We start from the raw sequence: 72,089 nt of genomic DNA, 5'->3' as shown, positions 1-72,089 counted from the left end.
GATATTATGTTACTGGGTGAGGAAAGGTGGTTATGGATGCCAGGACTCTGGCTCACAGCCTCTGCTGAGCAGGATGCAACAGCACAAAGAGGCTGCTGAATGGAGGCCACTGAGGATGCTGGAGTCCACAGAGGATGTTAGTGTAAGTAAGGAAAAGCATGAGGATATTCAGAGGTCTGCAACACAATGGCAAGTCTAGGCAAATCTCATGTTGCTAAGGAGTCCTACACATATTTGGTGTTGGCTCCTGCTACCCTTCCTCAAATGGCCTCCTCCTCCTCCCAGTGAAATCCATCTGTTTGGCCATGAACCCTATGACTTTTGGCTCTGAAGGACATGGCCCAGTACAAACCCCCAGAGTATGCCTTTTGCAGCTTTGAGGAGGCTCTGTATCCAGCACCCCAGCACTGCTGAGTGCCTCCAGCTGTTTCTTGACAGGCAACACATGCATGAATCAGATTCTCTCACTTCCTGCAGCCATTGGAACCCAGGAACAGCAGCAGGTCCTGTACCTTCACCTCAGGCTTGAAATAGAGACACTGGGCCCCAGCTTATTAAGAGTTGCCTCTGAGTGGGGCTCTTCAGTCTTTCAGACAGCCCTGCTTCCCTCCATTACACAAGAACTGACTTAATTAGTTACCTAAATTTCAGACTAAATCAACCATCTTCACAGCGTGCAAATGTTGGTCAAAGGGTTTAAAAATAAATAAGATTCTGATTAAGCTGCAAGAGGGTCTTAGAATGAAGACTGCCAGGGAGACAGTCTATATGTGCAGCACAGCTACTGGCTTAGTCTGCAATAACTCAACATAAAGACTTACAGGGGGCTACAAATGACATTCTCAGAAAAGTGAAGGCATTCCTTATTTAATTTGATGGTTTAATTTATTCCCTTCTGAGGATATGAATTCATATCCTGCATTCACCAGAACTGCATCCAATTCTGGTGCCCCCAACATAGGGGGGACATTGAACTGCTGGAGCACAGCCACAAAGATGATCAGAGGGCTGGAGTACCTCCTTTATGGGGACAGGCTGAGAGCTGGGGCTGGAGAAAAGAAGGCTCCAGGGAGACCTTATAGCAGCCTTACAGTACCTGAAGGGTGGCTACAGGAAAGCTGGGAAAGGAGTTTTTACAATGGCTTGTCATGATCGGATGAGACGGAATGCACTGAAACTTGAGGAGGCCAGGATTAGACTAGATTTTAGGAAGAAATTCTTTACAGTAAGGGTGGTGAGACACTGGAACAAGTTGCCCAGGGAGGTCATGAGTGCCCCCTCCCTGGAGATGTTCAAGGCCAGGTTGGATGGGGCCTTGTACACCCTGGTCTGGTAGAGGATGTCCTTGCCTGTGGTGGGGGATTTGGAACTAGATGACCTTCAAGGTCACTTCAAGCCTAAACCATTCTATGAATCTATGAATAAGATGTCAGAGCAACAGGTCTGTGATTTTCATGAGGTAGAGCTTCTTTCCAGGCTGTTACCTCTTGCTGGCACAGCAATGTTTTAGGAACACGCCATTGGATGTGTAATGCTGCAAATTTTTCAGCTGAAGTCACAGACAGGAAATAGAAAGCACTGTGTTGTCATCATGCTGTGCCATAGCCTGCGCTTCAGGGTGAGGGAGTTTGGCTGCTCAGAAGCTGACCAGATAACTTTAAAATATTGCAGTAAGGGTTTTATTTGGAACAACTCTGAGCACCATTTCTGGATTTCTAGATTTCTGGAAATCCTGGATTCAAGCTTCACATGTCAGCCAAGAAGGTGTAAAAAAAGCGTTGGACAGGTTGGCTCTTTAGGCAACATCTAGAAATCATAGTTATAATCTTACCCTTCCCAAGTAAGTAAACCACTTCTTTACGTGGTTGTATACCATCCCTTTATGCTAAAGAAGGAATAAACAGGCTATGGAGCAGCTCAGGTATACACTCTGAACTGAGTTATCTGCATTTCCTACAATCCCATTTTATGAGAATTTAGGACATCCATGTTAGTGAAGTTTGGTCCCACAAGTGTAGTTCTGGCTGAAAATAAACAAAAAGTAAGTGCTGAAATTCCACCCCCCCCCCCCCCCCCCCCGACAATAACCAGGCTAGCCCAGTCTGGAAGCAAATGAAAAGCTGTATTTACAAAGCAGAATCTACAATCTATGATGAAATGCAATGAATATGTACAAATACACAAAATTCACAACATTTACAAATATATACAATTAACAGAAAAGCACAACCAATCTCCCTTTGCTTCCCTCCAAAGGGGACCTTTCCCAAAGGGGCCTCCCTCTCCCAGGAGCTTCCCCCCCAGACCCCTCTTGGACAGAAAGCAGAGTTAGTTAGAGCAGAAAGTTGTTAACTTAGCTGCCAAGGTCAGTATGTGTTATCTTCAGCCAGAAGAGAAGAAGAAGAAAACAGCAGCCAGACAGCCCAGCAACTGCCCCCACTGCAGAACGCAGAATGTGCCGAATGCCTACTTTGTTTTGGGTAATAGTTCTTAAACATTTCTATCTATCCAATGGAAGTGTTTAGAACAATCAGTATTTTGCTTTCTTACACCCAATAGTGACTTATTTACACTCTTTCACTTTCTCTGTTCTGAACTTTGCAAGGAAAAATTAAAAAGACAGTTTCAAACCATCACACTTCAGCCAAACTGCCAGGAGATTAATTGTGAAAGACATGCCAGCTCAAGGAAATTAATATTTGTTTGAACACCCTCAGTGTTGGTAGGGATGATATTCCTTTGCTCAGCAGAACGACCATCCACACTTTCTAGAATTGTTACAGAGGGGCATCAGAGATAAAGACAAAGTTTTTGGTATCTGGGTAGCAGCTTGATGACAAGGAATGGGATGCAAAATACTCAGACAAGCTATTATAAAAAAATGGGCGTGTTTTGGCTGCTAGCACAACTTATCCTAAGGAGATATTCAGAAGGAGTAGATGCTGCGTCTCACTGGTGTATTCTGCACTATGATGCCAGTCTTCACAAGTGAGTCAGGCTTAGAGTAAGCCTGCACAAAGCCAGGGTCTAGAAAGGAAGGATAATTTTGAAAATCTTGTTGAAATCTTCCATATTTCCTACTCCCTGAGCCAAACCTTACCATGGAAGATGTGACTGCTGGTATAAGACATTTCCCCAAAAATTTGGGCATTGGTTTCAGAACAAAATCCTAAAGGAAAACCCAGGGTTTGAATCTTAATCTGTGATGTCCCTTGGCACCCCACAGGGTGAAATATTTTAAGTGTAATTTTGTCTCAGTATTTCTGCAGCAGACATTCTGCAAGACCACATATCGAGCAAACAGAGCTAGTCAAGTTAATCATCATGGCATTTTTTGTTGTGGTTGGTTTATTAGCAGAGGAAAACACTGATCGTATTTCATGTACTTGTTTGAAAGTGTCCCAGAATGCAGGTAAGAGTGTGTTATGCTGTATGCATGATATTGTTTGGCAACAGCTTCAGGAGATTTCTTTCTAGGCATATGCATATCTCTTTGGTCTACCTTGGAGATCTCTCACATGGGTCCTCTGGATTTTCTGTCTCTGTTCTTCCCAAGTACTTTAAGTTTCCTCAATAGGAGTTTGGAGGAGGAAACAAGCAACAGGAAACCCTCAGGACATGGTAGTTCAGGGACAAATGGTCCCCTGCTCTTTACCTCCTGCTTCTTGAGTCTCTGAGGTACATGCACATACCTGCTGCCTTAAGAACCCCTTCTGCCTCTGGCCCTCAGCCCACACACACCTCCCAGCTACTCTTTTCCTTCCCACCAGACAGGTCTCTCTCCTGCTTCTCCACCAGCTTCCCATCACTTGCTGAAGAGAATGAGGGTTCCTTTAAAACTGACGTCCTTTTTTGAGTTTAGTTTATTTCTGATTATGACACATTCTTTGAGAGCTATTTCTTATCTCCTCTGAGCACTGCAGAGCCACCTGTGCCTCTTTTTTTCCCCCCGATCTCTGTCCAAAAGCAAGGTCTCTGTCTAAGTGTGAAGGACTGAGACTGTCACTCAAGCATCATCTAATCCTTCCACATGCTGGAATGGCTTAGGCTCTGTTGGACTACCAGTAGCAGTGCTCCTACATATCATTGAACAACTAGGGTAATGTTGCTCATTAAACCATTTGTTGATATGAATTTCACTTTAAGCTCCTCTACAATACCAGCAGTGTTGAAAGAAAATGTGATTTCGTTATTACTGCAAGTTCTTATCACAGAATATTATGCATTGTTTTGAAATGCCTGGCTGTGGATGTTACGTTACCATTTCATAACACTTGTAGTAAAATTGTGTTAGTTGTTCCTCATCCTCCCTTTCCATTGTCACTCAGACAAGCCAAAGCAAACACATCTTTGCAAAGTTTAAATAATTATCCTGTTAACTTTTGGTGGAATTTTTAGAATGCACTTGCAGTAAGACTAAGTTGATTTATTTTATTTTTCATGAGACTAAGTTACTTTCCCTCACCTCCCCCCCTTCCCACCCTGCAATGAGTTCCTAGGCACAATATGGAATTTTTTTGTATTTCAGTATGTGCTAAAAATAATGGGAGTCACGTGGCTCAGGCAGGTCCTGTCTCATCCCTACCCTTGCTGCAGCCTTGGAGTCTGGGATGTTTTATCAAACATGTTTCTAAAATCTGTCAGGCAGGGAACATGGTCCCTCAGGTGAGTGCAGCTAGATGCACACTCTTTGACTCCTGCTCCCAGCCGTGGGGATAAACGTTGGCTCTGGTCTAGATGGTCAGCCAAATGAATGCAGCACCATGCCCAATGCTGTATCCCCCTCCCAGAGGGGCTAAAACACAGCAAAATCTGGGATCTGGGTCTGCTCCTGGACATGTGTCCATTGCCCTAGAAGCAAATTGCTTAGAATGGCAGAATAAAACAAGAGAGAAGTGGATTCCCTGCCTTCCTCTTACCCTCTATGCAAACAAATGCAGGTTCACACAGCTCTTATTCATGCCTCCTGTGTTTCTCAGTTTTACAGCTAAAGCACTAAGTTACTTGGATTAACCTGCCTCAGCTATGGGGAATGTAGGGAACAGATGAGCTTGTTTATGCTGTGCATTTCCTTTGCTATGAGTCCTGGCAGAGCAGGAACTGGCTGTGCAGAGGGGCATCATGTCTGCTTAAGGGCAGCCTGCACAGGCAAGCTAAGCCTACTGGGGTGCCTGCCAGTGCCACTGGAGAGAAGAAACTCAGTGCCTACAGGCCACATATACTGAATTTTCTTCAGGTAATAAAACAATCCTGCATTTATGCAGGATTCTTCCCTTCCCTTCCCTTCCCTTCCCTTCCCTTCCCTTCCCTTCCCTTCCCTTCCCTTCCCTTCCCTTCCCTTCCCTTCCCTTCCCTTCCCTTCCCTTCCCTTCCCTTCCCTTCCCTTCCCTTCCCTTCCCTTCCCTTCCCTTCCCTTCCCTTCCCTTCCCTTCCCTTCCCTTCCCTTCCCTTCCCTTCCCTTCCCTTCCCTTCCCTTCCCTTCCCTTCCCTTCCCTTCCCTTCCCGAAGCAAAAGTACATTGCTGGCAAGAGGACAGGAATTGATGTCTGCAAATCTACAGTGTTCTGAAAGGAGACATTTACTGAACTGAAATAAAAGGTTAACTGCCAAGGACTATGACATTTTTCAGGATTTTGGACAAAGTAGGTCATAGTCTTGGTCTGAATCTGAAAATAGACAGATACGCAATGAGTTTAGTAGGATTGGCTAATCAGTTTGTGGACCTGGGTATCATTTTTAGATCTAAGCTCAGAGCAATTGTGTAGTTTTCTTGGTCAGATCTAACTGTGAAGTAAGAATTGGCTGTGGTGGCAAAACTGCATAGAGAAACGAATATTGCAGTACAGTTGAAACTACACTTGGCTCTTCCATGTTATCAAGCCTTAATTTGGCAGGATTTTCCTCTGGATTAGAGATGAGTTCCACCCTTACCCTGACAGCTTCTGTGGTTCCATACACATGGTGCTCACAAGGGCTAGAAGGACAGGTAGGGACCTTTAGAGATGTGATGGTAACATTGCTGTTTGATATAATGAAATGGCTTAAACTGGGAGAGGGCTAAAGGAAGGAATGAGAGAAGAGTGTAATTGTTTCAGACCCTCTTCTCATGAGGAGACACAGGCTCTTTCTTATACTATGGGGAATCACAGTGAGTAGGAAAGAGTTGCCAATGGTAGGTGGTGTGCAGGTACCAGTGATGGGGAAGCAGCTGTGTGGTGCCAGGCTCCAGGCTGTCACCTCACAAAACTGGATGCTGCCCTCATTACTGACACCCTTGTGCTGAGAGGGCAGAAGGAATTCACCTACTTTCTGGTGAGAAATGAGGTGGCAGCCTTGTCATGACAAGCTGTGTAATAAATGAAGACCAATAAAAGGACCAATTTCTACCAAGAAAGAGACCAGGCTTTTTTCCTTCTGAAAGGTTTTAGTTGGCTCATCAAATACTTCTCAAAGAGGTAGCCAGAGAAACGTAAAAACACATGCTTTCTAGTCCATATTTACAATGCCTTCTCTCTAAAATTCATGCACCAGTGTAAGACTGTTTAATGGGATAGTGCCTGGGGATGGGATGGAAGTGAGTGTTGGTGTGTACCTCAATCCCAGGAGGAAAATAGCTCCTTCATATTTTTCTCATTTACTCAAAAATTCCTAAACTTGTCTTGATTCTCTTGCACTCTGTGCATGCCAAGAAGGGAGCCAAGAACACAAGGATATTCTCTTCTCTCCAAAAGCATATTTTACCACTCAAAGAAAATAAAAATCCCATCAGTCTGACAGACTTCCAGGAAGCAGTGAGAGTGATTTATAGTTGCCAGGGTCTAAGCTCTGTTTCTTTAGGCACTGGCAAGATGGATAATACTTTACATCCTTATTTACATAACTAATGAATATAGGAGACTGCCTAGTAGCCTCTCATCAAGCAGCATGAAAATCACCTTCATGAAACCAGACTTACTGAGACGTGGTGCAATCGTTCAGCTCTGCCTTACCGTGTGTCAGTATGGGAATTTATAACTTTACTTCATGTTGCACAGACATTTTTCCCATGTTCTCTAAAGATTTCAGGGTTTTTAAAGGTGCATTTTTTATTCAATGTTAATTATCTGTTTTATCCCTTTCTACTGAAAAAGGCTTTTACCTGTTTTTCCCTCATTAAAACTTATTTTGCCAAGAGTGTACTAAAATATGCTGCATTTTCCCCATTCTGTTTCACTAACAAGGAGCTCTTAGATAAGAGCAAAAGTGATCCGGCTTGGGGAAAAGGAGACAGACATCAAATTCAAGAAAGAAATGATATGGACAGGCTCTAAGTTGTCGCATTAAAGTGAACTCAAACATCACAACTGCCATCTCCAAGTTCACCTTCCTGAAGGGATGAAGTAGCAGCCACTGTAGAAGGCTTAATACAGAGGTGATTCATATGCAAAGGACAGTGTCCTGTCACCCCAAACACTAACTACTTTGTACCATTATTACACCTGCTCAATATGAATCTGGGCCCATTTAAGCACGAGACAAAAGCAGGAACAGAAAGAAGAGACCTTGTTGGCTTCCCATACCTGCCTCTAACCACAAACAAGGGAGGGCAGAGCTGAGCTCCTCCCTGCCAAAGTGAGTTTGGTCTTGTACATATTTGATGGGCAGAAAGAGGAGCAACTGGTTTTGGCTTCTACCTGAAGGCAAACTAGTGACTCTCAAGACACCTTGGTAGTTGCTTGCTGTTTTACAGCTGCCCATGGTGAAACTCCAGCTCTCTTTCTGCTCAAGTTTTAATTTAAAATGCTTCAAGCTGCTTGGAGAGGCACCTGGCTTCCCAGGCAAATTACTAAAATAGTTTCTTAACATTAATTTTTCCCTTCCCCCCAAAGCCAAAAAGTGACATCTGGAAACCATGAAACAAAGAGTAAATTGTAATTTCAAAAACATTAGTAACCCCACCCTGTCTGGCCCTGTGGATGCTGCAGTCCCTCTGACAGGCTACCTGTCCTGTACAGCAGAACTGGGAAGCTCTGCAGGAGCAGGACAGTCTCCTGGAGGTGCACTGCTTCTCTGCTACAGACATCTTGATATGCCTTGCCCCAGAGCAAAGGGGACCAACTTGACCCCTCAGCAAAAGAGCATCCTGTGGGGTTTGGCTAAAACAACACAATTTAACATGCTGGGTGTCATGCATCCACACAATCTGTGCTGCCTGCCTGCATTTTGTCAGGCATACCTGTAACTCACCAGGAAGGTGCTTGCTTTTTTTTCTGCCAGTCCTGGCATGCTGTTAAATCAGCTTTTCTCTTTTCTCCTCCAGAGTCCACCAGTCCTGGGACTGACAGGAAGAAGATTCCTTTCTGCTCAGTTGTCACCACCTACCATGGCCTTCATCAGACCACTGCTTTCTTTTGACCTTGTGAAATGTGCAGCTGGAGGCAGCTCTGCTCCTGCCCTTCCTCCTTGACAAAGCAGACTTTTGGAAAAACACTGAAGCACTGGGCACAGATAGTTTAGTGATTTCTTTTTCAACTAGTGATGATTTTTTCTTGTGATGCCAAAGCTGCATTCCACGCTATTTCATAGGATTTTCAGAAGCTTTTTATCCAAGTGGAACAAATGCAGTCTGGCCCATTACATTTTCTTGGAAATTTTTAAAATTTTTGTAAACTGAAAAAAAAGAAATGAGAAAGAAAGAAAAAAAAAAAAGAAGCTGAGTTTAATAAATTCAGTATTGTTGCTTTTGTCCTTTCTCTGGGATTTATTTCCTTTGCACTCAATTTATATTCACTCTCTGCTCCTTTACACAATATGCTTAGGGATATAATTCAACATAGCAAAATGCTCCATTTCCTCTTCTCAGAGATAATGAGTTGCAGGTGACTGTGCTGAGTGATGCTTGCTGCTTACAGGAGAGAAATGATGCTAGGAGCTGGTACTGCCATGCAAGGGACAGTGAGGATGCACACTTGCCGTGGTGCAAATTGGCATTTGTAAGGTTATTTCTTTTCCTATGTCATTAACAGGAGGAAAGAAATAGCTTTTTTTTTTGTTTATTAGCTATTTGCAGTTAATAGAAATCTTAAAACGGAGACATAAAGAGTGTGGGGTTTAATTATGTCTGTAGCTGCATAGAAGGCTCACAAGCAAATACTGCTGCTTATAGATGACTGTAGTCTCCCAGGGCTCCCTCCCTGTATTTTAATGTTTTTTTTTCTTCTTCCACTTTTCTGTCTTACATTTTCCATCCTGTAAGCATGTTGTGGTGAAAGAATCCTATGACCCAAGGCTATATCCTTAAAGTGGTGGGACATGGCCTACGTGTTCAGCTGGAACCCCCTCTCCCCTCTGGAGTAGGGGGGGGAAGGCTGGGCGCCACTCTGTCTGAGTAGACGACCTCCTGGGTCATTTGGGACAATGGCACTCCGACGACATGCCCATTGGCCTTTGTTCACAAGTTATGGTCACATTATATTTGGTGAAGCATCAGTTCATTGGTCAATTGCTCTGTTTAACAAGGATGCTCACTGGACCAGTGTCCGTGGGGCAAATGTTAAATAGAGGTTGTTTCGGTAAACTCGTGTTCCGTGCTCCGTGCCCGGTATCCGTGATCGGTGCTCCGTGTTAATACCCGCGCTTGTTCTCGTGTGCGTGCCCGTGTTTGCCTCGTGCCTTCTGCCGCCGAAGAGATCCGCCTTGCCCGGGACTCGAGCCGACGGCGTTCGAGTGCATTGCTGCATCGCCGCTTCTGCCCAAAGGACCGGCACCCTCCCCAGCCGATCTCCGTAAGATCGCGGAAAGGGTCGCTCCAGCTTCGCAGAGGAGCCGCTTTTGGCCGTATCCTGCGGCCACATCGACAAGGGTTTTCCCCTGGAGCGGCAATCTTGTTTACACAGCGCAACGGCGAACTGACTTGCAAAGCCTCCGGGAATCACCGGTAACCTTCCAGGACCCTTTGTTCCGAGAGAAGCCGCTGCCACGCGGCACAGCACCACGCGGCCGGCGCCATTTGTATCACGTTATTACGATACATCCGTGCTACGATTTCCGGGACTATAAGACAGTATCAAGAAAAGGACCTCGAGAACTTTCTTCAGGCTGTGAGTAAACTGAACATTTCTTCATAGAGTTTCTGGGGCAGTTTGTGCAAACTGCCTGTTTGTGGGCTTGCCGTTTCCCGACAAGCACTCACCCCCCCCCCCCCCCTCGACCTCACTCCAATTTAGTTTCACTTTCTAAACATATAGACTTCCTCAAACTATTTAAAGTACCTGTATATATACATTCTGCAGAATTGATTCTTTCCGACTGAATACTAGAACCTGTAAATACCAGTTATATATCACTTGTAATATAGTGTTAATAAATATTTATTAAACCTTTATAAATATCTCCGCCGCTTATTTTCGGCGAGAATTTACACTTTAATAACACATGTGTCATCCATATCTTTTTAGCTTCTGCTGACTATTTGGAACTTCCTCCACAGCTCAAGTGGGCCTGGAAAAGATTTCCTGAGTTGTGAAGGTCAACCCTCCTATCTTCACCACAAATGTGACCAAGTAAAGCTATGTACAGCAACCCAGTGAGGTCTCTCCAAGGCTGTCCATGTCCAGTGGGCACTACTCTTTATCTTTTTGGGAAGTCTCTCTCCTGCACGGTTCGATGCCTCCCTTTTCCTGTCTCATGCCCTGTTTGGGTTTCTGGCAGTCTCTAGCAGTCAGAGCTCTGGTCACCACACAACCTGTATACACAAGTGTTCTTCCACACTTGCTTTCAGCTAGCAGGATTCCTGATTGCAAAAGCTTGGGTAACTTGTCCCTGTCTGTATGAGACTGGATCCTGTAAATTATTAAACTTTGTTACGTTTCATTAGCCTGGCCTTATAAGTCTTTGTGTTTGACTCATATAGCATCATGAATCTTCTCAAAGATGCCTCCAGATTTTTTACATCAATAAACACTACCAGGTGTTCCCATTTTCTTTGCCATTGATCATGCTGAATTGTGCTTAGCCTCATTCCTGAGAAAAGTGTCCAAACCAAGGAGAATCTTGTGTCCCAGGAATGTCCTTGTCTCCTAGCCACTTCTGCACTTATCTCCATTTTTGCAGTTTAAGTTATTAATTCCTATGTGAAACCATACAGATGTCCACAGGGATTTGACTGACTTGTATTCCTCCACTTGAGGAAAGATATCCATCTTAGGCAGATTCCTGACACACTTTGTCCCAGCTTCTAATTACCTTCCTATCTGCAATAGCTCTCTCTGTTCACATGTCCCAAAGCCTTTCACAAATCTCTTTCCCACTCTCCTTCACCATATCAAAAACTTGCCCACTAGTTTAGATACCCCTATGGGTTTAACAAAAACCTTGGCAGTGCTACTCCGCTGCCCCATCATAGTGCTTGCTTGATTCTCCCAAATTTGAATCTCCAGGCTGCAGATTTCTGTGCTGACCCATTGTTTTCAACATGATTGTGAAAGGCTGCTGTGTTGTAGGAGAGTCTCCTTCTTTGCAAAGCTGTGTTGGTGTGCAAGGCTGGCATGCAAAGGCTGGGCCTCCTTGCATGCTGGTGTGATGGTGAAAGAAGCCATGGCAAAGGACTGGACTCAGAGGAACAGCCACTGTGGACCTCATTTTCATAGCTCTCAGTGTCCCATCAAGGGAACTAACTGAAATAAATCAAACAGTCCCTCATTCTGCACAGATGGTTACCTAAGGTGTTTGCAAAGTTGGTGAGTTGTTTTCTAATGACTCTTTACATGAGATCTCTTATAGCCTTATTGCAAGAATAAAGAAGCTATAGGATCTCTACTGAGGGACGTGCATCTAAATATCTGAAGTGCAAACATTAAACATCTTACAGTTATGTTGAGAGAAGTTATCTGAGCTATAGACTCAGTATTTGCTTTTCTGTTTTGAGGGACTGTTTTCAGGGTGGGGTTTTTTTGTCTGCTAATCTTCCTGCAATACATCCATATATCTTTCAGCAGTGTGGTGACATCAGTGCCAAAATTAATTTCTAGCCCTGTAAAAGCAAACTAATGTGTGATACAGAGGTAAACAGTTCAGTGTAAGGATGTCACTTATACAATTCATACTTTCAGTAGTAATATAAACCAGGCTGCACACAGCATCAGCCAGGCACACAAGATGTCATTATATTGTTTTATTTTGTACTAAAACATTAAAACAAAGTAAAATCTTTAGTCATCTTAACCTCTGTTTTAGTAGAGTTATACTTGTGTATGACCTTGTTCTCCTACTTGGTCCTGGTTTTGGGGTCATGCTTTTCAGTTAAGGACTGAGTTCAAGAGAGAATTTGGAGACTCTTGGAGAATGGTGGGACTGGATTCAGGCTCTTGAAGAAGTGTCAGAGAGAAGTGCCTGATGTCTGAGGTGGTCTGCAGTAAGCTGACACAATCTTCACAGAGGAGAGGGGTTTCACATTGCAAGCACTCTCTTCATGACAAGGTCAGAAAGAAGCCACCTTACTGATTAAATTTTGTGGGCTATTGCATAGAAATAGAAAGAACCAGTAACAGCCCAGCAGGGAATGGTAGCTGATCTGGATGATCTGAAAGTGTGGAAAGCAAGCATCAAAAAAAATTTTTTTTCACCTTAAAAGCAGAGAGTTTCGTCATGTGTATGGACTTTGTGAAAAGTATTTTTCTGTGAATATAATTAGAAAAAATATTGAAATGGAATAACTATATATAGCAGGAAAAAAGTTGTTTTGATATCCTTCAGTTGCAACAAAGTGTATTGGGAAATGCAGTTTGAAAATAGTAATTTGACAGGTAAATGGGTCAGACTTGAATCTTCTTGTTTTGGAATGCTTTGCCTTACTGTTTGGAGTAGCCCATAAATTAAAGTACTCTGTCTTTCTTGATTGCCAGTTTAATTGCAAGGAGGAGATAAAAAGCTGACAGGAATGCAGAAATGTTAATAAACAATATCTATGGTGAGCACACCCTTTCAAATATGCAGTCAGAGGAATATGCCCTTCATAAATCATACAAAATGGAAAGCTGGATTATGCAGAGTAAAGAAAGTCTTTCATGCTGGTGTGACTAAAAAACTAGAGCAGAGTAGATTTAGGTTAGCCCTTAGCAGGAAATTCTTTTATATGAAGGTGGTGAGACACTGGAATGGGTTGCCCAGAGAAGCTGTACATACCTCATCCCTGGAAGTATTTAAGAGCAGGCTGGAGGAGGCTTTGAGCAACATGGTCTAGTGGGAGTTGTACCTGCTCATCGCATGGGGTTTAGAACTAGATCATTATGGTCCCTTGCAATTCAAACCATTCTATGAAGACTAGGTCAAACTTGTAAATGACCATTGAATTGAATTGTTTCAGTTGGAAAAGACCTCTAAGATCAAGTCCAACTGTCAACCTAACACCACCATAGCCATTAAACCATACCTCGAAGCACCACATCTACATGTTTTTTGACCATCTCCAGGGATGGTGACTCCACCACCTCCCTGGGCAACCTGTTCCAATGCTTGACCACCCTTTCAGTAAAGAAAATGTTCCTAAGATGCAATCTAAACCTCCACTGGTGCAATTTCAGTCCATTTCCTTTTGTTCTATCACTTGATACTATGGAGAAGAGCCCTCCTTTCAGGTAGTTGTAGAGAACAGTGAGGTCTCCCCTCAGTCCCCTCTTCTCCAGACTAAACAACCCCAGTTGCCCCAGGTCTTCCTCATCAGACTTGTTCTCTAGACCCTTCACCAGCTTCATTGCCTTAGAGGCAAAGCAGGGCAGTGTCTTTCCAATGAGCCCTAATTCCCAGATCAGATCTCATGATGGACATGGCACAGCTTGTGGAGGATGTTAGGGGCAAAGAGATTTCTTCTTCCTTAATCTCCTGGGCCTCAGCTCCCTAATCGAGTCAAAGCACCTTTCTCTTTCCTCTTTTCCTTCCTCATTCTCTTTCCCTTTCCCTTCCTGGGACCTTGTGTGCAGCAGTGTAAATGAGCAGCCACATACTAAGCACCCTGGGGAAAAGGGAGATTGGGTAGAAGTGGGGACACTATGAGAACAGACGTTGCAAATTACAAGAAAACTGAGTGGCATTAACATTGTGCAGATTAACCTTATAGATACCATGGAAGCATCAATAGCAATGAATTTCATTATAGCATACATTTAGGATCACTGTCACATGGTGGTACAGGCAGAGTGCTTGCAGAGACTATGGATGTGATGGCACTTGTGAGCGGGCTGGTAAATGACTATTATGCTCTTGCTTAATATACCCCTGGAAACAAGCAAACTCCCCACACAAGCTAGAAGTAAATAAAATACAAGCAGGTGGATGTGTGTCTCCAGGAAAGAAAAAAAAAAAAAAAAGAAGTGAGGAAACACTGAGGCTTCATCCATCTTTAACAGAAACCAAGGCCAAACTCCTTGCAGGTCCAAGGGATTCAGTGCTTTTAATTTAAGTCACAACGATAAATCCAAGTTGTGGTGAAACATCCTGATGTGATCTTTGATGGGGTCAAAGTTTTCCATGGGTAGAGGGAAGGCAGCTGTGACTGAGTGAGACAGGCAGTACGCAACAGAGACTCCAGCTCTTCCCCTGCTGTGTGTGCAGCAGCATGAGGACTTTATCCAAAGCCTGTCAGAGCCCTGAAAGCCTTTGACTTTGTTGTGTGTTAAGTCAGACTTATTTGCCAGAGATACTGCATCTATGCTTTTTCCAGCAAAAATAACTGATATGACTAATGTGCTAGCCTTTTTTGGTTTTGTTTTTGTTTGGGGTTTTGTTTGTTTGTTTGTTTGTTTTGAATGGTGTGCCCTGTTTGAGTTAGTCTATTTTCAAGAGATCTTTCAGCACTTCCTCCTGATGCAATCATTAGTATTGATAGGTAGCTGCAAATGTCTGTTATGGTAATGGGAAAAGCTGGTGGACAGTATTATGATACCCTGATTTTTAAAATTCTTTTTCCCAAAAGGCCATGATTTTATCAGTACTGACTGGGCGAGAACTGCCATATCAGTAGTGTTGAACTGTTCCACCAGAGCTTTGATTTCAGAGAAGCTCCCAAATACTTGTGACATCTCCATGATTTACAGTGCTGGACTTTCCAGCTTGCAAGTGGCAGGTGAAACAAATTTGCCCTGCAATAGATGTGAGGTGTTTTCTTAGTGATCACTTAAAGGACTTTCAGATCAACTCCACACTCTGCACTGGAAGAAGGACGCCCACATTTGATCTCCAGAATGAATTTTATGACTTGAGTTCGGTGAGGTGCTTGGCAGGGCTGCCTGAGCGAAGAAGGACCTCTGTAAAGCCAAACCCAAAATCTGATAAAAAAGAGAAAACCCAACCCATTTCTGGTTTTAACTGTCAGTGTGTAGGATCTGTTTAAGATGTGTCTTCCCATCTGCATTACTGAAGTGAGGATTCAGACCATCTACTTACTTTTATTCACAGCTCATCTTAGCAAGCAATGGTTCATCTGATATAACACAACTTGGACAGCAGAAGCTTGGACTTACATAGCAAAGCAAACTGTCTTGTGACAGAAGGTAGATGGGAAGTGATATGTATCTATCCTCAATTCAAGAGAGATGTTGAGGTACTGGAATGTGTCCAGAGAAGGGCAACGAAGCTGGTGAGGGGCCTGGAACACAAACCCTATGAGGAGAGGCTGAGGGAGCTGGGGTTGTTTAGCCTGGAGAAGAGGAGGCTCAGGGGTGACCTCATTGCTGTCTACAACTACCTGAGGGGAGGTTGTAGCCAGGTGGGGGTTGGTCTCTTCTCCCAGGCAACCAGCAGCAGAATGAGAGGACAGAGTCTCAAGTTGTGCCAGGGGAGGTATAGGCTGGATATTAGGAGGAAGTTCTTAACAGAGTGATTGCCCATTGGAATGGGCTGCCCAGGGAGGTGATGGAGTCGCCATCGCTGGAGACGTTCAAGAGAAGACTGGATGAGGTACTTAGTGCCATGGTCTAGTTGATTGCTTAGGGCTGGGTGATTGGTTGGACTGGATGATCTTGGAGGTCTCTTCCAATCTGGTTGATTCTGTGATTCTATGTCTCACTTGTGTGAAATCCTGTCCAGCTTTACAGCAGTGAAAAGCTGGAATAAGACATGAATTGTATTTGATGTTTCTTGATGTCAAGGCAGTGCTATCACTCCGGCCACACAGAGAATAGTGAACAGTGTGTAGTCCAGGTCAAATCTGCAACTTCTCTGAGTCCACAGACATATTTAAGTAATGTTAAACTGGAAAGCCAGTCCTCTGGTCTTTGAAAGTATCAAATCAAGAAGTTCTGTGGCTCGATGCATCTAGGCTGACTACAAGGTCATTGTGTGGAGCCCAAAGATCCTCTTTCTTTGAGCCTTTGAAGAGAACACTTTAAAAATAGCTTAGTCTCAAGCTTTTTTTTTTTTTTTTTTCTTGGTGTTATTACTGCTATGGGACCTTCTCTACCTGAGATCTGCTCTGTCCCTGTTCTTCCTCAGTTTCTCAGAGGGGAACAGTACTAGTTTTAAATATTGAAGCAAAAAAGAGGGAATCCCATACCCCTCTGTCAATGCTCAGGCACCCCTAGAAGCTATCCATTCCTCTCATTCCAAGTCTGGTGCTTTATTGTAAGAGTAATAGAAGGGGGGGTGGGGGCAGGGGTGGTGAGGGAAACCACCGCGAGGCTTTTAATTTTTTTACAGAGGAGAGAAAGTAAAGAGAAACAGATGATTAATCTTTTGTTTCTTGATGGTTCAAGTATCCCTTTATATATGAGTCATATGTCTAAATATTCAGGGTCACCAGTGACCTCCTCTTGGCCAGATTTACAAAACTTCTCCGCCCTTGGTCTGGCTAGAGAGTCTAGATGCATTCACCACTTTTATCTTTCCAGGCTTTCCCAGGTGTATGTTTATTTTTGCTCTTTGGGGACAAGTGATATGAGTATAATAACAAAGACAAAGGATTTTTGTTTTCCTAGATGGTTTTTATAGTTCTTACAAAGACCTGCCTATACCTTCTGTGGATGTTTTCACTAGGTACCATGTAAAACATATTTCATGTGGAAATAAAGGATACCCAAATATTTTTGGGTGCACTCCCTGAATTAACAAGATTTATAGAAATCTAATCTTGAATCAAAGTGACTGAGATGAAAGGAGTTGCAGGACAACATTTATTGAATCTCTAGACTGCCAAATATTATTTCATAAAAGAGTAATAAGCAAATATTCACTGGTTAAGGGATAGCATCTTTGTCCAGAATTTAATTGGACAGGAGGCTTCTCAGGCAGTTCCAATCCATGGAATTCAACATGTTTACTTTTTCTATATCCAACACCTATTGCACTAGATATGACTTGGAGACATTATAAACTTAGTAAGACAAAACCAGGGACTTTATTTTCAAAACTTTGGTGTCTATTCTCTTAGGTTTCTCTCACTATCTGCACATCTACACCCCTGAGTGGTCCCTGAACACATGCTCTAAATCCTTCGTGTGGAAGATGGAGGCAAGATTTAGGATCTTGCTTTTACAAGTGCACATAAGGTTAGGTGAGGGAGCTGCTCATGAATAAATATGTGAATGTATGTTACAATCACAGAATTGTTTCACAGAATTTGCTGGAATCACTGCTTTGGGCACTTGATGAAAGATGGAGACTAATTGGAGAAAAGCCAGAGGAGATCAGCAAGGAAGAGGAGAAGTTTAGAATACATGACTTGTGAGGAAAGGTTCAAGGAACTGATGTGTTTGGTTTTTTTTTAATCTAGAAAAAGAAGTGAAAAAAATAATGAAAGCCAGTGCTTACAACATTACCGTGAAAGACTATGATGAATTGTGCCCATAAATATATGGGAAGAACTGGTTTAAATTATGGCAAAGGAGATTTAAGTCATTAGGAAACAACATTTGCTGTTAGGAAAATCCTTGACTAGAGGAGAACACCTAGAAAGACTAGTTAACTCTTGTGACTGGAGATTTTGAAGGATAGATCAGACATACATCTGCCAGGAGAGGTCAAAGTATAGTTCTTTTAATTCTGTGTATGGGGTGGGAAAGGTGCTATACCTCCAGCCCCGTGTTTCTGTGATTTATGGTCTCTGTGTGACTGTCAAACCAGGGTCTTAGAATGTAACCAGCTCCTAGACATCAAAGTCTTTGTCTGAAAAGATTCCTAGGCTGTCCAAGTGTCAAAGAGTTTTCTGTCCTCCAAGTAGAAGTTATCTCTCTGGCTGTTACTCAAGTATCCGAGCTACAACTGACAGAGTGTACTGCAGTGCTTATCAGTCATTCAGCCAGATCAGACCTGCAGCAGCACAGCAAGAGAGCAGGCACTTTCTGGAAAGGTTTTGCCAAAGAAGTTTAAATAAACACAGGATGTACCAGAAGGTAATATTCCTTCATGTGGTCTTCCCATCTTGCCCTGCACTGTTCTCACCAAAGGCCTGGTGTTGAAATACCCCTCAGGAACGATGTTCAAGAGACAGAAGAGTGCTCAGGAATCGGATGTGTAGCCGAAAGACAGAATCTGAGGCTTCAGCCAAAATGAATGTGGGACAAGTGTGGTCCCGGAAAAAAAAGAAAAAAAAAACAAACTCTGAGCGTGCCAAAATTCTCTTTCTTTCGTATCCAGTGAAGATGGCCTCAGGGAAGAGAGGGAAGAAAGATGAGTGGTGGCACATAACCTGAACAAGACTGCTGTATTAACATCTATGTTTCCACCTACTGCTGCCAGCAAGGTCAAGAGATGAGAGAACAGGATGGGCCCAAGACTCCAGATTTTACTTAGATGCATTCTGTTTTGGTTTTTTTTTAATGTGAATGTTGTTACTGGAGACCTGCCTTGGGCTTTCAAGGGGACTGTTTTTCTGCTGTGTGTAATTCTGTTTGGCGTGTCTCTCTGGATACAGTACTGACTGCTGACCTTGGCCTTAAGTACAGAGCTGTCCCACCCTGGTCTGCCAGTGAAGATCCCAGCAGTTGCATGCTCAGCTGGTGACAGCTGTGAAGGTCTGCATGATCACTGGAAAGTGGTGGTATGGAAGTTAAGATTAAAAAAGAAGTTGGTAAACGTTCAGTATTTGTAATAGATGTTCTTCCATAATGGTGATACCAATACCACCATCCTGTAACATAAAACCCAGACTTCTTCTAGATGTTTTTTCTTTCTCCAGATTTTTTTTCTCTTGACATTGCTTTTGACATGCTAGGATCTGAAATCCCATTTGGCCACTGGAGGGCAATCCAAACTCTTCACTGTAAATATTTCAGACCTGTGGTTTGTCAAGTACCAGCATCTCTGCTGTGGCTCAGGGACTGGAGTTTGCTTTTGTGCTCTGACCCTCTCTCTTTCTGCCCCCTTCTTTCACATACACCACCACCAGGCTAGAGTCAGTGAAGTTTTGTAACTGTAGAAAGTTCCTCCACAAGCCACCTTCTTGTTAAGTCTGCAGGGAGTGCTCACACTTAGCCTATAGACTCTATGGTGTGTAGGATGCCTACACAATTGTCAGTCATTGGGACCTGACCAGTGCCCAGCTCAGTAGTAACATGTTTGGTAGTAGTCAAACCTTGCTAGTTGCTGCATTATACTGGACTGACTAAAATTTATCTTGGGGAAACAGAGATGTGCAGAAGTATCAGAGTAGATACACCATACCCAGCACAACATGGGGAACTCTGGACACTGTTACCTGTCTGCATCCTATACAAAATCTGGGCTGCTCTTGCCTAAACTTTCAGGGACTGCTGGTAAGAGTAAGCAACAGAAATCGTTTTACCTTGTGTGTTCTATATTCAAATCACATCCTCACTTTTATGTCAGATTATGACATTCTGAGTCCAAAAATGGTCCCATGCACATTGTAATGGGTGCAGAATAGAGATTTTTTTGTTTTTAAAGTCATCTCCTGCTCCAGTGTCTACGGAAAGTTTTAATGTGTCTGGAGGCTTTTCAGTAACCATCAGCAAATGTGATTCATTCACTGAGCAGATTCCCTTTTTCTCCTACAGTTCCAACAAGTCTGAGCAGAATAACAGTCTCCCAGCTGGAGCTATCTCTCTAAGAAAGACCTGCCATCTGGAGATGTTGAATAGCAGCTCTTTAGAAATGGAGAAAGCTAGCAAACCAAATATGTTTTGGTCTCAACCTTGTAACCTTAAGGCTCCTAGAAACCCCAGCTACTTCTCTAGCCTCAGGGCAGCAGATAGCACATCAGTAGTGTCAGCAGCTCATGGGCTATGCAGTGTTCAGTACATGAAAGATAGAGGTGGGTAACAGAGTAGGAGCCCTGGCACAGCTCTGCAAGAAAAGGTCTGCCTCCATGCAGGATATATGGATGGGAACCTTCCATTGCTCAGGAAAAAACAGTGGATTTTGGTTCAGACCTCCAGTAGATGGTCTACTCCAGAAAATGCAGAGCAGCTGATGGAGAGGTGAAGTGCAGGCTGTGAGAGAGTGTTGAGTAAGGCAACTGCAGCATGGATTCATGTGCCTTGTCTTGGCTCCAGATGGGTTTGTGCTCTTGGCAGCATGGTGAGCCAGTGGACAGGAGGCCTTGCAAGATCAGACCCCAGCAACAGTCTCCATGACAGTCTGTGGGCCTCATGTTTTAGATGTCTCCTGTGCCTTGCTTTGGGATAGTGGCAAGACTGTATTTCCCAATGCTTAGAAGAAGATGTCTGTCTTCTCACTTCCACTTAGATCCTTCTTCCCCTGTATGTGTTGTGCAGGCAGCTCACTTGCACCAAGCCACAGCTGCAGAGTCCTGGCAAGTCACTAGGACAGCCTTTGGGGTGATGATGGGTTAATTTCTTCTCTTGCCAGGATGCTGAATGGACTCCTCACTTCTTGGCAGCCTGCCCAGTTGTTTCCAGAGAGCCAAAGATCCTGCAGTTGCAGGACCCTAAGCTCCTAAATGTCCAACTTCTTTCCCAGCTCCCCTAAAGAGGAGCTTCCAGTCTCCCAATCCTCAGCTCTTGGTCAATCTTGGGGTGGTAAACTGGGAGACTGAAGCCACAGAACCTGGACTTAAACTTGCTTAAGCCACTTGGATAGCCCATGTTTCTTTACCTCTATGGAAAATCACCAGGTAGGATAAGCAGGGTCTAGAAGTCCTAAAAATACAGATTTTTGGCTCCCATGCCAGCTGGCGTGACACACAAACAACATGAATGTCCATTTTGAGCCCCTGGAGCCCCTGGATTTGGGTGCATAAGAGCCTCCAAGATGTGGCCAAGGCCCAGGGAGGCAGAAAATTTCAGGTTCACCCTGAGACAGAGGTGCTGGGTCCCCCTGAGCTCAGCTGCCAGCAGCAGCAACAGGCAGGAGCAGCATGTTGCCATTACTGCCAAGTGCAGACCTCAGAATAGGATCCCTGTTGGGCAGGACACTTCTCACCTGTGGCAGGCAGTTTGCAACTGTGAAGGGCTAAGAACAGTTAATCCCTGGGATCCCACAGGAATTATGTGAGAACATGGCTGGGGTCCTGCAGCCCCACAGATGTATTACTGTGTCCAGTTCTGGGCCCCTCAATTTAAGAAGGGTATTGAGATGCTTGAACGTGTCCAGAGAAGGCAACGAGGCTGGTGAGAGGCCTCGAACACAAGCCCTGTGAGGAGAGGCTGAGGGAGCTGGGACTGTTTAGCCTGGAGAAGAGGAGGCTCAGGGGAGACCTCATTGCTGTTTACAACTACCTGAAGGGAGGTTGTAGCCAGGACAGGGTTGGTCTCTTCTCCCAGGCAACCAGCACCAGAACAAGAGGACACAGTCTCAAGCTGTGCCAGAGGAAGTTTAGGCTGGAGGTGAGGAGAAAGTTCTTCACAGAGAGAGTGGTTGGCCATTGGAATGGGCTGCCCAGGGAGGTGGTGGAGTCACCATCCCTGGAGGTGTTCAAGGGGAGATTGGACGTGGCACTTGGTGCCATGGTTTAGTAGTCATGAGGTCTGGGGTGACAGGTTGGACTTGATGATCCTTGAGGTCTTTTCCAACCTTATTGATTCTGTGATTCTGTGTATGTCTCCTGTCACATCAGCCATGACATGCAACTTGCCAGGTGCCTTGCTTTGTGCACAGCCTGCCCAAAGCACTGCTTCTGTCATGATCTGGGCCTTTTAACCTCCTTCTCCTGTGCATAAAATGTTTCTCTAGACAAGACCAGTATATAAGCTGTTTCTATATGTAAAATGCTAACATTTTACAGCTCCTGCTTAAGCTCTTTTTTTTGAAGCTATAAGAGTAAGTATTTTTCTATATGTAGGACAAGACATGTAAGATCACCAGGGAAGTGAGAGGTTCATAGATGTATAGACAAAAAAGGCTCTTTTAAATTAGATTTAGGAAAGGACTATGCATTTTCCACTAGACTGGCTTCAAAGGAACTGGGACATAAAACAAAAGCTGTGCCAATAACTGAGAGCAACGTAACCAGTGAAACAATGGGAAAGTTACTTAGCAACATACACAACCCTGGAACAGCCACTCTGTGAGTTAATCACGCACACCAAATGTATTTTGGGCTGCTGGTGCCAGAGCACTCAGCTAGCCCTTAGAAACCTAGCTCAGATACAGCATGCTTACATTTCCCTCTCAACAGCAGCGTGTGAGGCAATCACTGTGAGGGGATGGACAATGCTTACTAATTGCTAACATCTACTCATGCAGAACAGCTCGAACTCTGTGAACCTAACCAGATGTTCTTCAGTGATCCCACATGCAAGGTGTGTTGCACAGCTCCCATGTGTATCCCCAGAGTAACACGTCATGCTCTCCTACTGCTCTCTACTAAGACCTGTCAACTGCCAATCACTGTCCATTAATTTCATCTGTCCCCTGAGAATCACCTCTTACAAGTCAGCAAGTCCAGGATGATTCCTGTTGTAGCACAAGAGAACCTCTTCTTGCTTTTTTGGAAAGAATGCCCTTGCTTGCTGGTAAAATAAAGTGGTAACCAAATGACACATTTGCAGCAGATGCATCAGCCCTCCCTTTGACCCCAAGGAAGAAGGATGTTCCCTTTTTTCCCTCATTGCACCAGATTCCCCCCTGAACTGAAATCTCCTTGCTATGGAGTCTGTGAGGTGAAGAAGTACCACAAATCTTGTTACGTGTATCTGGTTCATAGACATTGCTTGCTCATGCCTGGACCTTTAGAGATGTTTTACCTCAAAGCATGCCTGTGCTAATGTGAGCTGGACTCAGGGATGCATTTGAAGGCTGAAATCAAAAGTGAAGAAGAAATCCGGGGAAACAACTAAGCTGAAGAGTTTGGCTCTACTGCCATTATGTCAAGGTGTGAAGGCTTTAAAAGTTGTACTCCTCTGTTGTTTTCTTGGCAGTGGTAGAGGATTTTAAAATGTTTTTTTAAGGATTTACAAGAAGAATGCTGATTCAGTGCTCTGATTTTCATGTCTTTTTCCTCATATCTGAGAAGAAGAGAGTTGTGGTATTTTCTTTCCAGTTTTCCACAACAGATCCTTGGGAAGCCTATGTCATCCTGGCTTTGGAGAGCAGTGAAGCATGAAGTGCCATCCCTAGTGCAGAACATGCCAGAGGGGCGTTTTGCTTCTTTGCAGCTAGTGGGGAATGGCAGGAGTACCATGTCTTCCCTGTCTGGTAAAGACTCTGCTCCTTTTCAGCAGGGACTTCTCTGCACTTGATACCTAGCGTCTGTTGGCTCCCACAGGCATGTTCTTTTCATGATTTGCTGTTTCTGTTTCAGAAAATAAAGTATTCAAAACAGTTTTCAAGAAGTGATTTTTTTTCTTAGAGGAACGTTTCTGCCATAGCCACCAAAACTACTCTCCTAAACACTTTGGTGAGAAAGGCAAATCATTTAGGGGAAGAGAAAGTATTTTTACATAACTGCTTGCCATTGTGTCTCAGCTGAGAGAAAGGACATCAAACATCTCTGATAGGTTTTTGATTTATATTTACAATTTTTCTGTGTCATGTTCACTCTTTGGATTAGAGGGGTCATGAGCAGAAACACAATGTGTGACTATGATTGCATGTGTGAAAGAGAATAAAAAAAGGAAGGCATCAGAAACTTCAAGTGAAAAAGAGGATTTTTAAACATTCATTTTCACCCAACCTGAATGTTAGGATAGATTATAAGAAAACTGTTTTTTCCCCTATTCTCTAGAAAGCTTCTTTCTGTTTTGTTTTGACATAATATCTCTGCTTGCCAGCACACTATGAAATCAGCTGATGTTTGTGCTGTCAAAAATGAAAGGTTTTCCTATTATTCCATTGATTTAATTATAATATATTAAGAAATCATGTGGCTGGCTACCAATGACATGAGCTCAGAGTACACTGAGCAATGATTCATGCTGTTGCATGCTGAATCTGTGAAGGAAGTTTGTCACCGAGGAGGCCAGAGAAGTCCTGAGTCTTACTGCAGCTTTGGGGTGCCATGACAGTACATGCATGTCAAAATAACTGAACATCCTAACTGTTGTATTGAAGTGAGTTCTGCTGGAGAAGAAGAGAAGTGGGAATGCTGGTCCAGGGTCCCACCAGATCAGCACACACATTGGCAGGCATTTATGTTTGCTCACATTTTGACTCCTGACCTGCGCCTCTGGGAACTGCCTATTTGGCGTTATTTTAAAAGAAACAGGAAAAAGTAATCCACTCCAAGAGTCATGAAGAGGTGTGAGGAGCCAGCTTGTCCCAGAAGACTGATTTTGGATATTGAGTCCAAGAAGTCATGTTTGGACTTGCCCAGACCTATTTCAGGATTGTCCTTTACCATAAGCACTGTGGCAGGTTAATTATTTCAGAGGCAGACTGTCAGGGGTATAATTTAGGTATACACTGATCTGCTATTACTTGTCATTTACTGGGTCACAACCTGCAACATCTAAAGAAGATCCATGCATCCTACTCTCCTCCCTCTCCAAAACCCCTTCCCCGTAACTGAATCAGAGCTCCACGATTTTGGTTTGTGCCTCATTTTCTATTACTCTTACATTGGATGTGGCTGTGAGCCGCTATCTCCTGCTGACTGTGGACTGCATGTGGCTGTGAGCAGCTAGCTCCAGCTGACTGTGCTCTGAGCTGGGGATTGACTAGGTGATCTCTAGAGGGACCTTCCAGCCTCTTGTCATTGTGTAAGACTGTGATTATTGCAAAGCAATAGCAATGATGACTGTGCTCCTTCAGATGAGTTTACGATGGCATTTGTGAAACACCCAGCAGGGTGGAAAAAGTATGCTTGCATGTCAGGTCAGGATTTAGTTCAGGACTATGCTGGAAGCAACAGCACAGGAGGAAAAGTGGTAGGAAAGGTATTGCTGCTGCAAGTAATGCCTAGGATGGATTTCCACATGTCCAGTTACCATTCATTATTGCATGCAGCACTTAGATTGTGATTGTTCCACATTTTGGTGGAACTGAAAGTAGTTAAATTCTGTGGAAGGATTAACTCAGGACTGACTTATTTGAAGTAAAGCAGGGGCCTGGAAATGGCATTTGTGGAGGATTGCAGGACTACCCCAGCAGATTTTGCAGAGTTTACACTGTGTCAAGAAAGGCTAATGTTAATCTAAACTATATCTCCTTTTGTACCTGTCCCTGTCACATTTAGTGCCCCTGTGGATGACATTAATCTATCAGGGCTATAAAGGCAAATTCACTGTTTTCGCTATGCCCTTGCTTTGCTCAAACATGTTTGGATGACAAATGAAGAGAAGGTGAGGTTGTCTCAGGATGCTGGACAAACAGATTCATCCTGGAAAATGACATACAATTTTTCTACAGGTTCTGACAAAGCTGAGATACCAGAAGGGAAGGGACACAAAACCCAGCAGAGTCTCACAGTCTCTCACTGTGAGTGTCCTCAGGTTTGGTAAATGTAGCACAACTTAACAACACAGAAAGCAATCTGCAAACAGCTTGTTTATAGCCTATGAAGTCCTTCTCAGGGAGAAAAATCCAGGACAGTGAAGAGTTATTTAATCCTGTTGAATAACAGGAACTGAAGATTGGAAACCAAAGGCAGATGAACTTAAACAGAAAACAAAGCCTGAGGGGAAAGGTAGGGAGAAGTTCTCACCATTCCCCACCCCGAAGCCATGTGTCTGCTTTGAGCAGGTGAGGGATGCATAGATGGAAGAGATAGACACCTGGCCAGCAACTTGATGAAAGTGCTGAGGCTAGAAATGTTTAGCCTTACCCATGAAATTGCATCCCCACTGCTTCCCCTCACAGAGACCAGCATCTCCTTCCACTGGAGAAGGTCATCAAACATGCACCTGGATGACTCAAACTGAGGAGGTGAAGCCTGAGAGGGCATGGAGACTGGTTCTCATTGTGGGAAGGCTAAGGGCCACCAGTGAGGTGGAACACAGAGATACAGCTGGCAGCCCCTTGTACCCTGCTGCAGCTCAGCTCTTGCTGCCTCTGAGCAGAGCTAAGAACTTACTATCTAGCCTCCAGGTATGACTCGAACCCTGTCCCATGGGTCCAGCATAGATCTGTCCCGTGTTTGACTCCATGGCACCACTGTGCTGTGAAAAGTGCAGTGGGACACAGCCCTCCTTGCCCTACTCCAAGAGACAACCTCTGTCCTTAACAGAATTGCATTTGTATTGACTGCAAATCTTACTGGCTGGGCCGGGTGGGCTGGATGTTTGGTAGGTCCAGCAGGAACCTTGGGCAGTATGGGTGCTTTGACTGTACAACCCATCAATAATTAGGAATGTTTCTGTACTGTTTTCACACATGGATCTACTCTCATAAGCATCTGGCAATTAGTTTACTCCCAAGAATGTGAAGTAATTTTTGGCCTCTAAAGTGGAGGCGTGAGTGTCTGTTTTTTAACTCTTTGCTTCCATTGGCAACACTGCATGAGCCTCTGACATGCAAGAAACACTTCTTCCCTTGCTATAGCAATAGCTGCAGAGAAGAAGTTCCAGAAGCTGTGATAATGAGTGGCTTACTTGTCAGACCTTTTATTTCACTGTAATGAATTTCAGAACTTAACAAATCTCTTTAATGTAAGCATTTTTCCATTGTAAAGTAGTCAGGATGGGATCCTGGAAAATCTGTAGACAGGTTTGGCTATTATCTTACTGGTGATGTAGCAGTCATATCCATTTTATATTATGTTTTTCACATATTTTTTCCCCTGCCATCTTTGTTTCTGTTAACTTTGACCGAAGGACCAATATCTTAGTTTAATCTAAAAACATTTCATTATGTTGGGGGTTGGTTGTTTGTTTTTGTTGGGATTTTTTTGGTGTTGAAATCCAGAAAAGTTTTATTAAAGAAGGTAAATGCTTGACACCAAGTTGGATCAGCATTCATTAGTCTAAATCCCATTATCTGACTCTGCCAGCACAAGTAGCTTTTCTGTTGCAGAGAAAGATAAGGTTTAACCAGGTAATATGCACAGGAATGTTTTGGCAGCAGAAAGATTATCATAAATTTTTGCATGTTTGAGCACCCCTGTGTCCATGTATTCAGGCTGACAGCTGGATAATTTTCCTGTGTGTGAGGAGATTAGAGTAAAAGAGATGAAATGTTGATGAACACATGGTTTGGAAGTCAGTTTTATGTTCCCCTCAGAGTCTCTAAAACAATGCTACAAACCGAACCTGAACATAAGATTGTTTCAGTGCATCTGATTTGTGGTGTGAAAAAAGGAATTACTATTTTTGTTATTCACTTTAGGCACAAGATAAACCCGGTGATTTGATTCTGATTACCTTTTTGAGTGACAAGTGTTCCTGTTTCTGACGCTCACTGCTGTACATCATGTGCTGTAAGTGACTGACGATAGCATTTGATCTGTTCATCTGTTTCCCAAAGTGGGATAACTCACTTCAGCTGTGTTGTCATCAAATACCTGGCTGTAATGTAAAGCAGAAATCAATCAAAAAAGGAAAATAGCCCATCTTTTCAGCACAAGACCTATTTATCTGCGACTGTTGCCTTTATTCTTGGGAGGGACCTCTCTGGGAGAGATGCTACAGAAGAGAATCTAGCCCATGGATGAGAACAGCAGTCTTCAAATTTTCAGTCCTACTCACAGAAATGTGAGGGAAGAGATAGAAAGGGGGGGAGACAAACACACCTGTTTTCTGCAAACCACCCCTCAACTCTGTTTCTCCTGTTTCATTATTCTCAACAGTATTCAAAAGGCATAAAGCCATGCCATCCTAATAGGGTGCTGTTTGATACTCTCCTTAAAGCTAGATGGATGTTGAGGTGTCAGGATGTGGAAAGTGTTTTATATGGCCTGCATCTTTGTGTTGCTGATGTTCTGATCTGAACTGTCTGAAAATAACTGATACTAGTTTCTATTCTTGCCTCTTCTTGTTTCCAAGCTCAGATTGAAAAATGCCAAACAAGCTTCTGACCTCCCTGCAGAAGACTGGGAAGTAAACAATGCACATGAGCAGGCCCCTGAGTATGTCAGGAGATACAAACACTGGTGTACCTCTGGAAAGCAGTTGCAGTAGAGCTTTGTGGATGAAGGTTTTGTGATCTAAATACCATCTGGGACTGATAAGACATTCACAAGGGTTGGAGGTCAGACCAAGAAAGGCTGGTTTGCAGTATTGGTGAGCAGACCTGTAAGCACAGCCTTGAGTTCCCTGCTGTCAGAAACCCTTTCAATGGCAAAGGTACCTGGACACCTGCATCATGAATGAAAGAGGAGGGGAAAGAGCAGAACTTTGCTTACTCACTTTGGCTGTTTGCCCCTGGTTGCCAAAACAGCCAAGGGGTCCACTGTAATGATACACAGGTTACTAAAACACAGACCTGGCTAATTCCACAGCTGATACATGAACTGATGGTCTGTTAAGACATCTGTCTTCTCACAGAGAAATTAGGAGGATCCAGCATGAATAAACAAGCCATTAACACTGTTGCATCTGCATTCTCACCAAGAGCAGGCTTTCAGCTCTGTAACTACCCATGGATTCTTTTGTTAGACAGAGAGGGCTGCTGTGCAGCACACACCCTTACCTGCTGTCCCTGGGCTGCCTGACTGGACCAGTGTGTGAGACACACTCGATGCAGGAACATCTCCATGGCTGCACATGCCAGGCTGGCAACTGGACCTTGCATCAATGTACCAGAAAAGCTCAACAGCCCTCAGTTCATACCATATTCCCTGGACACTAAGCCTTCGACTCCAGGAAACACCACGGACAGTACAAGGATTTTCTAGGAATGTTCCCAGCATACGGGGAAGACCCAAATTTTCAAGAGCAGCTGCAGCTTGTGGCAAAAGCAACAAAGTTTCCATGGGTCCAGTGCCCTCACACTTCTTTCCTCTATGTGTGGAGCAGGAGGAAGGGCAGTGGCAGTGGCTGGGGGCATATGCCTGCATACCAGCTTCATCACAGAGACACGATTCTTCCTCATTTGTGCACTCAACCTTGTCTCCACCTGACCCCCTCTGGCCAGGCTGTTGGGGGCTTTCCCAGCCCTTCTGTGTGGTGCAATTCATTGATACTCCCTGCAAGGGGAACCTCCATGCCTTTTGTAGGGCAATGGGAGTGGTGCAGCAAAGCCTTCAGAACAAGAGAAGCATTTTCACTGCAGCTGAGAAAAGACCTCTGAAAGTGAGACAGTGAGACACTCGTGAGAGAAAGGGCTCCTCAAACGCATGTGGCCTTCCTGAGCTGACTGGGGCAACACATCACTTCCCAGCTGATTATCAGGGACTCTCTGGGGTGGAAATAGATGCACCTGGAGGTTTGGCATTGCTAGCATCTCTGTAAACTTCATGAATTCATGTCCTGACTCCTACACATTATCTGAATCCAGTGTGGGAATGTGAGGTCAAGCTGGACTAGTCACCTGGGGCTCAACATTAACATTGTTATGAAAAATGAGTACAGGATTCAAAAGCCACTCTCAGTAATAAATTGTTTCCTACTTTTCAGGCATGTGAAACTGTTAGTAAACAAATCAGTATATCCACCAGGCTGAAAAATAAGCCTGGACTGTGTCTTAGTGTTAGCAAATAAGTACTTGTCACTCTTACTTTGTTGTGGTTGTTTTGTCAACAGTCTGTCAAACTCTAACCTTGGCAGAGATCCAAGTGTCACAGTTGTATATTCGCAACTAAGAGGAAGAGATTGCAGACACAGAATATAAATTGAAAACTGTTGAGTCTCTTGGCCATTTGTGTTGCACACACTGGAATGTCATCTGCTCCACTCATTTTGTAAATCACTGGACAGGTGTGGTAGTTTGAGCTCTCAGTTTAGGAGCTCAAACGATAATAGATATCTTCTCCCTTTTTTCTCAGCAGGGTGGAGAGAGAGAGAAGAAAAAAAAAAAAACTCGTGAAAGAAATATTCTGAAGTCGGTTTGGAAGTAGGAGGAGTAATTTTTTTTCTTTTTTTTTCACAAAAGAGAAAGGAAAAAAAATAATTTTTCACATACATATATATATCAGTAACAGGGGGAGGGTTCACAGAGGTGAGGGATGAGGGTAAGTGGGAAGAAAAATATACAAAACCAAGCCTGGATGGCCTTGTGTTCCCCTGGATGTCGGTGGATTCAGTTGAGAGAGAGAAAGGGCCCCAGCCACGTGGTCCGGTGCAGGAGACAGTGACAGCAACAGCAGCAGGAAGTCCTCTCGAGCAGACGAGGCAGGAAAAAGGGAAGAGCAGCAAGCTATCCACCCCTTTTATAGGCTTGCTGGACAGGAAGGGGAAGTGGAATAGACCACCTCTGAGTCAGGGGACCACCTTCTCCCAGCAGGGGAGGGGCCAAGCCCTCCCCAGATTAAATTTCTTTTGTCCACCTGGGGCTGGGTTCTTCTCAGCCCCATCCTGTGTGCCCCAGCACAACAGGAAAACATGCTGTGATGCATGGAGAGAGCTCACTGTGATTTGTGTTCTCTGTCCTCATTCTCTTGGAGGTGACAGTGGGGTCCTCTGACAGCACAGCAGAGGGGACATCACAGTGCCAGACCTGGACGAGTCCACGGATGGGTGGCAGCATGCACTCTGCTGTCACACCAAGTACACCTGCTGTCCAGCTCCCCATGAAGCCAGGGGTCTGCATGGCCCAAGCAGGGCTCCCATCCTTTATAGGAAGCAGGACTGCCCCAGCCCCTCAGTGCCTTGGAGAAAGGCAAGAACAAGAAAAGCAAGCAGAAGGAAGCCTTTGCAAGAGGCTCATGAAGCCTTTGGAAGAGGGCATGAAAGTTTGTCCTCAGGCCCACAGCAGTCTCTTGGGGTCCCTTGGGAACTTAGCACTGAGGTTTTACCTTCCTTGGAGCTTCCACAATTTTCTCATGTGTACACAAACAGCAGCATTAATAAGTAGATAAAGGAAAACTGAGCTATGCAGAATACAACATTTCAGGAAAGCATGCACCTAATCCGCACGCATGAGAAGCTGAATGAATACAAGGCAGGCTTGCAGGCTTGGTTTTGTTGACCAAGCACAAAAATAAAAAGATATATAGATTTTTTATTAATCTTTTTTTCCAGTTTGGAGCACTTGTGATACAGGAAATTTCTGTTATGCCAGGTTTGAAAATCAGTCACACCCATGTGTTCAGAGGGATCATATTACCCTAGGCCAGCTATGATCCACATAGGTATATTTAGGAACCCTCCCAGAAAAGGTGTGGAGTTGGTGTTGTAAATATTTATGATTATGAACAGTTTTGTGGGCCATTATGGTATTGGACTTGATAGTAAGGCACACAAGGTAACAAGTCTGGACATGAGGAAGAAGTTCTTCACCATGAGAGTGGTGAGAGCCTGGAATGGGTTGTCCAGGGAGGTGGTTGAGGCCCCATCCCTGGAGGTGTTTAAGGCCAGGCTGGATGAGGCTCTGGCCAGCCTGATCTAGTGTGAGGTGTCCCTGCCCATGGCAGGGGGATTGGAACTAGATGATCCTTGTGGTCCCTTCCAACCCTGACTGATTCTATGATTCTATGATTCTAAGTGCTTGCAGAACTGAGCACATTCTCCCCACCCTACAAATTCTCTAGAGAGAATCAAAAGCTTTACCTATATTTGCAAAACAAAGAAAAAAGCCATTTAAAGCAGCTGAAAACAATTTTTCTCAATGAAGCCAAAGCAAGAGATTTTAGATTGTTTTGGGTAAGTTCTACAAGAAAGATTGCTCTGGTATTGCTGAAACTATTGTCAGAATCATGAAAAAGTCTTTTGCCTCAGAAATGGCTCTGTAGTAGTTTGCTGAGGTTACAACCCTTTCAGCACTGGTGTTCTTGGAGCTCTTGGACTAAATCCAGCATCAGTCGGGGGTTTCCTCCCAACCTACAACTCAAACTGAAAGCTCAGCATTGGGATATGTGTGAGCAGGAGCAAAGCAGGAGTACCACAGTGTGGCTTATGGAAATGTGTGGTCATGATTAGTGGTTCAAGGAACCATCCTGCAGCTGTCACATAAATTATGCACTAGCTAAACACTGTCTTTCAGTGCTATTTGTTGAGTTCAATTTCACTTCTATTGGAATTATAGTGGACTGACTGAAATTGTTATTTCAGTCTCATTTATTCTTCATACTTTCACCCCCAAGTCTGCACATAGGTTTTTCTAACATTTTTTTTTAAATGCTTCCTTCTGGCATGCCTTTATTACTCAGGAAACAACAAGCTTCTTGTTACGAGAAGAATTTTTCTGTCACCCATAAGTGCTGCACAAAGTATGTTTATACAGCATTTCTGAATTTACACAGTGGTTTAGGAAATGTGTAGGCATTCAGATGATTGTTTTCATGACTGCATATATGATGCTGTGGCAGTACTTTAGGAGCAAGACAGACAACAGATAAAGTTTAATTTCTTTTATTCCTAACTGCTATTCTTAACTGCAAATATCATTCACCAGAGCCACAGCTGATAGAAGCCAGCACTCTGCTCTGGCTCTGCTTCTGCTGTGAGCAGTAACCATCTTCATGAGAGAAGAGGATAAAAGCCTCACTGGAGGGTGACAGCCGGCACACAGGCTGCAGCTGGCTGTACCCAAAGCCTTTTGTCAGCTTCAGGGTGCAGCCCAGCCCTGAGAACAGGATGGCCATGGTCTGCAGCAGGCAGGGAAACACCAGCAATGGGGCAGAAGAGCAGGCAGGTCACTCCAACCCAAGTGTGAGCCTAGGCCTCTTCCTCACCAGCAGACATAGCACTACAACAGGCTCCAGCATGCAGACACACCATCCCATCATCCACATTTGCCCTTTCAATGGACAACAAGAAGGACAACAGGGTGGGAACATGAGCACACCAGAGTCACAGGTGAGCAAGAGAAGTATTATATGGTTAAAACGAATTTCTACTGGCCAGGACAGCAGTGGTGTTAAAAATGGCACCTAGCCCCTCAGCCTCAAGCTTTCCCTTACAGTGATTTTCTCCCTGCCATCTTCTGAGACAAATCCCATTTCAGCTTGGACATGCACATTATTCCTGCATGTAATACAAACACCCCAGCCTGCTTCCTCTCTTGTTTCTTTCTCTCTGTGAGAGAGATCTGGAGCAGCAAGCATGTAAATGCAGGAGCTCTTTGCAGCTCTTGGGTGACATAGCCAGTGGCACTGGCCACCTGGAAGGGCTTAATGGGTCAAATCTTAAATCTGTCAACATGGAACTCCTCCCCACTGTAAACCAAATGGTGGATGCTCATTATGTCAGTTGTAAAAGTTTCATACAGTCTGTCAGAGGAATGGAAAGGACAGAACCATACCTCTTGTGCCTGTCGACACACGAGCAGGATGGGAGTGTGGGTCTGCATCCCATCTCATCAGAGGTCATTGTCCCGCCAGCACAGTAGCCAGCTTGCTCAAATATACCTTGGTTTTGCTGTGTGCTGCCAGAAATATGATCACCTGCTAAATGAAGAATGTTCTATTACTGCTAATTTCTGTCTCTGTTTTCCTTGTAAGGTGTTGCACACCACAGGAACACAGTGTGTCAGGAGGTGGCAAGCTGCAGAAAAATAAGTTTGGAGATAGGTGCTTTTGTACCTGCTGGCCACTTACACCTGGCTCTTTCCTTATGGATGGCAGTGTAGGCATATGCAGCTCCAAATAGCCAGGGCAATTAGGAATAAAGGCATTAGCTGGTTTTATTTTAATGTGCTTTCTTTCATTATTCACAATATACAAAGTTTCTGAACACTTACTGATTGAAGAAAAAAGCCAACCCAAAAAACCCCACTGAGCTTTATATGTATCTTGCCTGCTTTTCAACTGGCCTCTGCCTTCAAAGAGAAAACAGTTTACTTCAAAACTGAAATAAAAGAAAACTTCTGCCTTCAAAGAGAAAACAGTTTACTTCAAAACTGAAATAAAAGAAATCCTGTGGGACCTGCTACCTGTCAGAAAGCCAGGAGGTCTGGTGAAGATTCTCCAATCTATAACTTAGTTTTTGCTATTAGCCTTTTACAACTATGAACTGCACAGTCAGGACAGCCTCTGTAGACCATATGATCTGAAACAAAAGGATTTGTTAATTTGATTTGTTAATGCCAAGACCTTCCCTAACTGATCTGCTTGAATCTTTTGCTTAATTGTTTGCAAGACTTCTCTAACCATTTGTTCAGGCCATCTTTGTAAGGAGCAGCAAAGGGTTTGGCACTCAGATACCAGACCTCTGTTACCTCTGTAACAGATTAGATGGTCATCTCATATTACTCCTGATGGAAACAATAACAGCAACAAAGGCAGTGTTAATGATTGCAAGGAATAAACTACTGTTTTTCATTTGATGTCCTCTCATGGTCTTTAACTTCATTTGTTTGGCAGACTTTGAACAGAAACTGTTTGTTTTTGTACTTCTGAGAAAAAACATTTCCTCTGATGGCATCCAGCACCTGAGAAGTGTGCAGTAGTGGAGGATGTTCTTCCTGAAAAGGTGTTACAAAAGGAGGCACTTCTTAAGAGGTAAACATTTGAGAAAGAATCATAGCATCATAGACTCATAGGGTGGTTTGGGTTGGAAGGGACCTTAAAGATCATAGAATCATAGACTGATAGAATCATAGAATCAAGAAGGTTGGAAGAGACCTCAAGGATCATCGAGTCCAACCTGTCACCCTACACCTCATGACTATCTAAACCATGGCACCAAGTGCCACGTCCAATCCCCCCTTGAACACCTCCAGGGATGGTGACTCCACCACCTCCCTGGGCAGCCCATTCCAATGGCCAACCATTCTCTCTGTGAAGAACTTTCTCCTCACCTCCAGCCTAAACCTCCCCTGGCACAGCTTGAGACTGTGTCCTCTTGATCTGGTGCTGGTTACCTGAGAGAAGAGACCAAACCCCTCCTGGCTACAACCTCCCTTCAGGTAGTTGTAGACAGCAATGAGGTCTCCCCTGAGCCTCCTCTTCTCCAGGCTAAACAACCCCAGCTCCCTCAGCCTCTCCTCATAGGGCTTGTGCTCAAGGCCTCTCACCAGCCTCGTTGCCCTTCTCTGGACATGCTCCAGCAATTCAACATCTTTCCTAAACTGAGGGGCCCAGAACTGGACACAGTACTCAAGGTGTGGCCTAACCAGTGCTGTGTACAGGGGTACAATGACCTCCCTGCTCCTGCTGGCCACACTATTCCTGATGCAGGCCAGGATGCCATTGGCTCTCTTGGCCACCTGGGCACACTGCTGGCTCATGTTCAGCTGCTGTCAGTCAGTACCCCCAGGTCCCTTTCCACCTGGCTGCTCTCCAGCCACTCTGACCCCAGCCTGTAGCTCTGCATGGGGTTGTTGTGGCCAAAGTGCAGCACCCGGCACTTGGACTTGTTGAATGCCATCCTGTTGGACTCTGCCCATCTGCCCAGCCTGTCAGGGTCCCTCTGCAGAGCCCTTCTACCTTCTAACAGATCAACACCTGCTCCCAGCTTGGTGTCATCTGCAAATTTACTGATGATGGACTCAATCCCCTCATCCAGATCATAGATAAAGATGATCTAGTTCCAACGCCCCTGCCATGGGCAGGACACCTTCTACTAGACCAGGCTGCTCAAGGCCCTGTTCAACCTGGCCTTGAACACTACTAGGGAGGAGACATCCACAACCTTCCTGGGCAACCTGCTTCAGTGTCTCATCACCCTCACTGTAAAGATTTTCTTCCTAATATTTAGTCTAAATCTCCCCTCTTCCAGCTTAAAAGTCCTCCAAATCAGTTTCTGTTCATAAATATTTTCTGGCTAGAAATCAACCTAGGTTTCATTCCTGAAAAAACAGAACTCTGTGCTTGAAACAAAGTTTTTTCAAGTTGTAATTAACTATATTTCTTGAATCGAGGCCTAAAATGATGAAAGCCTGACCAATTTGCAAGAAATGGTTCAGTTGCCATGAATTATTTTGAAATGTTGTAGCAACTTCAGAGGGGCAACTGTGTATAAGTTTTGTCTGTAGCTTGAATTGAATTTGAACTGAGAGCATAAGAACTGATTATTTTTAACTGACATCCTACTTTTCCTGTAACTGGTTGCAACAAAAAGCCTGTCTGGAAAGACACAACACAGATGCCATTTGGAGCAAGGAACTTTACATTCTTCCTGACTGTGACTCAGACATTAGGTCTGTAGAAAAATATCTACTGCCTTCCCCATCCATCACCCCTGCCCCCTGCCCCCCCTTCCTTTTTTTTTTTCCTTTGGTGTTGAAAAACCAGCCACTGAAAATGGACACACTGTAGAAACAAAAGTGATTTTTCTATGGCTAAAAAGGAAACAAATTAGTTAAGAAAAAACAAGGACTCCCTGACTCCCTATTTTCCATAGCACACTACTGCAGGAATTAAAATGAATGCTAGCAGATGGGGAGTGGAAAAGTTTGCTGCTGCTAACACTGAGGTGATACTGCTCTACATAATTGTAAAAACAAGGACTGGAAACTGTTTCCATTTTGCTCTGTATATTTGTTTTGCCTGCACTTTCCAGACTCATCTCTCGGGCATCTGCACGTGCTTGGTCAGTGATAAATGAAAAAAAGCTTGAAAATATACTGTTCCTGCCCTGTCTCTCCATTTCATATGTGTCCATTGCAGCAGATAGGCACATTTCTGTGTGAAGTGCAAGATCTGTTCTTAGTATTTGAACAACAAATAATAACATCCTGCTAGGGTGGTGTTCACAAATCTCTGTTCAACAAAATTCTGATATGCCTGTTTAAATCCATCAGTGTAGCACTGAAGCATAAGTTTAATGACACCCACATGCTCAGTTCCATTAGGTTTAATGGTCTACAAACACGTGTTGAGAAACAGATAGACACTGAATGAAGTCCTGAAGAAGAATATTGGGACTCATGAGACTGGAAGCTGGGGGTGACCCACTTGTCAGTGCTTTAGACTGGTCAGTCTTCTTCTATCATCAGCAATGACAGCCAGGCTGAGAAGTATCTCAGGGTATCAGAATATGCTGTCTCAAGCAGGAGTGATTTTGCATTTGGAGTGTCCTGGTTTGGGCTGGAATAAAGTTAACTTTCTTCCTATTAGATGGTATAGTGTTGTGTTTTGAACTTAGGATGAGAATAATGCTGCTAACATAGTGATGTTTTAGTTCTCACAAAGCTGTGTTTATACTAAGTCAAGGGATTCTCAGCTTCTTGTGCTGCCCTGTCAGTGGAGGGTGGGCGAGCACAAAGAGTTGGGAGGCGACACAGCCAGGACAACTGACCCAAATGAGTCACAGGGGTATTAATTACTGTATGAAGTCATGCCCAGTATAAAAACTGGGAAGAGTTGTCTAGGGGTAGCTATAGCTTGAGGACTGCATCCAGTTCTGGAGCCCCTATTACAAGAGGGATATGGACATGCTGGAACATGTCCAGAGAAGGGCCACGAGGATGAGCAGAGGGCTGGAGCACCTCTCCGATGAGGACAGACTGAAAGAGTTGGGGCTGTTCAGTCTGGAGAAGAGAAGGCTCCAAGGTGACCTTATTGTGGCCTTCCAGTATCTGAAGGAGGCCTACAAGAAAGCTGGGGAGGGACTTTTTAGGATATCAGGTAGTGACAGGACTAGGGGGAATGGAATAAAGCTGGAAGTAGGGAGATTCAGGCTGGATGTGAGGAAGAAGTTCTTCCCCATGAGAGTGGTGAGAGCCTGGAATGGGTTGTCCAGGGAGGTGGTTGAGGCCCCATCCCTGGAGGTGTTTAAGGCCAGGCTGGATGAGGCTCTGGCCAGCATGATCGAGTGTGAGGTGTCCCTGCCCATGGCAGGGGGGTTGGAACTAGATGATCCTTGTGGTCCCTTCCAACCCTGACTGATTCTATGATTCTGTGATTCTACGATTCTGTGATTCTACGATTCTATGACTGACTAGGCATTGGTCAGCAGGTGGTGAGCAAATTGTGTTGTGCATCACTTGTTTTGTGTATTCTGTTGTTGTTGCTGTTGTTATTGCTATTATTATTATTTTTCCATTGTTTTCTCTCCTATTAAACATTTATCTCAACATGGGTTTTACCTTTTTTCCAGATTCTCTCCCCTGTCTCACTGCAAAAAGAGTGATTGAGCAGCTGCACGGTGCTTAACTGCCACAGGTTGCCCAAGGATTCCATCCAGATTATCACCAGGCACACCAGAGCTCTTTCCCTGGGGCAGAGCAGCAGCCCCTCTAGAGAACCAATGGAGATCCCCTACAAAGGAATTGGAATTTGCCATTTTTCTGTAGCTGAGCATATGATCTGAGGGGAATGGGATGAATGCACATTACATGCAAGGCAGGAAGAGAGAAGGTTTAACTTATCAAGAAGGAGTCTTAACATTACCAAGTTTTCAATTAAAAAGAAGGGTGGAAAATGGAGAAATGAGGGGAAATTGCCCACTGATTCTTTGGAGAGTCCAAAGAAAACAGACTTTACAAGAAGGTTATGAAGAGGTTACCATAAAATTTCTCTTCACCTTTTGACCCATCCTATGAGTCACTCTAAGATAAGACTGAGCAGAAAATTGTCATATGGGAAACTAAGAAAAAGCAGCTCTTCTCCTACATAAATAAGCACTCCACCCAGGGGGAATTACAGAAATGTAAAGCTGATCTCTCTTTCCCTCATGTCCTTTAGCTTTGCGTTTGTAGGCATTGGTTTAAGCACTTGAACTGCTGGGGAAAAACATATTCTTGAGCTCAGGGCCTGGTAAGGAAATAGGATTAAAGAAGTACAGTAGCACACCACCTCCTCCTCTCTTCCTCTTGCCATGTACAGGAAAATTAATTGTCTGTACCATCATACCCTCTCCCACCTGGGATCCCTCAAATGCAAGCAACTTCTATGGAAAGAATCTCATGAATTTCAGCGAAGTTTCTAATGGGCCAGCTGAAATAATTTACAATCTTCTCTTGATGTTTTGCTACTGATGCTGGGTGATTGTGCTTCCTGTCACTAGGCAAGTCTCTGAGCTAATGATAGGCTACACTCATATTTGGGTTTACAGAAGTCAAGCACAGAGTAGTGGAAGACAGAGCAGAGATATAACTGGCTGCTTTCCAGGTGGGTTTTGCAAATAACTTCTCTGCTAGCAAAAAATGAGTTAATTTCCAATTACTGGGGGTTATATTTGCATGACAGTGTCATGAATTACTATGAAGCTGTAGCTGTGATTGCTGTTGGATAGCCTTGGTGAAGTCATAGCCTGCTGAGAATAAAGGCATGTTAAAATGTCTTGAGCTGGTGATGCGATGCGTTTGGCTAGGGTTTTATCAGATCTGTTGAGCCTTGACACATAAATTGTATTGCCTTCTTTTGGTATTGAAGAACTCCATCTGGAAGGTTCCCATATCTCTATGAAAAAATGCTCATTGAGAGCCCAAGCCTTGAATGACTGTCATCAAGCTTATCCCAGCAGAGACAGGGAGGAAACATGCACAGCTGACTGCTGTGAAGCCAAGCCATGAGGAAATGATGAGGTTTGTGACACAAGTATTTTTGAAAGACCATTTCTTTCTGAAGGATCAGTGATAATGAGCCCAGACAAAAGAACCAGCTACTAAATGCAAGCAGATGCTCTTTTCAGATGCTCCCAGTAATTTCTCTAACACAGTGCATCAGCAGTGCCTGATAACTGTGGAATGAGTGACATACAAGGGTAAGAAATGTTGTAGTTTTATTTGTAGTTATGTATTTTTTTATATGAAGTGTTTAGGTTTATCTGCTCTGACACTATCATTTGACAGATTTCAGTTCAATGAGTTTTATTTGGATTGGAAGAGGGGCTTCTACATGTTCTCACATGAAAATTGACATTCATTACCTTGGAAAGAGATGAGTCTCTTATGAACTCCCAGTCCACTTAAAAGATATGCAGAAGACTAAGGAACCTTCCTGTCAGCTGTGCCATGGTAACTGTTCATGCATATGCTCTTAGAGGATGGCAGACTAAGTCAGGCATTCTGGGTGGAAAATGTCTAGGATAGTTGTCATCACCTGAAATTCTTACAAATGTGTCTGGGGCAATATCACTGTGTGCACAATGCTCAGGTTTACTCATCTCACACTGACAATTCATCACAGACTCAGACCAGAGTGAGGTGTCATTACCCACCCAGGATGCCTCTGTGTTCCACAATGGCAGAGCCCCCTCAGAAGTCCAGACTGTAGCATTTTCAATAACAGTAAAGTAACAGGTGAGCCAGTGTTTTCTTTTCAGAATAACTTCTCCAGTCTAAATCCAAATGGCAGGCAAGATTTCAAATCTTTGACCTTAAGTCCCCCAAAAGATCCTTTTTTGTTGTTTTGGCAGTAGAGAAACAAGCTACAGGATCCATTCCAGACCTGCGTGTCCAATTTCAACCTCAATGTGAGGCCATCTCCACCAGCAGATGTTTAATTTATTGCACTGAATTGCTGGAATGTCACGTTTGAGTCTAGCTCTTTGACTGATGTGTGAAAGTTAAGAAGAACCCAATCAAAACACTACAAGCCAAAGGAAGTAGATCTTGTTTTGCTGTCAACAGGCCCCATTTTCCCTACAGGCTATCAAATAACTTGATTAAGGCATAGGAGATAAATGAAGATGGCATAGTCATGCTGCAACTGGAAACATGCCTCCAGCAATGGCAACCAAGTGTGTGTATGTTTGCTAAAGAAATTGCATGTGTCTTACTTGTCTCAAGATGTTTCAAAAAGCTGCTGTAAGCAAGTGTGAACATGCTGGGTCTTTGCTGTCCCAGCCATTGACTGTGGTGGGAAACTGGGACCTCCTCTTGAGACAATGGCTTATGTACTGCAGTGAAAATAACTCCATTTTGGGAAAATGAAAGGTTTTAAAATTGGTTTTGTATTAATAAAGCACAAGGCTGTTTGGAATTCTTAATAAAAAAAAAAAATCTGCAGGAGAGCCAAAGACATTTTCCTAAGTGATTGCTGTCCTTACTAGGACCCCAAGAAGTAGGATCTTGTCTGCTCTGAGTTCTCATCTTCTCTGGCTAAGGCAGAAGAGTACGTAATAATAATCACAGAATTAACCAGGTTGGAAAAGACCTTCAAGATCATCTAGTCCAACCTATCACCCAACATCTAATCAACTAAACCGTGGAAGTAAGTGCCTCATCCAGTCTTATTTTAAACACTTCCAGGGACAGTGACTGGGCAGCCCATTCCAATGGACAATCACTCTTTCTGTGAAGAATTTCTTCCTAAAATCCAGCCTAAACCTCCCCTGGTGCAGCTTGAGACTGTGTCCTCTCATTCTGTCACTGGTTGCCTGGGAGAAGAGACCAACCCCTACCTGACTACAGCCTCCCTTCAGGCAGTTGTAGACAGCAATAAGGTCTCCCTTGAGCCTCCTCCTCTCCAGGCTAAACAACACCAGCTCCCTCAGCCTCTCCTCATAGGGCTTGTGCTCCAGAGCTCCAGCTTTGTTGCCCTTCTCTGGACACGTTCAAGCAGACTATTCTGGGGTCACAGCTTTTCTCTAATAAAAATTCCATCTTGGACTCATGACAAGGTTGGTTAATGCCCACATGCTTTTTCAAAGCCATTTAGTTTTCAACAACAGCATTTTTTACCAAAAAAGTTTTTTTTTAAAAGCATTTCCTTGGATTAGGTGCTTTTGTACTAAATTCAAATGTCCAAGTGCTTTTCTAGTGTTCAAATATCCTGCATTCTTCAGGCAAAGATCTGAAAAAAAGTGTTTAAAACAGAGTTTGATGGCTTCAGGGATCTGCTGGCCTAAGTACTGTGGGACAAAGCCCTAGAGGGAAGAGGGGCCCAGGACAGCTGGTCAGTATTCAAGAATCACCTTCTCTGTGCCCAGGAGCACAGTATACCCACAAAGAGGAAAGCAGGAAAGAATGCTAGGAGACCTGCCTGGATGGGCAAGGAGTTCCTGGACACACTGTCGCACAAAAAGAAACTCTACAAGGAGTGGAAGAAAGGACAGCTGGAATGGGGGTATGTAAGGAAGCTGCCTGAGCAGCAAGAGACCTGGTTAGAAAAGCTGAAGCTCAGTTAGAATTAAATCCAGCCAGGGAGATCAAGGGGAACAGTAAAAATTTCTATAGGTATATTAATGGTAAAAAGAAGACTAGGGAAGGTGTGGGCCCCCTCAGAAAGGAAAAAGGGGAGCTGGTGACAAGTGACATGGAGAAGGTTCTCAATGACTTCTTTACGTCAGTCTTCACTGGCAAGGGCTCCAGCCACACTCCCGGAATAACAGAAGATAATGGCAGGGACTGCCCATTGTGAGTGAAGATCAGGTTCATGACCATCTGAAGAACCTGAAAGTGTGCAAGTCCATGGGACCTGATGAGATATACCCAAAGGTGCTGACGGAACTGGTGGATGAGGTTGCTAAACCCCTCTCTATTATATTCCAAAAGTCACAGCAGTCTGGTGAAGTCCCCACTGACTGGAAAAGAGGAAACATAACTCCCATTTTCAAAAAGGGAAAGAGGGATGACCCAGGGAACTACAGACCAGCCAGGCTCACCTCTGTGCCTGGTAAGATCATGGAGCAGATCCTCCTGGAAGCACTGCTGAGGCAGAAGAATAATGAAGAGATGATTGGGTACAAATCAGGCAAATCACGCAAACCCTGCCTGACAAACCTGGTGGCCTTCTATGACAAGGTCACAACATTAATAGATGAAGGCTGAGCAACTGATGTAATTTACCTGGACCTGAGCAAAGCCTTCAACACTGTCCCGCACAATATCCTGGTCTCCCAACTGATAAAGTCTGGGTTTGATGGATGGACCGTTCAGTGGATAAAGAACTGGCTTGATGGCTGCACCCAAAGAGTGGCTGTCAATGGCTCCATGTCCCAGTGGAGGCCAGTGACAAGTGGAGTCCCTCAGGCATCCGTCCTGGGACCAGTCTTGTTCAACATCTTTGTCGATGACATGGACAGTGGCATTGAGTGCACCCTCAGCAAGTTTGCTGATGACACCAAGCTGTGTGGTACAGCAGACAGGCTGGAGGGAAGGGATGCCATCCAGCAGGACCTTGACAGGCTGGAGAGGTGGGCCCATGACAACCTCATGAGGTTCAACAAGACCAAATGCAAGGTCCTGCATCTAGGTCGGGGCAATCCCAAGCACAAATACAGGCTGGGCAGTGACTGGCTGGAAAGCAGCCCTGAAGAAAAGGACCTGGGGGTGCTCAACATGAGCTGTCAGTGTGCACTTGCAGCTCAGAAAGCCAATCACATCCTGGGCTGCATCAAGAGAAGCATAGCCAGCAGGTCAAGGGAGGTGATTCTTCCTGTCTACTCAGCTCTTGTGAGACCCCACCTGGAGTATTGTGTCCAGTTCTGGAGCCCCTATTACAGGAAGAATGTGGACATGCTGGAGTGTGCCCAGAGAAGGGCCACCAGGATGATCAGAGGGCTGGAGCACCTCTCCTATGAGGACGAACTGAGAGAGTTGGGGCTGTTCAGTCTGGAGAAGGCTCTGAGAAGACCCTGACAGTTTTATGATACTATGAAAACTTGCAACCAAATCAAGCTACAGCGGAGAACTGGTTTGAACACTTGAATGGCAGTTTATATTTAATATCTAGATATTGGATATGCTGGTGAAAATGTTTTGCAAGGATATAGTGTTTGCAAAATTGTTTTTGATGGGATAACTCCTGAGGCACTGAGAGAAAGATGACTGACACAGAAACATGAGCTGTGCCTTCACTTTGTTTTATGAAACCATTTTGTTTTTTTTCCCAATATGTAACAAAACCAGCTTTAGGCTCCCTCTTAAGCCTATCCCACTGCAGTATCATTCCTGCCAAGTCAGATAACAGTGTCAACCGTGTGCCCTGGTTTCTTTAGCACTTTGGTGGATCCTTGAGAAAATAATAGAATGGACTATGAAAAGCAATAGAACAGCCCATGCACATCCCCTGGAAGTCATCATCTTTCATATTATGTTCAATTCACTTTATAACACCTGTGACATGTTTCTGGTGTGCCACAAGCATTTTCGCTGGTGATGTACATGTGCCTCAGAGTTTTCCTGCTGCTGTCAGCCCTTGAAGCCTGTCTCAGGTGCAATAGACAGAGAAACCCTCATTTTTCTGGAAAATATGTGGTCAGTAGGGTGCAGAGAGTTTGCAATGTTTCTTCAGAGCTTCTTGTAGCTATTGAAAGGACTCCCTATGGACTAGAAGAAGGGCCTTGCAATTTCTCCAGGCAGGTGTTGAAAGCTGTTTTCACACCTGGGAGAGCAATAGCTACCTTCAAGTGAGGATTAGAAATTTTTCTTCCTGAATATATAGAATTAGAGGCATCTATTGAAGAAAGAAAAACAAATTCATATGTAGTGTTCTTAATGTGGAAGAAACTTGATTATACTAATAGACTCAGGATTGAGACTTGGACTCATCTGACCAAATTTAAGTCTATACACTTCATTCCCATGCATGTTTGATCTCGCAGGGAGGCCAGACTAGGTGATCTCCAGGTGTCCCTTTCAACGCCACCATTCTGTGATTCTAGGTCACCTTCAACGTACCACTAGACAGTGGAGACGGATGATACAATTCATCTCTTTCTAAAACAGGTGTCTAGAACCGGGCACATGTGCAGAACAGTACCAATCTAACTGCAACGGCAACTGAGATATGGAGGTTAGCTCCAGCACAGATTCTGTAGAAGGTGCCTCAGTAGTGGAAAGTTGGGATGCCTACTGGAAGTGGTGCCTGTGTGCTGGAGCAGGCTGAGGCATTCATGGGGCTCCCCTCTCAATGCTGCTGCTGTGAGCCTCCATGCTTCCTCCAGTGCTTACAGCCAGGGGTGCCAAATCGCAGTAGCTCTGAAGAATGATAGTGATGTAAAAGAGCTGTGAACCAAGCAGTAAGCTCCCCATGTCCCTGTCCTTGATCCTAACTGCCATGCCCTCCTCTCCCTGTCTGCAAAGCCAAGAGCCCAGCTGCTCAGGGGCTGGATCTTCCACTAAGAGCGTGTGAAACAGTCTTCAGCCAGATTGAGCAGACAGGCTTAGCATGATGAATGTGAAGAGATAAGCTTTTCTCCTCTGTTTGGCAGGAACCGATTTGCAAAAGCAAAGTACTGCAATTGCCTAGCAAGTCAGTTCTGTGGCAAGAGCTCAATAGGCATTGCTTTTGGCACCAGCAGAAGACGCCTGACAGCATCATTAATGAACACAGATACAGTTACAGGTAACATCTCTGAGAGGATTTCCATGATCAGACCATTTTGAGAGCCAAGAAGACAACCGGTCCCATGCACACTTTCCATCCACACAAGGACAAAAGCAAAGAAAAGGAGACGTGTGCCAGTCCCCAGCATGCTCTCATGCCACTGCAGAGCTCTCATACCCAGGGCAGGAGACAGACTTTGTCAAGGAGAAGACTTCTCCCTGTCAGGTCACAGGGAATGGGGTCACAGCCCTGCTGGGACCTGCAGTGTCTTATCTTCCTGATATGAAGGAAGCTGCACCACAGGCTGCTCTAGATTGTATATAGCCATGTGGAAATAATCAATGGCTACAGGCAGCATCTGGCATGGCATGAACTGCTGTTCAGTACACAAATTAGAGCAAACCAGCTTTCCTTGTGAGAAGCTCTACCCTCATCAGTCTAGGCTTAACGACAAAATTATTCAGAAGTGATGGAAAATAGTGCAGCAACATCTTTCTCTCTCTGGCACAGAACGAGCCAGAGACCAGAGTGTCCACTAGCACTACTTAATTAGGGGAGCTGGTAGATCTCTTCTTACATATTTGCCATCTTCCCCATCCATAGGCATGCTTGGAGATGCACCTGCTGGAGCATACCTGATTATGCCAGGCATAATTTTTCGTGATGAACAATCTGCACGGCCATCCCTTAAGACAGGTTTTCTGGTTTCAGTCCAGGGTAGACCCCTTGGTGTATTGTTCAAGCATGATCTCACAAAACCTTTACGTGGCCTGCTTCTCTCTTAACAGAGGCCAAGCTGAGAGACAGCCACTGGTCAAGTTAAAACAGCAATGGGAATTGGTGCACCATAGAGAGAGGAGAAGCCCCACAATCTATGTTTAGAAAGGACAGAAGTAAATCTTAAAAACTGTTTTCAAAATGTGTTTCACTGATTGGTATGGAAGTCCTGGCTCATTCCCACAGTGTCTTAAATTGCAAACAAGTTCCTGTGGCTGAAATGTCTCACATATAGGTCATCTTTGCTTCACTGGGTTTCAAAGGCTTGAATTAGCTTCTACATAGGCTGGGGAAAAAAAGGACTTTTGCATGTAAATTTATCTCAGGACCATACAGGATTTTTTGGGAAAAAGTGCTGTGGGAAAATATCTGTCTTTTTGTATGTTGCTTTCTGTTGACATAGAAAAGTAAAATTTAGGACACTGTGTACAAACACATCCTTATCAGCTTTTGTCAACCAGAAAGCAACATATTTCAGTCAGTTTTGATCCATCACTGAGTTACAATAGGAATGGTACATCCAGTCTAGTGCTACATGAAGGAGAAAGGAGAAGCACAAGAGCTCCTAGGTGCTGCACTTTTGGAGGCATGAATTGGTCACAGGGCTTCAAGGTCTTGAGATGACAGAGGCAGGGGAGAGGTCCAGTACTGAGTCTGTCTCTGTCCTCTCTGGAAAGAGATGAGCTTGGGTAGAAGTGACCGTGGGAAGGAATTGATTTAAGCAACTTGGTGAGCAGATCTCTCTGACTGTTACATCACAGAGCATGTGAAAGGAGGCAGTAAAAGAGTAGAGGAAATAGCAGAAGAGCAAGTGGCTTGTGGAGGCAGTTATCTTCCCTCAACAGGGGAGAAGCTGGTAGGTCAGCAGGCATATTGAAGATCCACATCTCCCTAAGAGTGAGTTTTGATCCTTTGCTGTTGAGGTCTTAGTATTAGTTAGCAAGTAAAAGAAATGTACAGCTTTATTAACTCTTGTAAAAACATTTACACAGGCCAGTTTTCATTCTTTCTTCTTGGAAAAATGTTGGACCAGACATCTGCAGTTTAGACACCATCTCCATGCCTGGAGCATTCTGTGATGGAGATTATCAGCTCTCTTGGTCTCATGAGACTGAAAGTAGATGTTTTTTGCTCCTTAAAGAAAGCCAAGACCTACAGCTGATTTTTTTCCTTTCAGCTCTGTAGAGAAAGAGCAGATACAGATGAGGTCAGATGTAAGAGTCATAATTGTTGTGCACTATAGGAAGGGGATGTAAGTGGTCAGCAATTAGTCAGCCAGTGAGGAGATCCCACATAAGAAAATCCTGGTGCTAGAGCCACTGGGAATTGTGGGTTTACCTGCTGTAATAAGAAAACAGGTTTGTTTTTTTTTTTTTTTTTTCACAAGAGCAGGAAGAAGAGGAGTCACAGTAATCCCCACATATACAATTCTGTTGAGGTGTCAAAGCACAGGACTACTGCAACAGCCGTAGGAAGTGGATGACCATACCTATTTCTGCGATTGCATGCTGGATATTGCAGTGTTGTGTTTGTAAAGTAAGATCTGTTTAAGTCCAAAGCTGAGGCATCTGGTGTATTCCCATGATATGGTAATGTTTTAAGAAGAGCAGAAATTAGTTCTCCCAGTTTGTTAAAGGCAAGAGCTTTCTAATCCCTTCTTGGGAAACATTTGAGAAAAGGGAGCTTATGTCTCAGGAGACTGATAGAACAGAGTCCAAAACATTAAAACAAAGGAGGACTGCTACAGCTGCCATTTTATAAATAGGACTTTTGATGAGTGAAGAGTTTTCACTGCTACTGCAGATCAAGGAAACATTGCCCACAGTTAGATAATATGTTTTAATCAAAAAGGTCAGAGAAACAATGCAACTACATATATTAACTGCAGGCAGAGCTGCTAAACCCATTAGGGATTCAGCTTGTCCTTGTAATATGGCTTCAAAGTTTTGTACTTTTATCTGTTTAATCAAGTATTTACTTGTTCTTTCAAATCTCTGTAAAAACTTAGTCACACATTGCTCACTGTTAGAAGACATTTGACTCATCTGCCCCAAAAAGGATACTTTAAGGATTCTTGAAATTATTCTAAAGAAATTCAGCCTATGTTGTGGCTGAGCTGTTCAGTACTTAACTAGGAAAAGACATTAGGAGGATCTTTGCCGCATTATGGACAGGGAAGGTTTTGAAGAGGTTTTCTGTGAAGCCCATACCATTTCCACTGTGGCAGGTCTGTAGGAAGAGATTAGACAAGTTCCAGGCAGCAATTACTTAGTTCTTCCTACCCAAGGGTAGGGGAATGGAGTGGACAGCCATTCTGTTCTCTTTCTGCAAGAGGAACACATGTTTGGCCAGAAACAAATAGGACAGAGATTTCATGTGTTGTTCTCATCAATGATCTCATTCCTGAAAATGTCCTGAATAACTGTGATGGTTTGAAACTGTCTTTTTAATTTTTCCTTGCAAAGTTCAGAACAGAGAAAGTGAAAGAATGTAAATAAGTCACTATTGGGTGTAAGAAAGCAAAATAACGATTGTTCTAAACACTTCCATTGGATAGATAGAAATGTTTAAGAACTATTACCCAAAACAAAGTCGGGCACTCTGCACATTCTGTGTTCTGCAGTGGGGGCAGTTGCTGGGCTGTCTGGCTGCTGTTTCTTCTTCTCTTCTGGCTGAAGATAACACGTACTGACCTTGGCAGCTAAGTTAACAACTTTCTGCTTAACTAACTCTGCTTCTCTGTCCAGGGGGGCCTGGGGGGAAGGTCCTGGGAGAGAGAGAGGCCCCTTTGGGAGGGTCCCCTTGGGGGGAAGCAAAGGGAGATCGGTTGTGCTTTTTCTGTTGATTGTATATATTTGTGAATGTTGTGAATTTTGTATATTTGTACATATTCATTGTATTTCATTGTAGATTTTAGACTCTGCTTGTAAATACAGCTTTTCATTTGCTTCCAGACTGAGCTAGCCTGGTTATTGTTGGTGGGGGGGGAATTTCAGCTCACACTGACACACTTTTTATTTTTGGCGCCCAACGTGGGGCTCGATTGCTTGTATGATTTATTCCTGCTCAGATTAGGAAGCAAAATGAAGCTGTTTTGGATTTTGAGTCATTCTATTTCATCTATTATCAGTGCAATTGTCTACAGATGGGCCATTTCTTGCATGATAGACAAAATTGTGAGATATGTGGCATATAAGTCATTTCTTTGGGTTAAGAACAAGTTACTGAATGTTGGTGAATTCTGTTGTGGTCTTATTGGGCTAAGAAGCTATGGTAACTCAACTATGGATGTGCTAGCAGACACATTTGAGTTTGTTACTCCTCTTACAACTACAGAGGGTCTTTGGAACCAGTGGTACCCTAGATATCTTGTGCTAGCCTTAATTTTGTTGCTTCTTGGAATAATCATATGGCTACTGATAGCACTGTGTCAAGAAAGACATAAGGCTACTTGCTCTTCCAACTCTGATGTGAATGTGAAAACCAAGCCAGTAAATTTGGTGGCCACTGTAACCAGAAAGCGTAAAGGAGCTACAGGAGGAGATGCAGATGCTGCAGGAGATGGTGCAGATGGAGATGAGGGTCCTTCTACTCAGGGTCCCTCTGTTAAGAAAGATCCTTCTGGTGAGGAAGAGAGGGTTAGCCTTAAAACTCTGGTAGACCTCTTGAGACCCCACATGGATGATGGAGATGTAGGTCAGGATGTAGACCCTGGTAGATTAGCAGCTGCTGGCAGAGCCTCTGAACTCAAGGAAATTCAACAGAGGATTACAACAGGATTATGGGGACAGCGACCTCAGGATGATGATGATGATGATGATGAGGATGACATACAGTCAGCTAATGCACCCAGACAGGAAATTAGACATGTGAGGAAGGATTACATCAGAGGAGATAATGAGCCAGTCCTGTCTTGGCTAGCCAGGTGTTTTGATATGGGAGCCCCAGCATTGGTGGTAGGCGACAAGTCGGCCTCTCAGTTGGGGATGCTCTCAAAGGATACAGGCATAGACAGGCATCTAGGCAAGTGCATTGGTAAAGCTTCTCTGTGGGCACGCCTCCTACTGGCAGTCTCACTGAGGTACCCCAGCAGAGATGATTTACCATGGAACCCTAAGCCTTGGACCACAATAGCTGAGGGAATCAAGCGTCTGAGAGAGTTTGCTGTGAAAGAAGTAATGTATACGGAGATCATAAGCCTCTGAATCCTGATGAAATTCCTGTTGGAACAGGCCTTGCCAAAAAGCTCATTAAGCTTGCTCCTCCTAATTATGCCACTATTCTGGCAAGCAGGATTGTGGCAAGAAATTATGGTGGAGCACCTCCTACTGTTGGCCATTTCACTGACCAAATGAGGCAGTTGGAGCATAGTCTTGCACTTACTTCTTTGGTTTCAGCCATTGAAACTTTGTCTGGAGAAATAAAGAATTGCATGAAAGAGCTGAAGGAGGAACTTAAAACCTCCATATCCAACTTGATGAAGGGGGATGATTCTGATTCCTCTTCCTCCAGATGGATACAAGTTTCAGCTGTCAGAAACAGATGTGCTCCAAGAAGGCCATTCCAGAATAGGTCAAACCAAAACAGACAGCAGAGGCAATCACGTGGCAGTATCTGGATAACTCTGCGTGATCAGTTTGGTGAGAACATGAACAGATGGGATGGTCAACCAACTTCTGATCTTTTCAAGAGATTATGGGAGCTGCAGAGTGGCAGATCCCGAGGTAGCAATACTAGAAGGGTAGCTGTCGCTTCCTCAGTTTCCCAGAACATCTCTGATAGCTCCAACAGTGATCCTAATTCTGGTGCTGGATGTTGTGCCAGCTGTACATGTGGAGGTAATCCCTACCATTAGGGGTGCCCTGCCTTCCGCCAGGGGGAGGTAAGGGATAATGGAGATAACAGAATCTATTGGGATGTGTACATCCAGTGGCCTGGCACTTCAAAATTTCAGAAGTACAGGGCCTTGGTTGACACAGGAGCTCAGTGCACCATCATACCATCAAATTATCAAGAGGGAGAATCTATAACTATTCAGGGAGTCACTGGTGGATCTCAAGAGTTGTTTAAGTTAGAGGTTGACATAAGTTTAACTGGGAAGCAGTGGAAGAAACATACTATTGTAACAGGACCTAATGCACCTTGTATTTTGGGAATTGATTTTCTGAGAGAAGGGCATTTTAAAGACCCTGAGGGTTACAAATGGGCTTTTGGAATAGCAGCTGTAGAAATTGATGGAGGAAAATTGAAGTTGTCTATTAGACCTGAGCTTTCAAATGAATCTGCAGTTGTGGGACAACATGAGATAGAGGATGTAAAGCTGCCGGTTGCTTCTCAAACTGTGCATCACAGACAATACAGAACCAACCATGACTCTTTGGTGCCCATTCAAAACTTGATTCGTCAGTTGGAGAGTCAGAAGGTCATCAGCAAAAGTCATTCACCTTTCAACAGTCCAATCTGGCCTGTGAGAAAGCAGAATGGAGAGTGGCGTCTGACAGTTGATTTCCGTGCCTTGAATGAAGTAAATCCACCCATGAGTGCAGCTGTGCCAGACATGATGGAACTCCAATATGAGCTGGAATCCAAGCAGGCCAAATGGTATGCTACCATAGACATTGCTAATGCTTTCTTCTCTATTCCCATAGCAGAGGAATGCAGGCCTCAGTTTGCTTTCACCTGGAGAGGCATTCAGTACACATTCAATCGTTTGCCCCAGGGGTGGATTCACAGTTCAACCATCTGCCATGCAGTGATCCATGATGCTTTGGAGAAAGGTGGAGCTCCAGAACACATTCAGTTCATTGATGACATCATCGTCTGGGGTGAGACTGCTGAAGAAGTCTTCGAGAAAGGTAACAAAATCATTGACATTCTCTTGCAAGCTGGTTTCGCTATCAAGCAAGACAAGGTGAAAGGACCTGCCAGAGAAATCCAGTTTCTGGGACTGCGGTGGCAAGATGGTCGCCGTCACATCCCAATGGATGTGATAAACAGAGTCTCCACCATGGCAAATCCCATCAACAAGAAAGAAACTCTGCGTTTCTTAGGCATAGTGGGATTTTGGAGACTGCACATTCCTGGATACAGTCAGATTGTGAAACCTCTCTATGATGTGACTCGAAAGAGAAACAGTTTCCAATGGGGTCCTGAGCAACAAGCAGCCTTTGACCAGATCAAGCGAGAGGTAGTCCAAGCAATGGGTCTGGGACCTGTCCGAACTGGTCCAGACATTAAGAACATTCTGTACACAGCCGCGAGTGACAATGGTCCAACCTGGTGCTTATGGCAAAGAGCTCCAGGGGAGACACAAGGACGTCCTCTTGGTTTCTGGGGTCGTGGCTACAGAGGCTCAGAGGCAAACTATACTCCAACAGAGAAAGAGATTTTAGCTGCTTATGAAGGAGTGAAAGCTGCTTCTGAAGTGATTGGAACTGAGTCACAACTTCTTCTAGCTCCTAGATTGCCAGTTCTGAATTGGATGTTCAAAGGCAAAGGTTCTTCACCACGTCATGCAACAGATGCTACCTGGTCTAAGTGGATGGCTGTGATAACACAGAGAGCTCGAATGGGAAATCTCGAAAGGCCTGGTTTGGTGGAGGTGATCACAAACTGGCCAGAAGGCACAAGCTGTGCAAAACCTCCAGAGGAGAGAGTAACTCGTGCTGAGGAAGCTCCTCCTTACAGTGATCTGTCTGATGATGAAAAGAGATATGCTTTGTTCACAGACGGTTCCTGTCGACTGGCTGCCAGAGAAAAGGAAAGCCTATCTGGGCTGCAGATCTGTGGCAAGACATTGCTGCTTGCATTGAGAGAATCCCAGTGAAAGTGAGACACATCGATGCTCACATTCCTAAGAGCAAAGCTACTGAGGAACAACAACACAACCATCAGGCAGATCTAGCTGCAAGAGTTTCCCAGGTGGACACAAACTCTGATCCTGATCCTGATCTTGACTGGAGACACCGAGGTGAGCTGTTCTTAGCTCGGTGGGCTCATGACTCGTCAGGACATCAAGGCAGAGATGCAACCTACCGATGGGCTCGTGACAGATCCATTGACATTTCCAAGGCAAGCACTGGATGGCTGGAAACTTATCCAGTTCCTCATGCAACTGCACGTAACACCATTCTTGGTCTGGAAAGACAAATCCTGTGGAGACACGGAACTCCAGAGAGGATTGAGTCAGACAATGGAACTCACTTCAAGAACAATCTTGTAAAAAACTGGGCCAAAGAGCACGGCATTGAGTGGATATTCCACATTCCCTACTATGCACCAGCTGCAGGGAAGATCGAACGCTACAACGGTTTGCTGAAAACCACTCTCAAAGCCATGGGGGGTGGATCTTTGAAAAACTGGGAGAAACATTTAGCACAAGCAACCTGGTTGGTGAATAGTAGAGGTTCAGTGAATCGAGCTGGACCTGCCCAATCAGATTTGTTGTGAAAGGAAGAAGGTGATAGAGTTCCTGTTATCAGAGAGAAGAATCTGTTAGGCAAAACGGTTTGGGTATTTTCTCCTTCAGGAGAGGCCAAACCTGTCCGAGGGGTGGTTTCTGCTGAAGGTCCTGGTCACACCTATTGGGTGATGCAAGAAAATGGTGAAATTCAGTGTATTCCACAAAGAAATCTAACTTTGGCTGAGAGAGCTTAAATTCAGAGTGTTGCGCAGATACAGCATCGCGCCCAAGAGGAGAGTTCATGAGATCTACGGTGCAGGAACCCTGAGAGCCCTGAGTCACCTGAGAGTCCCTGTTCCTTCCTTCGCTCCATCTGCGAGGAAACAAGCTGTTTGCTGTTTTTCCTGTGATTTGACTCTTTTGAATCATCTACATCTGAGATAGCCGGAATGGACTATGGTCTTTATTCACTTATTGTTGTAGATATTATTTTAGATTAGATAAATGATAGCAGCAGCCAATGGAATTGTTTAGAAGGGGTGGACTGTGATGGTTTGAAACTGTCTTTTTAATTTTTCCTTGCAAAGTTCAGAACAGAGAAAGTGAAAGAATGTAAATAAGTCACTATTGGGTGTAAGAAAGCAAAATAACGATTGTTCTAAACACTTCCATTGGATAGATAGAAATGTTTAAGAACTATTACCCAAAACAAAGTAGGCATTCTGCACATTCTGCGTTCGGCAGTGGGGGCAGTTGCTGGGCTGTCTGGCTGCTGTTTCTTCTTCTCTTCTGGCTGAAGATAACACACTGACCTTGGCAGCTAAGTTAACAACTTTCTGCTTAACTAACTCTGCTTCTCTGTCCAGGGGGGTCTGGGGGGAAACTCCTGGGTGAGAGAGAGGTCCCTTTGGGAGGGTCCCCTTGGGGGGAAGCAAAGGGAGATTGGTTGTGCTTTTCTGTTGATTGTATATATATTGTAAATGTTGTGAATTTTGTATATTTGTACACATTCATTGCATTTCTCTGCTTGTAAATACAGCTTTTCATTGACTTCCAGACTGAGCTAGCCTGGTTATTGTCGGTGGGGGGGAATTTCAGCTCACACTGACACAGGGGCTGAGGGGAGGAAAAGAGTAAGGAGTAGTTGTGTGATACTGATCACTGCAAATAGGAGAGGATAAGCACTTTTATGCTCCCCTCTCTTACTTGCTGGCCAGGAAGCTCAGAGCAGTGCTGACGTGATCAGTGAAACCAAGTGAAAGACTTGGAGGAGACCAAGGGATGTTGGGCCAGACCATGTATATGTTGTTGTGAGTACCCACATTACATGGAGTTCTTAAAATGAGGAATGAGTACAAGTAATCACTGCGTGTGCAGATTCTCTCATTTCCTTTACAAGATTCAGGACATTTTTTGGTTTGCATTTTGAAGTTTTCTTTTCGTGAGGGTCAGACGTTCTTGTCAGTGTCCCTCAGATCAAGACATTTCTTATGAAAATGATGGTTCCTATCTTAGAAAACCAGTGAGCTGGACAATTCCTTCCCATGCAGGATCAGCTGGAACAAGGGCATCTAGGTGCCACTGCCTGGACACCCTGCCACGTCTGTGTGGTGGCATTGCAGAAATGCAGACAGACACCAGGTGTTCCATGGTAGTGCACATCTATCACCTCTGTATGTAGCTGCAAATGCCTACACAGCATCACTTTTCCTCCATTGTGCCACTGCCTGAAGTGGCACAATGCTGTAAGATCTGTGTACAAAGCATAAATAGTGCAGGGAGGCACAGAAGCCATCTGAGGACCAGACAGTGATCCTTCAAGTGGAAGATCAGCCTATTCAACCATTCTGAGAGGCTATAACAAGGTCCAATAACTGGAAGTTGTAAGCAGATTCACAGCATTATAGAATCATTTAGGTTGGAGAAGACCTTTAAGATCATTGAGTTCAACTGTAAACCTAGTAATTGAAGTAAGTCCCTACTTTTCCAAGCAGGAAGAGAGCGACAGTACAGAATCATTACTGCCTGGGCTCTTGAAGGAGACACTTGGGTATCTTTCTAAAAGACACACTTTGATGCAGGATAAATTTCTTGCTGCCTGTGTACAACTAGGTTAAGCCAGATAGCTGCACTGACCATTTTTCTAGTGTTGGCATTTTATGCATTCCACATTTGAAGGCTATGGGATTGCTCTGTTACTTTGCTGGCCACCTCATTCTTCAGATAATTTTTTAACCTGATGATTGGAGTTCAAGTGTGCATTTTGGAAGGTGAGTTGATCCTACCTGGGATATTTAGGAAGGAATCTTTAACCCTACCTACTTCTTTCTGCAAAAGTTGAGCAAGAGGGTAGCTGGAGGTGATTATTTAGCAGGACGTGGGGCATGGAGACCTCAGTAGCGAGCAGCGGTCACTGTTGCTGGCACAGCCCCTCCTTAGGAGGGGTGGTCTTCCTTCACCATTACTTGCTGCACTGGCCACTTCTTAACCCACAGACCTTTGTCCAGGCCTACTGCTGTGGGGCGAGTGCAGAGATTACAGAGATGAGGTGGCATGGCCATCAGCAACCAGCAAGTTGATGGGTAGGTGGATCCCCCATGTCCTTGCTACTGAAGGATATTTCTAACCATCATCTCCTCATCGTTCCAGTTTCCCTTGGAATACAGATGCTGCTGAAATCATAGCCATTACTGTGAGATAAAGGAGTGAAAGGCAATAGGGCCATGAAGCATGCAGAGACAGAGTACACCCCGTCTTCATTCACTGCACTCAGAGTATAGACCTGGGTTGTGGACAAGTCAAACATATGATGAGTGCCATCTGCTGGCAAATGTGAATAGGGTATTGGAGATAATGAGTAAACACTGTGGGGCTATAGCATCCTGCACATCTTCTCTGCTCTTTGGTGCTGTAAGGCTGCATTTGTATCCCCTGGCTCTGGCTGCACCATGTCCATAGGTATCAGTGACACTGCAGATGGACAGCATGATACTCAATGTCATCTTTTGCATTAGTGAGTTGGTGCTCCATACGGTTGTATGCTGACAGAGGCAGACAGCCATGAGAGCAGGGATCTTGGGGTGTGGGACAGGACAAACACAATGCAAAAGGGAGTTGAGGCGACCTGCCTGATAGGAGGGTGTGTGAAAAGGTATGGAGAAGGGTCCTGAGTCACCTCAGGAAGAAGCAGTCTTGGGCAGATTGTTCTGCCTATGCCTCCATTCGGAGCACAATCCTTATTTCTGGATAGATCTACCACTATAGCTCATTTGGTAAGAATGGAAACATCCCTTATGGTGTGAACAGATTTGTGATATTTCTGAGTCATTTTGGGTGTTTCTAACCCTGTGACTGCAGTGGTAGGTGGAAGGTGCACAACATGCTGCAGTACAGAGTCTTTAACAGCCCATAACATATGTGCAGTGGGTCAGATCTCATCACTTCTTCACAGTGGTCACTGTTTTATTTTAAGCCTAAGTGGTAGAGAATTTTCGTGTGCATGTGTGTGTAGCTTCTATTTACTTTATTATATAGAAAAAAAACCCAATGTGAAATCAAAATAAATCCATTGTATTTGTCATTGCTGCTGAGAACCTCAAAAGAGAAGAAAATTCATATAGGTCTCCAAGTATCATTTTTTTGTGCAAATACAGAGGTATAATAATGCCCTTTGTCAGGTAGAAGTATTTCAGTGCAGGCACCAAATGCTATTTGAACAAGCATTCTGTGGGAAGTTTTTACTATTAGATGTGAGGAGTGAACAGCACTTCAGAGAGGTCATTTTAGTTCAACAAGATGGTGTAAATCCCAGTGGAACATAAGATAGTCCTGTATTATCTATAAGATAGCTATGCTCAGTGAAGCAAGACCAAGGCCTAACTATATATACCTTATCAGCTGAAAGCCCTGACTGATGTTGACTTGGAGGAAACTAAATTGCAAAACATATTTTTTCTGCTATGACACGTACCTATTACCTTTTTAATTTTGCAAAACAGTTTTTTTTTCCCCTGCCAGTTTTTCAGGCATAATTCTATACTTGGTCTCCCTAAGGATCCTGGAAACTCCCAAGAGAACAAAAAACATGTACAACACACATGAAAAGTTCTGTTTATAGTTTTCAAGGGAGCCTAAGTTAGGTGTTGCTTTCTTTTCTGGATAAAGTAATCCATTGTGGTGATATGTGAATCCACCAGCACCATAAAGCTGATAATGAAGTAGATTTTTCTTACATGAACTCTGCAGTGAGATGCAGTTTTTTAAGACCAAAGATGAAGTCTGTCAACCTCAAAGACAGATGGTTTTGCAACAGCCTTTGGGTGTGACCATGAAAGCTCTGGAGAATGACAACTATGAACAGTATTTCTGCTGTTTTGCCTTGAAGTCTGACTGGAATAGTTGTTTCAAATTTTCCAAACCAGAACTGGTAGCGCATATGCTTCCTGAGTTAAGAACTGCAATGGACCTGTGAAGCCATAACACAGGCAAAAAGAGGGTTTTGATCAAGTCCACCAAATGCTGATTTAGTCATCTGCCATGTAAAGAAATTACAGACAGTTCCTATAAAAACAGTGCTGCTACAAAAGTATTTGGTTTCATGGCTTGTATAAGATATTATAAAGACAATAAAAACGTGGAGTGGAAAAAGGCAAGAAAACATTATTTAAATCAACTTCCTGGGCATGAAGCTAAGGGAGAAAGGGAAAACACATTCCAAAGAGTTATTTTCCAAGTAAAAGCAACTCAATGCATGCAAGCTGGAAGGTGTTTATTTGCATTCTCAGAAGAACAAAGGGCTAATCAAAATATGTAAAAACTGACCGTCTACTACTAAACTAGACAGTAGAAAGGAAAAATAAAAGAGGTCTTCAGAGATGCTTTGAGGCTTCATTTCAGTAAAATAGTAAGTAGAAAAACTCCAGGTCTAACCACTGAAATAACTGCACAAGTTGAATGACAAAGGACATCACTGAAGGGCTGCTGAAGTGGTGTACTTAATACACCTGTACTGTTTAATATTTTTATCTATGATATAGGCAGTGGGATCAAGTGCACCATCAGCAAGCTTGCAGATGACACCAAGCTGAGCGATGTTGTCGATACACCAGAGGGTCAGGATGTCATCCAGAGGGACCTGGACAAGCTGGAGAGGTGGGCCCAGGTGAACCTCATGAGGTTCAACAAGAACAAGTGCAGGGTTCTGCACCTCGGCCAGAGCAGTCCTTGCTATCAATACAGACTGGGGGATGAGGTGGTAGAAAGCAGCTCTGTGGAAAAGGACTTGGGGGTGCTGATGGATGAGAAGCTGGACATGAGCAGACAGTGTGTGCTTGCAGCCCAGAAGGAAAATCACATCCTGGGCTGCATCAAAAGAAGCATGGCCAGCAGATCCAGAGAGGTGATTCTGCCACTTTACTCTGATCAGGGGTTGGAGCACCTCTGCTATGAGGACAGACTGAAGGAGCTGGGGTTGTTCAGCCTGGAGAAAAGGAGACTCTGGGGAGACCTAATGACCTAATAGCAGCATTCCAGTACCTGAAGGGGGCCTACAAGAAGACTGGAGAGGGACTATTTACAAAAGCCTGTAGTGATAGGATGAGGGGCAATGGCTTCAAATGAGAGAAGAAGAGATTTAGATTGGATATCAGGAACAGGTTCTTTACCATGAGGGTAGTGGAACACTGGAGCAGGTTGCCCAGGGAGGTGGTTGGGGCCTCATCCCTGGAGATATTCAAGGTGAGGCTTCACAGTGCTCTGGGCAACCTGATCTAGTTGAGGATGCCCCTGCTGACTGCAGAGAGGGTTAGACTAGATGAGTGTTGGAGGTCCCTTCCAACCCAGACCATTCTATGATTCTAAAGATACTGAAGGTATCTTTAGGAAAAAAATAAGGGAAAGCATCTCAGATTAAGACTATTTCTGTACAGGCCTCTTAGAGTTTTTTGTTTGTTTGTCTGTGAATTGCAGTGAAGGATTCAGCTATTTGCTTTCCTTACCAAATTTCCAAAAGCTCTGCTTTTGTCCAGGCTAGTGGGATGAGTGCATCTTGTTTCTGTGTCTGCATGGCTGTTTGCATGCCCTCATGCTTTGGTGGGTGTACAGTATGATGTCACGTGAATCTGGCATGAACAAGGTATGTTGTTTCTCCAGAAGCAACAAATTTAAATAAATCAGTTCAAGAAAGCAAGGCCCTGGAGCTGCCTGCTTTATAGAAGGATTTGGATATTTCAAATTCTCATCTACATATGCCATTAATCTGTAAAGATAAGATTAAAAATGGAATTACTAGGTGTCAGCTGATTTATAGATACCTCCTCTGGCAGATATAAGGACGACCTAGCAGTGAGACAATGGTGAGACAGCTTGCAGTTCTCAGATGCTGCATGGTGGCAGAGTCCAGGCTGTCAAAGTGGGGAAAGAAATTGGACTCACCTCTCTGCCTTCTCAGAGTGAGAAGTTGAAGTTTCAAGCCCCTTTCAATCTGCCCTTACCTTTGTGGCAAATGCAAATACACAAAAACCTTGATGTTCTCTTTCTAAGTAACCTGCATGTTCTAAAGTCAATAAACTATGTTCTTGCTGTGCCAGCCTAGCATATTGATTTCCTTACCAGCAGCCTGTCTAGGACTGAAGGTGGATGACAGTGTGGTATGCCAGGTATTCCAACACATAGCTTTTCTGCTACACCTGATATAAATCATTCTTGGTTTGGAAACTGACCTTAAAATGGTAGAACCACCAAATTATTGATGCTGGGAGGACAGCAGAGAGATGGAAAGCTGATATGGCCACTGCAGTCAGCACAGGTGTCTATTGACAAGTAGATGTATAGCTCTAACACAAACTGAGGTCAGCAGACTTTTTTTTTCAGTGACTTCAGTGGTATCTGGCCTTTGCTCAAGCATCCCATGCAAGTCCATGGAGAAAGGGAACATGATGCAGAACATGCATACCATGCCTGAGCATGGACCTTGGTTTTGCTCTGAGAGCTCAAATGATACCTGGTAATAAAATATTCTTTAGAGAGTGATTGTACCCACAGGTGTACATTTGTACATGAGATCCCAACTGAGAAGAAAGACTGTCAGTGCTCCCCATCCATCCTTGCTCTGAGAGCTCTGTGATTATGGAAACATGATGGATTAAGTGAACATCTTGCCAGCTGCTAATGTAACAGCTTCTTCCAACCTAGTCGGTTTATACTTGGGAAAAAAAAAGAAAAAAGAAATAAATTTCTTCCACAAATATTCAAATATTTATTTTCATTTTTACAGCATGTGTGTTTTCAAAAATGAATTACTCTCTAAGTGCATTTCATGATTACTCCATTTATGTTCATATGGTATATGCACATGCAGAAAAGGCAGATGCATTGTGAAGGGGACTAATGTTTTTATGATTCAGTTGTAGGCAGCTCAAAGAGAGGAATTCACAGATGCTTCTAGATGGGAATAACAGAGAGATCCTGTAGAGTCAATTAAATCTCTGCTAAATGGCTTTAAAATTAGTGGTTTAGAGATCATATATAAACAGAGAGGCCTTGTTTATAAACAAACCTCTTCAGAGAAACACACATCTAGTTGTAGACAATAGTGAGGTTCCTGCTGTTGCTCTTGTGATCTCATGCACTTGAAGTAACAGAGTTTCCTGTTCCTCCATGCTTAGAATTTTAATAACAAATGAAATCTAAAGTTGTTTAGAATAAGAAAGAGCAAATTATGTTGGACTGGGTAACACATTTCCTCCACTTGGAATCTGTGCTGGTTGAAAACAGACAGGCTGAATCCAGTGCAACACAGACCAATGTGTGAAAATTCCAAGTAGTTTTAGCTGGACTCCTAGAGTAGGGTTTGTTCCCCATATCATTAGATGTCCACTGTGCACTTGCACAGATTAAATCATGTCTGGTATAAGAAGAGCTAAATTGTGCCCATTTCTCACTGTGTAAAGAGAGTCTAACCTGTCAGCTTGATAAGGTGTATCCTATCCCTACTTTGTAATGCACCAAAGACCTCATCCTTGGAGGACGAAGCTCCATGCTTGCTCATAGCTATTGACTTTCATCACTGGGACCCCTCTTCATCTTCCCTTCTCCATACTCCTGTGGAGCCTCTCCCCAGAGTTCAATGCACTACAGGGCTCTATTGACATCACAGCTATAGGTTTCTATTGTACACCTACCAATTTTAGGAAGCTCCAAGGTTCCTCACACAAAAGTGTATTTTAATGAAGACATGCAGCTGCCCTCTGTGGGGTTTGAAGCTCCATCCTAGTACATTTATGATTTGGACAGCCTCACCATTGACACTGCGAGTTTCCTGTAGGTGCCAGTGCAGCTGGGAAATACAGTTGTGTATTTGCACATGTTTCCTGGATAGATAGCTTTAGTCCAGCTAACTGAAGGCAATGGATAGGCTGGGGGACAGTGTCTGAGGGGTGCCTTAAGAAGACACACAGGATTCAAGCAGGCTTGTACTGCCTATGCTAAAGCCATGCTGCCCTTATAGCCACCATCCACTACTCCATCAGGCAGCTTGGGAGCCTGGGTTGTACATCCTACCAGGGGAGGTGGGGTGTGGGAAGGCAGACCAGTCCACACATGGAGAAATGTGCTTTGCACTAGCATCACACTGCAGAAGATCCTTCACAGATGGGAACATACTGTTGGTCTTAGTCTTGCAAAGGCTTCTTTGACACATCTCTCACTGTAAGAACAAAAAAACATTTCCAGACATATGACCTAAATTTCTTTCCCCACTCCTTCACTCTCATTAGATAACCTCAACCCTCCTCTCCCTGTACCTCTAACCCAAATCTTATTTGTACAGAACCAAAAATAGAAAAGTAAGATGATTTATTTAATTTTATAATGACAGTTTTACAAGCATTGTTAGTTGGCTGGCTGGATTTTCTGAGGGGTGTGGAATATTGAAAAGAAAACATTGGGTTTGTTTTGGGATAATTTTTTTGGACTTTGTTGCAGCTTCTGTCTTTTCCCTATAACTCTTGGCAAAAAGACTTAAACACGATGAAGAGAATAATTCCAGATGAATAAACCTGTGTGAAAATAACAGCTTGTTAGGTTTTCTTCAACAGAGGCTGATTAATTAGTTTGTTGGAATGGTTCATGATGGACCGACTTCTGTTTGCCAGGCATTCGAGTTCAGATACTGGAGATTTTTGTACAGAGGTCCTTGTCCTAAGGACTTCAGTTTTCCTGGGTGATATGATAACTGGGAATCCTAAACATATGGTAATAATTTTCAATGCAGTTGTGCTTTTCCCAGCAAATGCCTGAGTATTTGTAATGAACATATATGTATGATGCACATAAACATCTGTGTCAGTTGACAAGCTCTGCTATACTGATTGAACCACATTTAAATTATCCTCTTGAATATAACACCATTTTTTCATTTAGCTAGAAGAAATGTCATCCAACAAGACACGTGTGTTCTGGACCCAAACATATAAACCAGATTTTAGAATCATAACAAAGAAAAGGAGGCAAAAAGATATGAAAAAAGTGTTAGAGGAAGAGGTAAACTCCAAGAATATTTGATGAAAGAAGCAAAAATAAAGCCCACTTCTTGCTTTGTACTGAAATTTGAGAAGGTCTGGCAAGCAAAATCCTTAAACTCTCCTGTGTTGACTCTTGGAGCCAACAAGAAGATAACGTTCACCCTTTTATCTGAACGCTTTAGATGTTGATGGGTCACATTAGCAGAACTTGCAGCTAAGTTGTCCTTTAGATAGGTATAAGAAACAAGAGTGCAGTTTCTAAGTTTTAATACAAACCTGTATTTCCTTTCCTGATCTAAGCCATGGTGCACAAGTAGAAGGATAACTGCAGAATCGCCCTGGATGGGACCCCTTTCCAAGTTTCCATAAGTACTCGTGCTCACACTCACCTCAAAAAAACCTAACCATGGCTCTTGGTGAGAATTTACAAAATGGGTGAAACAGTCCTTTCTGAGCTGCTTCTGAGTTGATGTTGTGTCTGGGTCCATCTTTCCAAACAAAGCCATAAAGAGCACTGTGAGAGCAACTGGCAACAAGATGCTGACTTTCTTCTCTACTGCCTCCAGCTCTTAGGCTCACTCATAAAGAGCGACAGTATAGCTCCTACCCACTGGGAAGTGTTAACACAAAGTTGAACTGAAGGAGTTAAAATCACCTTACACCAAAAACTGCAAAGGTTCAAGTAGCAGTGTGAAGTCACACAGCATGAAAATGACAGTGCACAGCTGGAAAATGTTTATGGTATTTAAGCAGTGGAATATGGAGCTGTTTACTGAACTTGAAAGGAAAGGCGGGGATTGTGTAAGATGAAATTCAGTCCTCCTTTAAGTTAGAGTTCTTGAGTAAGGATGACAACCTTAACATTACGGGTTGGAGCCTGTTTTAATCTATACCTTTTTCAGTTTGTTCTCATTTTAACTGCTCAACTTTTATCTTAATTTCCTAATTAATCTTAAAAGTCAAATGAATCAAAAAGAGACATGTGGTTTTACAGTGTTATTAGCGGAGTTATCAGTGAGCACCTAGAATAAGATCTAGTTTTACTGGAAATCTGTCCATGTGCACCTCATTTAGAAGGTCCTGTTATAGTCCATAGAGTTGAATGGGTTAGCATCACCTTGCTAGAATGTCAGCTAACTAGCCACTATCAGCAGGGTTCATATGTCAAAGCATAGGCCTCTGATGCCATCTGAGACACCACATGGCATGTGAACATTCAGCAGAGGGCTGATAGATACAGCGCAAAAACTACAGGAGATCTACACCTTGCTAGAATGGCCACTGGAGACCATAAGATAGATATGAAGGCACATAACATGGCACAGTTTATAGAATCCTAGATCTTCATTGACTTACTTGTACCCACACCCAGGCAAGAAAATCTCTGTGCACAGTGTGTTTCCATTAAATTAGGCAGACTTCAGGCATCCATGAACCCATGTTTCCAGCAAGATTCCTTCATGATGTGCACAAAGCTACTCACTGACCTCTGAATTAACATTACTTACCAGTACTTGAACGTAGAACTGGGATCAAGCAGTTTCCTTCTTGGGCTGGCAGTTACTGATTTTTAACTTCTCAAAGAAGGACGAAATTGAGGATCTCAGTGGGATGAAGTCTTTGAGCATTTACCATGGGATGAAAACACTCTACTCTCACCTTTCTTCTGTGTCCTTTCCAGCCACCTCATATTGGACATGGGCACATAATAGTCCATATGTGTTGGCAGAATTTGGCTCTGATCCAGCACATCTGCTGATATTTTTCTATCACAATTTAGTAAGAGAATTCTCTTACTAACTTCAGACACTTAAAAGTAGAGTTATCTGAGACACTAAATGCACAAGCCTCTGTGTTAAAGGCTTCATATTCCCAGAATTATGCCCCAAATCTTGCCAAAACATGTCCCTATGTGTTTTGCTCAACCCCCCCTTTCCCCTCCTTTCTGGAGTGGGTACTCAGCCAGAGCTGAGGAAACAAAGGGTCAAGTGTCAACAAGCCAGGGTAAACAACCCAACCTGCCTTTTTTTGGGGGTAAACAAGAGCACACACCCACCTTCTGGGATGCTTATGCTGTCCTCGTGCTTCTTCCAAGTTTGGGCATATTCTAACCATATGCTTTGCTTTTCGCTAATGATGGGTTGACCAAGTTTTGACTATTGGCTCAAGCAAATGATAAATATTACCCAAATTGTAAACAACTTGCTCTTTTGCTTTTTCAGTCTTTTGCTGTTAAGCTCTGTCACTCCTCACACGTGTTCTGCCTTTGTCTGCACTCCAGAGAGAAGCCTTGCTACCCGGGAAGTGCCATCATGCCTCAGCTTACCCGCAAACCAGCAAAGAGTCTTTTGCGTAAGCAGGACTGAACTACAGTCAGCTTTGCGTAATACCACAGTCAAACTGCTAGGAAGAAGCTGCCTAACCATGCCCCAAAGGGACAAACTCGCCAACTGGGGACAATTTGCCGGAATCCCTTTCGGCATTTCTAAGTGCATTTGCTGCAAGCGTAAAAGCTGCAGACCTGCAAGCCAAAGCTGGTCCATGCGCCCACCGTTCACAAAAGCAGAACCGCGCCCAGCCACTTCTGTGCTATCTCCGCGTAAGTCATGGGAGAAGGAGCAGCCCTTCGCTCCCCGCCCGAGTGCCTAATGCCAGGGTGACCCAGCTGCCACAGCCCCAAGAAGTCCTGTTAAAAGCAGCCGCAAAGAGGAATCGGCAACGCTGGCTCATTTCCAAGCTGAGCTGGGGGAAAGCTGCTCTGCACTACCCTCCAACAATCTCCAGCCGCTCCAGGAGGGGAACCGCTCCCCCTGCCCCCTCAGTGTACTGCTAATTCCACAGTGCCGCTAGCACTAAGGGGATTGCCCGAGAGCCTGTTCCAGGGTGAAACAGTTTGCAGCACACCCCCGCAGAGCAATGCCGCACCTCCGCAGCGCCATGCCGCACCCCCGCAGCCACGGGAGAAAGCTGCCTGCACCGCATCCAAGAAGGGACCGCCCCGGAGCCATCCACGGAGCCAGTCACAGCAACCAGTGTAACAACCAGCGAGACAACCAGCTTAGCAAGTGAAGCTGCATCTTTTCATCGTTCACAAGTTTAACACCAGTTTTGGTTCTGTTTAAAAATCCCCGCGCTTTAGCCAGTGTGGTATTGTAACCTGTGGATTATAATGTAGCAGCTCCCAGTAATGCCCAGAGTTATAATTCATGAGAACAAATTGGTTTAAGTCTCTTTGAAAGGTTCCTTTAAATTTTGTGTGCCTGATACCTAGCCTTCACCGTTGTATTCAGCCGTCAGGTGCTGAGCGAGTTGACCCCTAGTGGACAAACGGCGGAATTGCACCTTTAGTTCTTACTGAATAACTGTTTTGTGTTTTTCCAATTTGGTACAAATTTGTTAAACTGTACCAGTTTATGGGAGATATATCCACGATCATGCACTAGAATTTGCATATATATGCTGTTAAAAAGTTAGCATTAATTTTTTGCTATTAATACATTATTATTAATATTACTATTACTGTTTCATATTTCATAATTAATAACCATAACTATGACAGCCTCCTTCTATACTAGTAAAGTGAAATGGGTATCCAGGTGTCTTAAGGCAAGAAGATTGCACCTTCAGGAGGCACCTGTGCTTAGATGAATAATTTTAGGTACAGAAGTGAGGTGACAGCACTTCCATTCATCCTGTTCCCAGGCATAGAGAGAGGTTTGGACCTTGGAGGAGAGATTTTTCAAGTGCTAACAGCTTCCCCTCAGATCACGAAAGCTCTTGGCACCCAATAAAAGGAATAAAAAGTATGTGTGATTCAAAGCCTTTCCTTTCCACTCCCATTCACTTGCCTTTTGATTTTGAATTTTCTTGCCAGGATCTGAATAATAAACAACATGCTGGCTGGCATGGTTCCCTCCAGCTGAAAGACAAATGAGAGGGAAAAGGAAGACTATTTCACCTTGCCAACAGGCTTGCTTTAAACAAAATCACTGCATCAGTCTGTTGTGGCAACTCTCCAGTAAACTGCTGTGTGTACAAACAGGAAGGTACAGGTGGTACACAAAATCAATGTCAGACAAGACATCATCAGATATGTCACTAATCAGTGAGTAGCAGTGGTGGCGATGCACTGTTCCACTCCTATCTGCTTGCTCAGCAGGCAGCACACTGCAAGCTGCACTGGAGAGTCCAGCTATGTGGGTTAACACCTAGTTAGCACATCTTCCAGGGAGGTGGTTGAGGCCCCATCCCTGGAGGTGTTTAAAGCCAGGCTAGATGAGGCTCTGGCCAGCCTGATCTAGTGTGAGGTGTCCCTGCCCATGGCAGGGGCGTTGGAACTAGATGATCCTTGTGGTCCCTTCCAACTCCAGCTCTCTGATCTAAACCTACCTTCTTCTAGTTTGAAGCCATTACACCTCATCTTGTCACTTCCTGCCTTTGTAAAAATATCTCTCTCCAGCTATCCTGTAGGCCACCTTCAAACACTGGAAAGCTGTAATAAGGTCTCCCCAGAGCCTTCTCTTCATCAGGCTGAACCACCACAACTCTGTTAACCTGTCTTCGTAGGAGAGGTGCTCCAGCCTTCTGATCATCCTTGTGGCCCTTCTCTGGACCTACTCTAACAGTTCCATGTCCTTCTTGTGTTGGGGACTGCAGAGCTGGGCACAGTATTCCAGGTAGGGTCTCACGAGGGCAAAGCAGAGTGGGAAAATTGCCTCTCTTGACAGGATGAGGGGTAATGGCTTCAAACTGGAAGAAGATAGATTTAGATCAGACATTAGGAGGGAATTCTTCACCTTGTGAGTAGTGAGGCACTGGAACAGGTTGCCCAGAGAAGTTGGGAGGCTGCAACTTTGGGAGTTTTCAAAGCCAGGTTGGATGGGGCCTTGAGCAACTTGGTCTATTGGAGGTGTCCCTGTCCATGGCAAGGGGGTCAGAACTAAATGGTCTTTAAGGTTCCTTCCAAGCCATGCCATTCTGTGATTCTATGATTATTCTGCTGATGCTGTAAAACCCTGTTCAGTAGCTAAGATAGGGTTGGCTTCAGTATGAAGTCAAAAGATCATTTCTTGTCCACAAAAAGGCATATTTTTCTGTGTATACATATTAATTTAAAAAGCAATGTCTTTCTCATTGATCAGCATTTCTTAGGTGTTTGGCAAGAAAAAGTGCTTAGCTTCAGATAAGAGCAAGATAAAATCTGAGGTGTGAGACTGTATGAAATTTTCATAAAGACATTTCTTTAAACAGCTGCCTTCTCAGACTTCTGCACAATTCTGATTACAAGGATGAAGAGAGAAAAGGGAAAATGAGCTACCCATAAATAATTTTTAAATATAGTTTTTTAATATTTCAGGTGTTTAAAAATAATAGGAAATAACAAAACTTTCATTTTTAGGTATCACTGCCAATGTTCAAACATTATATTTACCTAGAAATGTCAGCTACCACATATATACTGGCTCAAATATAGATGACCTACATACCTTTGCTTGCTTTTCCACATGCAATAGGGGTGCCAGTTGAATTTTAAACTGCACAGTATGAGCAGACAAAGAACATCCACGGGGATAATCTGACCAGCATACTCAATCCATCTGGATCACATCAGCTTTTCCCTCATTCACATTAGGACAAAAGAGAGAAGCAAAGTAAAAAACTGTTTAGTTGTTCCCCCATATTGGCTAGCCACTTACATGCTATAAAATATGACCCAAATACTCTTCTAATCTCACCATACTTAAAGATTGTTACCTCGAGTCACTCTAAAGGTTATTATTTAGCATCTAGGATGCTTAAACAAGCATATGAGAAAAATATCCCTGAGGATCTCATCACACAAAGTGCATTCTAGCAATTTTTAATGAATTAAAACTTACTCACTTAGCTCAGTTACTTTAATGTTATGTTTTACAGTCATTCAAATAATCTTCTTGCCTATTGTGTCGGTGTGAGCTGAAATTCCCCCCCACCGACAATAACCAGGCTAGCTCAGTCTGGAAGCAAATGAAAAGCTGTATTTACAAGCAGAGTCTAAAATCTACAATGAAATGCAATGAATATGTACAAATATACAAAATTCACAACATTTACAATATATATACAATCAACAGAAAAGCACAACCGATCTCCCTTTGCTTCCCTCCAAAGGGGACCCTCCCAAAGGGGCCTCTCTCTCTCCCAGGAGCTTCCCCCCAGACCCCCCTGGACAGAGAAGCAGAGTTAGTTAAGCAGAAAGTTAACTTAGCTGCCAAGGTCAGTGTGTTATCTTCAGCCAGAAGAGAAGAAGAAACAGCAGCCAGACAGCCCAGCAACTGCCCCCACTGCAGAACGCAGAATGTGCAGAGTGCCTACTTTGTTTTGGGTAATAGTTCTTAAACATTTCTATCTATCCAATGGAAGTGTTTAGAACAATCGTTATTTTGCTTTCTTACACCCAATAGTGACTTATTTACATTCTTTCACTTTCTCTGTTCTGAACTTTGCAAGGAAAAATTAAAAAGACAGTTTCAAACCATCACAGTCCACCCCTTCTAAACAATTCCATTGGCTGCTACTATCATTTATCTAATCTAAAATAATATCTACAACACTAGGTGAATAAAGACCATAGTCCATTCCGGCTATCTCAGATGTAGATGATTCAAAAGAGTCAAATCACAGGAAAAACAGCAAACAGCTTGTTTCCTCGCAGATGGAGCGAAGGAAGGAACAGGGACTCTCAGGTGACTCAGGGCTCTCAGGGTTCGTGCACCGTAGATCTCATGAACTCTCCTCTTGGGCGCGATGCTGTATCTGCGCAACACTCTGAATTTAAGCTCTCTCAGCCAAAGTTAGATTTCTTTGTGGAATACACTGAATTTCACCATTTTCTTGCATCACCCAATAGGTGTGACCAGGACCTTCAGCAGAAACCACCCCTCGGACAGGTTTGGCCTCTCCTGAAGGAGAAAATACCCAAACCGTTTTGCCTAACAGATTCTTCTCTCTGATAACAGGAACTCTATCACCTTCTTCCTTTTGCAACAAATCTGATTGGGCAGGTCCAGCTCGATTCACTGAACCTCTACTATTCACCAACCAGGTTGGTTGTGCTAAATGTTTCTCCCAGTTTTTCAAAGATCCACCCCCCATGGCTTTGAGAGTAGTTTTCAGCAAACCGTTGTAGCGTTCGATCTTCCCTGCAGCTGGTGCATAGTAGGGAATGTGGAATATCCACTCGATGCCGTGCTCTTTGGCCCAGTTTTTTACAAGATTGTTCTTGAAATGAGTTCCATTGTCCGACTCAATCCTCTCTGGAGTTCCGTGTCTCCACAGGATTTGTCTCTCCAAACCAAGAATGGTGTTACGTGCAGTTGCATGAGGAACTGGATAAGTTTCCAGCCATCCAGTGCTTGCCTCTACCATAGTCAGCACATACTGCTTACCAGATGGAGAACGAGGTAGAGTGATGTAGTCAATCTGCCAGGCTTCACCATACTTGTACTTGGACCATCGGTCACCGTACCACAAGGGCTTGATCCGCTTTGCCTGCTTAATAGCAGCACAAATGTCACAGTCATGGATGACTTGTGTGATAGCATCCATGGAAATGTCAATGGATCTGTCACGAGCCCATCGGTAGGTTGCATCTCTGCCTTGATGTCCTGACGAGTCATGGGCCCACCGAGCTAAGAACAGCTCACCTCGGTGTTTCCAGTCAAGATCAGGATCAGAGTTTGTGTCCACCTGGGAAACTCTTGCAGCTAGATCTGCCTGATGGTTGTGTTGTTGTTCCTCAGTAGCTTTGCTCTTAGGAATGTGAGCATCGATGTGTCTCACTTTCACTGGGATTCTCTCAACGCGAGCAGCAATGACTTGCCACAGATCTGCAGCCCAGATAGGCTTTCCTTTCCTCTGCCAGCCATTTTTCCAGTCTTTCAGCGAACCCCACAAGGCATTGGCTACCATCCACGAGTCAGTGTAGAGATAAAGCTTTGGCCATCTCTCACGTTCAGCTATGTTAAGAGCTAGCTGGACAGCTTTTACCTCTGCAAATTGACTGGAATCTCCTTCTCCATCTCTCACTTCTGCAACTCTGCGCGTTGGACTCCACACTGCAGATTTCCATCTCCGCTTGTTTCCAACCAGACGACAGGAACCGTCTGTGAACAAAGCATATCTCTTTTCATCATCAGACAGATCACTGTAAGGAGGAGCTTCCTCAGCACGAGTTACTCTCTCCTCTGGAGGTTTTGCACAGCTTGTGCCTTCTGGCCAGTTTGTGATCACCTCCACCAAACCAGGCCTTTCGAGATTTCCCATTCGAGCTCTCTGTGTTATCACAGCCATCCACTTAGACCAGGTAGCATCTGTTGCATGATGTGGTGAAGAACCTTTGCCTTTGAACATCCAATTCAGAACTGGCAATCTAGGAGCTAGAAGAAGTTGTGACTCAGTTCCAATCACTTCAGAAGCAGCTTTCACTCCTTCATAAGCAGCTAAAATCTCTTTCTCTGTTGGAGTATAGTTTGCCTCTGAGCCTCTGTAGCCACGACCCCAGAAACCAAGAGGACGTCCTCGTGTCTCCCCTGGAGCTCTTTGCCATAAGCACCAAGTTGGACCATTGTCACTCGCGGCCGTGTACAGAATGTTCTTAATGTCTGGACCAGTTCGGACAGGTCCCAGACCCATCGCGTGGACTACCTCTCGCTTGATCTGGTCAAAGGCTGCTTGTTGCTCAGGACCCCATTGGAAACTGTTTCTCTTTCGAGTCACATCATAGAGAGGTTTCACAATCTGACTGTATCCAGGAATGTGCAGTCTCCAAAATCCCACTATGCCTAGGAAGCGCAGGGTTTCTTTCTTATTGATGGGATTTGCCATGGTGGAG

The sequence above is a fragment of the Indicator indicator genome, chromosome 2 (genome assembly GCF_027791375.1).
Source record: "Indicator indicator isolate 239-I01 chromosome 2, UM_Iind_1.1, whole genome shotgun sequence".
Taxonomy (NCBI): domain Eukaryota; kingdom Metazoa; phylum Chordata; class Aves; order Piciformes; family Indicatoridae; genus Indicator; species Indicator indicator.
The sequence above is the reverse complement of the archived record's forward strand: the minus strand, read 5'-3'. Positions refer to the sequence as shown.